General features: G+C 36.1%; 1 protein-coding gene across 3 annotated transcripts; it reads left to right on the top strand.

Moving 5' to 3' along the window:
- The first annotated feature begins 42,941 nt into the window (after window positions 1-42,941).
- Window positions 42,942-71,874, top strand: LOC140153542 (potassium channel subfamily K member 6-like). Of its 3 annotated transcripts, none has more exons than XM_072176319.1 (5): window positions 42,942-43,570; window positions 59,851-60,009; window positions 62,366-62,389; window positions 65,849-66,100; window positions 70,912-71,874. In XM_072176319.1, the coding sequence occupies exons 1-5, from the start codon at window positions 43,249-43,251 to the stop codon at window positions 71,139-71,141; spliced, it is 987 nt and encodes a 328-aa protein (XP_072032420.1). In that variant the 5' UTR covers window positions 42,942-43,248; the 3' UTR covers window positions 71,142-71,874. The 3 variants fall into 3 exon arrangements, with proteins under 3 accessions (XP_072032420.1, XP_072032422.1, XP_072032421.1); XM_072176320.1 differs by lacking the exon at window positions 42,942-43,570 and adding an exon at window positions 54,305-54,955; XM_072176321.1 differs by lacking the exon at window positions 62,366-62,389.
- The last annotated feature ends 215 nt before the right edge of the window (window positions 71,875-72,089 follow it).

Raw genomic sequence — 72,089 nt, 5'->3', positions numbered from 1 at the left:
ATATTAGGGTACAAGATAATGAATGGAAATATAGTATAGTTTGTTTCAAAGGTAGCATTAAGCATATCGATGTAACCCGAAGGTAAAGTCCCATTTTGTCTTCTATATTTGGTACAGGGTTAACACTTCAAGGTAATCAATGGATACACAAATGGATTGATGGACACTCACTTAGTTACACAGACTGGATTGCGCCATTAAAGAATGACATACAAAGGTAATATGTTATCCGTTTCAGCTGTAAGTTACGTATCTGCTTAATGCATATATAGTCAGAGTTGGATTTGTGCAGGAAGAATATTATAGCAGTCAAGTTAGCTCAACCGATAAGGCGTTCGACTATGGTGCGAGAGGTTGCGGGTTCGAACCCTGGCGGTGCCTATTACGCTCTCGTGGAAAAATTGAGTTAGCTTGAAATTCCCTTGGACAAGGAACTTACTGCTTATTTTCTCGTTGTAACCCGTACGAAACTCGGGGAGCTGATCCTGGTTCTGATGGCTATTTGTGGAATGGGCCTTGGGTGTGCGCTCTTGTAGCAGCAAAGTCCCTGAATAGTTGTTAAATGGTTTATGGAATGATGTGGGGCCGTAGTGGTCAGCGACAACCTGTAAAATGTGCTGAGGCTTGTGGATCAACGTCTAGGCGTTGTGCCTGTGCGTAGCGCACTATAAATCACTGCGTTTTTTTCTTGTTTTTTTCTTTTTTTATATTGTGTTGATCTTAAGATGAATGTGCATTTTCAGAAATACATTATTTTAAAGTGCTTTTAAGCAATAATTAAAATGATTCAAGACAAGCAATAGCAAATACATTTGTGGAAAAGAAATTAATCGAGGAATCTAAATCGAATATGATAAAGATTCTATGATACATGTTCTGTTGTAACTTCACAGTGAAGCGGATTGGACAATGCGGCAACCTGATGGTGGAAGACTTGAATCATGTGTCCTCATTGATCTAGCCAATGTACACTCTACCAACCATTGGCATGATGTGCCATGTGTATCCGATAATGATGCTCACCAGTATATTTGTATGAAACCCACTCTAGGTAAGCTTAAGACCGGTTCTTGTGTGGTCGCTCATGACTGCGGTCCGGGTTTGAGTCCCCTTAGCTTCAGTGCCTAGAGAAGACAATGCCGATCCATATTTTCTTCAGACACTCTGGTTGTCTCCTGTTGCTATTCGCTATACCTCCTCCACAACGAGTCTGTTACCTTCCCAACATTGAAGAATGCCAGTACCCATTTATACATCTGGGTAAAGAGGAGTTACGTAGGTAAAGCAACTTACTCAAAGGCACAATACGCATGGCCACGGCGGAGTTCGAATTCGCAATCCCACGATTATGAGGCCAAACACAAATAACTGAGTATCTGAATCGCAGCGGTGAAATGATGAAAATACTTTTGCATGGTTATAAACTATAAGCTAATAAAAATATCAGAGAATGATACTTTAACAAACAACAATATTATATTAAAGCCATATTATAACATTTGCTGAGGAGAACGCCCTCAAAAAAAATTTAAATTCAGGTTTTTACACGATTGTAATGTACTTTAGTAAACAAAGATTCTCTACAAAAATCAAGACTTTAGGTGCTGTAGTTTTGTCAAAATCCGAGATTTTGAATAAACCGACGGAACCGTCGTTTTATAATTACGATAGAAATATTAGTCGAACGCGTATGCGATGTCAACAAACCCCTACGTACACGGCGTGCGGGACACCCCCCACCCACACACCCCACACACCCCAGAGGATCGTACCATATTACAACCGCCGGAGTAACATGCATTGGCGCTAGTAGTAAATTCCCATTTTCTTTGCTTTACTTCACTTGTTCGGCTCAAAATTAAAATGAATACTAATCTATTTTTAAAGAAATGTTAAAATATGGCTTTAATGTAAGATGCGGTTTGTGGGTTTGACATTTTTATAGGAAGGAGCAACACATCTGAGGCGTTTGTCACCGATCTCAATTTGTCAACCTCAGGTACTCAACAGATTTTACCTTTCTAATACCGTTCCAATACATAAAAGCTGAATGTTTGGCACAATGTCCATATAACGAACATAAGTTGTTAAGAAGTATAATCAAAATATAATATTGAGATCAGCACCACATCGATTTCTTAAAAGATCGATTTTATAACATTTTATAACATATTTTGAACTTATTTTACACAATAGCAGTTTGCCCGGAACACACGACAGAGTGTCAAAATGGAGAATGTATGCAAACAATCTTTGCATGTCAACAGTCAATTGACTGCCTTTTTGAAGATCAATGCCGAAAAGGTAAGCATAAGGAGCTATTTCAGTTGAAATACACGGGGAAATACATACACCCCATATGGAAGACATGACCTAAATCTTCTACACGGAGTGTAAATTTCAAATGGAGTCATCCATTTAGGTAACCCCATCTGATTACGGTCATGACTTCTAAATGGTGTGCGGACTTCAACTTGAATAGCCCAATTCCAAAAACCCTACATAACATAAGCGTACACATTTAATTGGAAACGCAAATCGTCAACATCAACATCTTAATTCAAAACACTGCAAACGCAACAATACATATTTCATCGTACAGTGTAATGTCAATTGACCCAGCAAGTAATTTTGGAACAAACTCCACTTGTATGGAGTAAAAGTATTCTCAATGTGAGACATTCTCACAGCTAAATTCATTAGAGCAGTTAGAGCCGGTTAAGACAACCTATAACACCTAAGACTAATCAATTTATTCGACTGGATGTCTGCAATTCATAACCAATTATACATAAACTTGCCTCAAAAAGAAACTTATAATTTTCACAAGGTCATATCTTAAAATCCTCTCCATAAAATGAACAAAAATTGCACACAGGATTACTTCAATACTCTACTCTAAACACTGGTCAGTAACCAAACAGTTGTCCAACTGACACAACAGCAAAATGCACTGACATGGAACACCTTCCTGAACCACATTCACAGCCCAACAGACTTCTGTTGCTGGGTTCCAATTATTCGCCTGTACATGAACAAAAATTACACACAGGATTACTTCAATACTCTACTCTAAACACATGTCAGTAACCAAGCAGCGTAAAATGCACTGACACGGAACAGCTTCCGGGACCACATTCACAGGCGAATAATTGGAACCCAGCCAAAGAAATCTGTTGGGCTGTGAATGTGGTCCAGGAAGGTGTTCCATGTCAGTGCATTTTGCTGTTGTGTCAGTTGGACAACTGCTTGGTTACTGACATGTGTTTAGAGTAGGGTATTGAAGTAATCCTGTGCGTAATTTTTGTTCATTTTTATAGACAGGATTTTAAGATATGACCTTGTGAAAAATTATAAGTTTCTTTTTGAAGCAAGTTTACATCTTTTGGACTGTGCGAGTTGATCTTTGCTAATAAAACAGTACAAAGTCCAATGAAAGCAAATTGAAACATCTTCATTTCTATCCTGACATTTTGTTTGATTCAGTTTTAGGACAAGTACAAGAAGGTACTGAGATGATTCGAGGAGATTGCAGACCTGGAGAATTTCAATGCTCACGAAGTAGAGAATGTATTTCAATATCACTTTTGTGTGATTTCATCAGCGATTGTCAGGATACATCAGACGAAGAATTCTGCGGTAAATCTTGTCTCCAACACGCGTTTTAAGAGCTAAACACTCCGTACATTTTAGTCCTTCACTTGGTCCTGGAACTTGGAACAACGATTATATGAACTAAGCCTTAAATGTAATTTGTACCTGACTGGGCATTTAAAAAAATGCCCAGTCAGGTATATTTCACACCTGCCTAACACAAGTCACCCAATTTCGGATACTGGACGCTAATTGACTTTGTACAATCTTATGAATATCGATATCATTGTCCAATATGCTAGCGCTCTAATCGAACACAAATAATATTCAATTTACTTTGTTGACCTGATGAATTATGAAATTTACTTGAAGGAAAATAATTTACAGTTATGAGTTATATTGTAGAAGTATTTAATTACAATTGGACCTTTGTCCCGAGAATAAATAAGAACCCCAAATCTTCTGGAAAAATATTTAGTCCACTTCAAAGGGCAATGAGCAAAGTATCGCTCTCTGACAAGTCAAGGGTCGTGAACTTTTCTTTTCTTTAGTTTTAAATCTCATTTCTTTGAAATATGGAACTATTTTCTACAGAATACCCTACGTGTAATGACGACCAATTCGCTTGTTCCAATGGGCAGTGTCTTGATATAGCCAAACGTTGTGATCTCATCCCAGATTGTATTACCAAGTCTGACGAAGAGTTGTGTGGTAAGATGAAACGTTTGATAAAGCACTATAATAGAAATCTGGAAAGTAGGTCAAATACCACCATTGCTATATTACACTTGGCAAACGATTATTTTTCATAAATTGAAGACAGTCACAATATTTAAAACCCAACAATACTTAATGAATATACATGATTCAGATTAATATTATTTTTAAGTTTTCTTGTACATGTAACGATCTGAAAAGTCAATCAAATGGCTGCCTGTTAATCAGTGCGCTGTCAACTCTGAAGGTCGCATTGTTGACGGTCGCAACATCAATACAAATTGTTGCCATGCGAATGAATTTTGGTAATATTAACAACACTGGCAATTTAGCGAGATTTCAAGGCATCAATCTAAGAAATGGTGTTTTCATTAGTTATAATTTTTTTCAACAGATGAAGCGAAGGACAGTTTCCAATGTTACGATGGGACCTGGCTTCCTGGTCATGCTAAGTGTGACGGACAACGCGATTGCTCAGGGAAGAACTGGGAAGACGAGTCTTATGAATGCTGTAACTATATCATATTATAGTACAAGGTGTCCCAGATTGATTTATCAAAAATATATAGTCAACAGTGTATCTAATCTTAATAAGTGCAATACAATGCCACACATGTCTCCTATATTCTGTGACTTTCATGGAAATAGCTTGATTCGTTTTCGCGTGACATTGCTATTACAGAAAATGGACAAAAACGGAATGTGTGTAATTTATCACCATCGTCCAGCCGCACTGTGCAATATATTGGAAAAATCCTACATTCTTTTATAGGAAATACACCAATTTTGGCACAGATGTAGAGCTTACAATTCATGATATGGAATTAAGTGAAACATTTCAATATGACATCAAATATTTAGGTTGAAAAACATACTTTTTATGTGATTTTTACCACAATTTTTACCCAAAAATGTCATTATTACAGAGGATATAACTTCCTCAAGAATCCTCCGCAGTAACATTTTATCTTCTTCGCCACGTAGCTGTGGGTTTGCCAATATACTGTGGACATAAATGCATGCTGTGACACTAAGGACGAACCTTCTCTATACTTTTATTAAAACTCCATCTCTACCCATCTCTGCCGGCATTTCAAATGATGAAACTCACACACCGCAATAATTGGCTTTAAAACTGCCGCCAAAGAAAGAATAGTTTAAGGTCACTCGAGCATAGCAAATCCTTTATTCCATACAAGGATTGCTTCGTAACATCATAAGAACAGGACACAACAAATATACTGCATAACATTTTCCAAACAACTTTTACAGATTTTCAAAATAGGTTGCTTTGTCAAAACTTGGAATTTACCATTTTACGCAATCCTCTCTAACTTCTACTAGAAACGTCCAATTTTTAAAATCTGAGAAAGCTAAATATATGTAGAACTTAAGAGGACTTGTCCAGGAAATTCGACTTTTGGGTGGCAACGGCCAAAAATAGATTTTCCTTATAAGTTGAGTGGTAAGAGGCCTTTGTCTCATATAAACACTGGTGGATTTATTTTGACAATTTATATCTTGTTGCCATAGTAACGGACATTTTTTCCATTATTAGCCAATTTAACCAATTGTCACACTTTCGAGCAGTAAAATACCCTTTTATTAGAGTAACTGTACCTCACACATAAAATTTCTTAATATTTTCTTATAATTTTCCCGATATAGATGGAAGGCTTAGTAGCAAATACATTGCATAACAAATTAGAATGGGGTCAGAATTGGGCTATACCATTTATTTTAAATAGGGGTGTTTTTGATAATTTTGAATATTCCCATTTAGACCTAACTTCTGGGCTTCATACCCCGTATGGTAACGCTTCATTTGATTTGTCATTTTAGGGTTGACTTGATGGGACATTGTTACATTGAAAATGGAAGAAATTAGTTTGGGGAAAATCATGTGGTAAACAGGGTGTTGCCAGAAAATGTTGCATACTTTCAATTTTGTAAATGGATTTAGGTGCATCATAAAGCTGATTCTCGCATAGAATACTTGTATAAAATTGTACTATTATCGTGTACAATAGTTTAGTGTACTTTGTATAATGTATTTATATAAAAAAAAAATAGCAGAGTTGCCATTCCACATGTAAGTGTTGCCATTTTTGGCAAAAAATGTACTACATCTGTAAAAAGTTAAACGCATGCTTGCAACACTGATGGTGTTCATGATGAACTATAAATAATAAACCGTACTTTGATATTGACTTGTCATGAATAGCTGCATACAACTAAAATTGACATTATTATAATAATATTTGGATTGTATTTACAATATCTACAGTTAAAAGTTCTATATCAACTTCTCATAGGCTTAATCCCCCCTTGAAATATGTGTAAAAATTCCGATCTTCTTTGCTCGTTTTGAAGCCTTTTGGGCACCTTTTGAGATATTTTATGACAACCAGTCGATTGCAAATCGAAAGTTTAACATATGATTCAATGTATGGGTAGCCTGAAGTTCCACCTCGTTTTCCAGGTACGAGGCACTAAACAGCGCCCTCACTGTTTTTGATATGCTCTCAAGACTATTTCGCGGACCTATTTTCTCGATAATTATAAAAATGCGACTTTTTTGGCGACTTAAATTCATGCATAGGCTTTACACTTTATTTGAGATATAATTTGCTACTCTCTCTGATTATTTGTATAAAGGGCAGCCCAAATACCTCAAAAAGTTTTTGTATTTTATCGGAACTCATTAGGGTTACACAAATGGCGCATTGATTTAATGGTGTGCTCCCTTCAAGGGTAGGCTACCGAATGTTCATAAAACTTTTGTTATTATGTTCTTGAAATATAAAATGTTTTGAGTAAAACACTCAAGGTTTGAGTGCTCTGTGACATTAGCCCTATTAAATTTATATGGTGAATTCTGAAAATGTGCACATTTTCAATATTTTGACCATCTACAATGTATTTAGATTTGCATTAAATACCAATAATCTACCTTTAGTTTTTGACCGTTTATCTACTAAAAACCGCTTTAACCCTATAGCTAGAACTACGAAAAACAACCCCTCTCCTAACATTTTTATCTGTCATAAAAAACACATGTGCCTGCGCCCAAACGACCTAAGCTAGTCGTAGATCCATCCTTTGCGCTCATTTTAGTGATAAAATGTTCTTACCCGGGTAGAACCCGGGTAGAACCGATCGTCAAAGATGACTATAGAGGGAGGTTGGTGAGGCACCCATTGGTTTGTACAGTAAAATCAATGATTTTCATTTTGCGAATAGTGTGTCTTTTCCTTTTATATTGAGGAGAATATTCACTGAAAATTAAATTTTTGTAGAATTTTTAGGCCAAAATCAATTTTTCCTACCATATATTTATATACTTTTGTACATGGGCAGAATTTCCCAAATTTTCATGGGCACCCTCACATTATGACATCATAGCAACATTGTGTGGGGAATATTTGTACTTATTTTGGTATTAGTACTGGGTAGAGGACAGGGGCTATTTTAGGAGAAAAAAGTCACTGCACGTTCGCGATGTAAAGTCTCGGCCAACCAGCGGCAACGAGCTCGCGGGCTGGGGGAGGGGTGTTGGGGTAGGGGCGTAGGTAGGGATCACCCCCGCCCCCATCACAAAAAGCCAAAAAGGTTTACCGTACTTTGTGAGCGTATAGCGAGTGAAAAAAAACATGGTTTTTTATGCTTTTTCGGTCAAAAAGATCACAATTTGCCCATCTGTGAGCGCAGCGAGTGAAAAAAAAATGGTTCTTTTTGCTTTCTTGGTCAAAAAGATCCTTTTGGGAAAGTTCCTAAAAGGATCCTCTTTTTAAAAATAAAAATAAATTCTGGTTATGCTGGTTGTAGGGGAGTTTTTCCCCTCGATTTTTGACCGTTTTCATGGTATTACTCTTGTTTACTTTTATTTCGTTACTTTTTAACACAGAAAAAAAATTGCCCATTAAATGAGTAAAAACAATCTTCTAAAAAATCACCATAACATTGAATTGAAAAAAGCAACTTGGCCGAAGGCCGAACAAAATGATTTTAGGGGAAAAATTACTGCAGTCCAACACTTTGCTTATTTATAGGGATTATAGGACTATTTTTATTAGCACGTTATCAATGTTGCGAACTCAAATGGGTGGGGTCCATGCACGCCTTATAATATTAGATCCCCTTACAGAATCGAGGGCGAAGCCCCAACTTGGCGGGCCCAGGAGGTGGAGCCCCATGCTCGCGAGTTTTTACATTTAGGCCTTTTCAAGGCATCGAACCGGAGAGCTTCCCCAACACAATTATTCATGATTTATATAACTTGGACAGGGCAGGGTGGGCGCTGACAATACTAGTGGTTCGCAAACTTGCATTTGACTTGCGTTTTCGAGAAACATGAGGAAAGAGACATGTTAAGTGCGCGCAGCGCGGAAATTTTGTAATTGAAACCTGAAAGTGACCATACGGTATAGGTGCTATGAGCACCCATATTGATTTTGTCGAACTGCATATACATATTTTAAGCACGGATTTTAAATTCTCACTGCACGGAAATTTAATCTCACTGCACAAACGTGCCAGGCGGCACGTTAAAAAAGCCCCTGGTAGAGGAGACCCATAGCTATACATTGGTACCAAATATAATGGTATCAAAAATTAGGGGGTTACATTATTTCTGTTGGTAAATTAAAATGATTTTTTCCCGAATTCAATTAATGTAATAATAATAATAATGATAATGATAATGATAATGATAATGGTAATAATAATAACACCAACAACAACAACAACAACAATACTAATAATAATAATAATAATAATAATAATAATAATAATAATAATAATAATAATAATAATATAAAATACTTAAAATGCAATTTTCCAATTTTTTTAAATAGAAACACTGCTTTTTTGGAGAAGTTGTTATTCATTAATATTTTATAAATTGTTAAATGCTACCAAAATACTTTGTTATGCAAAATGGTTCTCTACTAGTAAGATTATCCCTGAACTAATTTTTCTTGAACTAAAAAAATGAATGATTAAAACCAAAATACTATAGAAACACTGTATTTTCAGCATTTTGATATTTCTGTAATCTCATATTTATATTTGCAATACATTAGGCTTACAATCTCCAATAATTGTAATTTCCCCAATGCTAATATTACAAATATAGGCGAAATAGACAAATAAGAGATTGTAAAAATAGGGAAATTTCTAGAAACACTCTGAGCATAAAGATGATTTCCCCAAACCATTTTTTCTATAAATTCTTAAAGCATACTTTAATCTTCCAGGAAACAAAAGTTTGTTGAATTGGAAGCGTTGGCATGATACTTACAACCGTTTCAACCATACAGGTTTTATGTACTTTTAAAATAATAAAAACACCCCTCTTAGAAAAAGTGGTATCTCCCAAATCAAAAGGCCCTCAGTTCCCATTTAGGTCCTGAAACACAGACAAGACCTGGACCTAAATTCTACCCTCACCAACTTGAATGAACCCACTCTAACTTTCTTCCAGAATGATATCGAATTGACAGAAAATTTTACACATAATTTTGCCAAAATCACTCAATTTAAGGGGAAAAGAACAATTAGCCGTTTCCATGGCAACAAGAAGCTGGTGTCACTATAAATGTTATTTTTGATACATCACCCTAAAGTATCATTGATTGACACAATATGAAGAAAATTGATGATTTTGCGTTTTGCCACAAATTTGAAAAATAAGTCTATTTTCCTGGACAAGTCCTCTTAAAATGCAAAACAATATGACCAATAAAAATGCCGTTTATACCTTAAAAATTCCATCTTTCCCGGTATAAATCATTCTGGGACACCCGGTAGTAATGTATTGCTTTTACAATTTTGGAATGACCGTCGAGAAACATTTTATACCAGTGCGTAACTGCGTATCATTGAACGCAATCTAGTGGCAGGTCTACTTATGGACTAGTGGTGGCAGTGGAGATTGTGTTGGTTGTGATGGTGTAGTGCTGGTGATGGTGGTAGTGCTGGTGGTGTTGGTGCTGTTAGTGGTGGTATAAGGTGCATTATATACCTCATATATAGATTCCTGTAATCTGATTGGTTGAAAGTGCAGTCATTGAATTAACTATGCCCGCAAAATGAACTATGGACCGGTCCATGGAAATGAACTATGGAGCGGTCACGTGCGTCACGATCAAACTGCGCGTTTTTTCCAGCGTAAAATGATATTACGCACACGTTAATGTTTTCACGCGCTATAATTACGCAGAAATCGCAGATTGTAACCTGTGTGCCGTTCGCATTGAAACTATTAATTTCTCTTCCCAAAATCGGATGCTTTTAACCAAACAGATGACAAGAATCTTAAGATTTGGTATATAAAACAAATATTGACTGCTTTTTATTCGGGGCATGGTTAAAATTATAGGCCCGCAGTGATCTCAAAACCATGACTATGCCCTCGGCTACGCCTCGGGGCATAGTCATGGTTTTGAGATCACCTGGGCCTATAATTTTAACCATGCCCCTCATAGCAGTCAATATTTGTATAATAGTGAATTTGGTGATGGTGATGAAATCTAGTGATAACCTACATACATGTATCGTGATGGTGCTGCTTGTGGTTTTGAATTTATTTTTAAGGAGAAGTTTGAGGAGGAAGTGAAGAAGTCAATACGATATAATGTTGGTGCCTGAAGATGTATCGCTATAATTGAAGACCGAATTAAAAAGACTTAGTTTGCATCTGACGTCAAAGCAAAGGCGCGACCTGATTGGTTGCTGACCCGCGCAGTAAGTCATTTTTGGCCTGGTTGACAGGACGTCACACACAAACTAGTCTTTTTTATTTCGGTCTTTTATTAAAAATCGCTGCGTACTTTTATTTATTTTTTGGTAACATTTTGTATAACTGTTTTTAGACATGTATGAAGCAAATTACACATGCGATGATGGACGTCTGCTCTGCAAAAATGGCGCGTGTGTAGATCCCAAGCACAGATGTGTTTATAGCATAGACAAATTCGGCTTTCTAGAAGGTTGCAGAGATTCCACTCATCTTCAAGATTGTGGTGAGTGCCGCAAGTAACAGTTTAAACAGCAGTTGATAATTATTTTCATCTTCGCAACACGTACTTGCTAATGTTTTACACAACATAGATTAATTATATTTGTGTTGTTCATTTGTTTGTTTAGGCATGTATGTTTTGTAAAAAAATTATAAATAAATAAATAAATAAAGTAATTTATATAGCGCATTATGCCAGGCCTCAATGCGCTGAACAGAGAACTAAACTTACAAATACATTATGCAAAAACTACAAAAGTACATATTCTATTAGGCATAATACAACCAATACAAATTAATTAGAGTAAAATTATGATATTAATAGCAAGCAGTAATTCATGCGAAGAAAATTATTTAGTTTTCCTTTATTTTATATCTTATTTAACAATAACACCGGTCCGGTTCATCTTGTCTTCTTCTGGTGTGTAGATAATATTGTCTGTGATAATGGTCTGCTGAAGTGTCCTGGTTACTACTGTATTCCATTGCGTAATCGATGTGACGGAGATTTAGATTGCCCCAATGGTGAAGACGAGGATAAATGTGGTAAAACTGGTTTTCCTTTCCATGTATGCGATTAATCAGAAGCTATCATTGAATTTCACGACTAGATAACACGATTAAAGGAATTCGATAACCTTTCTTTAAAGACGATTTGAAAGATTAATATTGGTATCTAAACATCCATAAAATATTAACTCTCTTCACGCGGGTGTCGACAGCAGACGACATGTTTCAAATTTTTTTTTAATTTAAAAATTTCAGAAATGTAAATTTTCATGACCATATTTGGAATCAGCATGAAAAATGCATTAAAATGAGTACAAACAAGCCTAGTATTGGTTCAGAATTTCTTAAGATAGCTCTTGATATTTTGAGAAAATATTTCAAAACTTCAACTTTTTCCGTTGAAGCGCATGGCTAGCACGCAGAGCATTAATGAAGGATCAATGCAGGTTGAAGCCCCGCACGGTTTCAATGTTCGTATTTTACTGTTGCTGCTTATGATGACTAAATTCTAAATTACATTTCCACTTTTCTATTAATTTTCTATTTAGCAAGGTACTTATGATTTTTTTAGATTCATTCAGCTGTCCAGGACACTACAAATGCAGAGAGCATCAGTATTGCCTTAATCAATCTGAAATATGCGATGGAATCAAAAACTGCCCTCAAGGAGATGACGAATTGTTTTGTGGTGAGTGAATACTTATTTCTTCCTTAGTTTATTTACATTATCCATGCTTTGATTATGTCTTCCGCGTTTGCGTCTTTTCTTGAGTTCAACAAACAGGTGACGCATATAGATGGTTACAATTGATTTTTATCATCATATCATCACAAACTAGTGCTAACAAAACACTTTAATCTGTTTTCAAAATTCGTTTTGCAGGCCTCTCTTGCCCGAAAGGGTGCACTTGTTTTGGTTTGTACTACTCGTGCGAAGATTTACACTGGAATAAGGACAAGGCCACAATGATTCCAGAAAATGCGAGGGAATTGTAAGACTGAACAACATTTTATGTACATATTCATGTATACAGGCTGTATCAAAATGATTGGTACCCATCCGTTTTCATGTTTATTGACAAGCCTGCTGCTTCCAAATGCAGCGGCGGATCACAGTAAAATGACCCCAATTTGCAGTTTATAATCGTTCACATTATTTGTCTATAAATTAGGTGCATTCCATGTTACATTGTGATGTGGCAGTCCTGTCCCATAATCACAGAAAAGTGACGGTACCAATCATTTTGATACACCCTGTATAGATTGTGATCACTTTATTATTTGTCTTTCTTATTTAAAGTTTTGGAGAAAGGATTTTCAATTGATAGAATAGACACGACAACAACAACGTAAATAGTAAATAAGACGGGGATAAGACGTTGTGATGTTCTAGGTAAATTAGTATACGGGTAATGACTCTGTACTTCCACCTAATGCATCATATAGCATATAACACAGATTGTATTAACTAAATGTTTCTTATTGTTACGATGAAGGCATGTGAGCTTCGTGCAACAGTTACCAATACCAGATGAAAGAGGATCAATTGAAGGACGTCTTTCAATCAATTTAAAACGAATGCCTTTTCTAATTGTCATGTAAGTTTCGAGCGTTTGATGATTACCCAGGGGTACTGTTTTGTATCGTATCTTACACACGGCTGCAACGTTGTCACGGCTGGGTCTGGGATCACCAATTTTGTCTTCTGCTGACAATATCATTTGCTTTAACAAACTTTAACCAAACTTGATCACAGCCCTGGCTGCCATATTACGAAGAAGCATAACATTTCTACGGTTATGAAGCCCCACAACCACCATAAATGTTCTCATTCATCCCAAGGACAACAAGATAAAGACAAGATGTGTTTATAAGATCCTTTCCAAAAAGTTACCCCAATAATACAATAATAATAAAGGAATGAACACAAATGGGAAGCTCACTGAAATTGCTATTACTGACGAATCGTGATCACATCGCAGGGGCAAATCATAGACCTTGAACCCAGAACAGCATTTAATCATTTTTCATATTTCGATCCCCCTCTCAATTATGTATGTTTACATCCTTCCAGAAACCTTTCGGGGAATGGCATTACAGCTATTGATTCTTCGACATTTGAATATAACAAGAACCTTCAAATATTGTACGTATGCATAATCCCAATCATTCAACATTTTCAATCTGAAAGTGCACATTACTTCGGTATAACTTAATATGTACATGTGCAAACAACTTCCTGACAATTTGTGGACATGGTAAACAAATTACAAGTTGTACCGCCAAAGCCGCCTAGGTAAAGCAAAATAATTATATAAAAAGATTTATTTTGATAACCCCTGATTATGACGTTGGATCATACATATCTAGACAAGACAAGTTTGTTCATTAACCAATTTTTTTATATTTTTTTCTTCAGAATTTTGGCCGACAATTTAATTACACATCTCTTGAATGCCACGTTTATCAACTTAAGACTGCTTAAACACTTGTAAGTAAATAATTTCTTGTTACAAAGCATTACCAGTTACCAGGCATCCCCCGAATGACGCCATTTATCTTGCCGTGCGCGTGCTCGCGTCGGAATCGGCTATTACCACTTGCGGCATTACGCACAGAAAACCATAATTCTCCAACATAAACACGTACCTCACATCATGTACACGATTCATAAAAAGAATATTTGACTACATTTCCATTTCACTAACTGGAATACATGAATATGATATGGAATTTCTTTTCTTTTCAGGGACGTTTCGAAAAATCCGTTGACTATGATTGACATTGGTGCCTTCACAAACCAGTATTCGCTTCAATTTTTGTAAGTACTGTGCCTTTAGCTGAATCCAATTATCACTTTAATATCCATACAGAAAGGGTTTAACTCGCTATACAGCCTCTTTTAACATTTTTAGCACGATAAAATAAATTATTCTTGTGCAAAATAATTCGATGAACTTTCCAACTGCCATGCGCACGATACGACAGAAGGAATAAAAATGAAGGAATTGACGTATTTCACTGCTAAACAAACCTGTAAGCCTTGCAGTTTCACACTGTTGCTGTGAATTTAGAATCGAAAGAGACTAATATTTCCAAAACTGGAATATGCGAATACAAAAGTTACAGCATTAATGGTCTGGTAATGCATGTAATGTATTCAATTATGTGAATGTGGTGACTGGTGTTACTTTATCAATTATTCCATAACAGGAGTATCGAAAAGACTTCTCTTCACGGCGGTGACGAAGAAACGTTCATGGTATTGACTGCACTTGAAACTTTGTAAGTGTATAAAGAGAAAATTGGAATATCCTTACACATTTCGTAACGTAGGTCGTAAAGACAGAGTAGAAACACGCACTTTCTCAGTATTGGTTTCTTGCATTTAGATACTGATATTTGTTTAATAAATGTTGAATTACATCGATGATTTCTTCATCACAGGCACTCCGACAAGTACTTGTTCTGTTGCCTGATGGCAAATTTACCATATCTAACTGATTGTCTACCAGAACCAGATCAATTTTCATCTTGTGAAGACTTGATTCGTTTACCATTGCTACGAATATTCATGTGGATTCTTGGAATCAGTGCTCTGGTTGGTAACGCGTATGTGATAATAAATAGACTGGTACCCAATCGGAAAAGCACGCGCAGCTGGGAGATGTGACAAAAGTTCAAAACATATTGGTTTGCCACCTGGCGGTAGCTGACAGTATGATGGGTGTGTATATGGTGATCATTGCATCGGCTGATGTTTTCTACCGAAATCGGTACGCCTACTTTGCAGAACAATGGCAAATCAGTACAGTCTGCAAAATGGCAGGATTATTATCGGTACTTTCTAGCGAAGCTTCAGTGTTTTTAATGACAGCTTTAAGTATTGACCGCTTCTTTTCCTGTCTACTTCCTTTTAGTCCGTTGAAACTTCGACCAAAGTCGGCCAAAGTTGTCGCATTAATTGTGTGGTTCGTGGCTTTTATTTTAAGTCTGGTTCCGGTGATGATACCGAGTTACTTTGGCGATGCTTTCTATGGACGATCTAGTGTATGCTTAGCGCTACCACTAACCTCTGCAAGGCCGCATGGATGGGAATACTCTGTAGCGCTTTTCCTTGGTGTTAACCTAGTTTCATTTCTTATTATGCTATTCTGTTATATAAGTATATACTTCATTGTCAAGTCATCTTCACTAAAAGCGGGACGTGATCAAGATGAAGCCCGCGCGCGGGAGATTCAATTGGCTCTCAAAATGGCGTTCTTGATATTTTCCGATATGGCTTGTTGGATGCCCATAGTGCTGATGGGAATTCTCTCTCTCACGGGCAAAGTGGAGATTCCATCCAGTAGCTACGCGTGGATAGCTGTGTTTGTATTGCCGCTTAATTCATCACTAAATCCGTATCTCTATACGATTGTAACACAAAGTCTAACAAAGAGGAAAGCTTATAAAGAAAGGAAGTCGTTTGCCGGAAAATCTGTAATAAGTGAAGGGGAACACAATTATGGCTTCAGAGTGGATACAGTGGAAACTGATCTACCTACTTCTAATGGTGAGTGTATAATATTCCATGACCATAATTATTATACTTACACCCTCTCTTTTCTCCCTCTTTATTAATACATAGTTTACACACCCATACAAAATGCATGAACAAAAATATATACAATAAAGATTACAAAACAATGCGTAACATCAAATCGGAAACAAGCAGACCAAAGCAAGCAATATATTACAATTTCGCAAAACAAATGGATTTCAACCCTTTTTTGAAAGCAGGCAATAAAATGGGTATTGATTCAAATTTATTTTCTTTGTATTTAGAATCTGTACTTTTGGACTTAAACAGTTAAAAGTGTCTGACCCTATTGACAGGATCACATACACCTCCCACGTCCCGGTCCCACGTACACACAATCAAAATGCAGATTTTGGTATTATGTAACCAACAGTGGTAACCACGGTAAAAACTCATATTTTCACTGTGACACACATGTTTGCTTCCAGAATCCGGACCGCTTGAGCAATTTAAGGCACCACATCCAATTTGGTCCTATAGAACTATCGGTGCCCGGTAAGGTACCGATAACTCTTAACATCGCTCCCTGTAGATGTAATACATTGTATCAAGCATAATAATGAACATTTGCATAGTGTTATTGGTTTTCATTTAAATAAAAAACGAATGCACTGTATAAATGTTCAGGGTACGATAAAAAGTGTCATCGGTACCTCTTCGAGCACCGATACCGCTATAGGACCAAAAAAGATGCTGTGCCTAACTGTTAACTCAAAACTTGGAATACGAATGTTTAGGCGATGGGTCCCAATGTGATGTTGAAAACACCATATGTTGCAATCGGATCACATACCTTTAAATGAGACGAAGAGTTGAAAGTACCTGAAGGGTTGAAAACCCTTTTTGTGTGTTTTCGGAATAGAAATATTTTTGTTTTTCCTACTATTCTGCAACAATATTTTTTGTCTTTCCTACTTTTACTGCAACATATCTATAATGTAACATTGTCACAATGGAATGATTGATATATTTTTACGTCTTTAATGTTGTATCAATTGATTTGCCTTTGTTTTACTATTCGCAGCCTTTAAAAAGTTTCAAACATTCTGTGAAAACATGGAATCACAAAATTTGCTGTTTTTACCGTTGTCAATAACTCAAAATAGCGACGATTTGATCGCTTTGTCTGGAATTGAACCTAACGAGGTTACTGAAACATTGCTTCAGAATGTTGAAGCGGACATTGATAAGGCTATCAAGTACCTTCATGACAATGACGTCATGTATGACGGTGCATTGACTTTGGATCATATTCTCATACAGGTATTTAAGTATAGTAATTGGCTTATGTACAGAATGAATTTACATTTTTGGTAAATCCCATAAGCCTTTGCGAGTAAACCTGAGAACTCGTCATTTGACGTCACGCCGATATACGCCGATGCGCACATCGTTTATCAAATATCGTTACTGCACATTGCAAGTCGGCGTGACGTCAAATGACGAGTTTTCAGGTGTACTCGCAAAGGCTTATGTGATTTACCGAAAAAGGTCAATTGATGTGTGTTGTATGCGACGTTAAAATAAGAAGGAGAGAAGATGTCGGCGCTAACGTTCATGAACCTAAATAAGGGACCGATCGTTATTTACGGCAGGGGGGGGAATGGGTGTTTTGGCAAAATATCGACAAAAAATTTCGCGTTCCCCCCTCGCGTCCGCTCAAAATTTTCGCGTTCCCCTTGTTTTCCCAATTTTCTCCATTTAAAATTTAACAATCCCCCCTCCTGGTTCAACTAAAATTTCAGGTTCCCCCTCAAGACCACAAAAAAATTTTGTGTTCCCCTAAATTTACCCATTCCCCCCCCTGCCATAAATAACGATCGCTCCCTAATTAACATAAGTGCATTCTTTCTTGTTAATGACACCTCATTTTCACTTAGAGTGTAGCAGACAATGTAGCCCAGCCGCGTGGTGCAATACATTGGACAAATTGAGCACATTTGAAGAAAAGCAGAGATGTAAAGTTTGCTGTGCTGAATAATTCTGGATATAGGGCTCACTCACTCGGTCGACGGTCCAACAATGGATCTCCAGAGACGTCTGTCGTGCACGCTGCTCCTTAATTTGTTTGGATCCTGTCCAGCATGTCCAGTATCTTCATCCGCATAGATCTTGCGTGGCCATTAGACTTGATCCACCAGTCCTTCAACTGCTTACGCACGGTCATCGGGTTGTGCTGGCAGGTGAGGACTGGTAACGATTGCGTTCGAAAATTGGAGCATTTATTAGCTCATGAATAATTAATTAGTTCTTATCACGTGGTCACAGCATCTCCTTTTAAGGATGTTATAATTTATTATGAATGAAATATTTGCATTGTTTACTATATTGACATTTGACATGAAATTATAAATAAATAAACAAATTTGTACTGCCTGAATATTTATTCATTCTAATTTCAGTTCACACATCATTTTCCAGGCCGTTTTCCATGCATTTTTGAGTTGTCACTCGTCTCCTCATGCTTTAGCTCTTTGACTTGCAAAATATGCATTGTTTTTTCTTTTTTCCTTCATCATTTAATACGAACGTGGGAAATTGAAAAAAAAAATATATTGATTGTTATACAATATTTCATTTTTTTTACTGTTTATTTTATTAATTGTTCAACTTGATTCACGTGTATTTTGTTTCTATGACCAGTGTGTTTGTTTATCAGGGGCTGTCATTTTCTTCGAAAGGGGGTGGGTCATGAATATACTGGGGATCATAGAATTTTTAGACCAAAAATAGAGGGGGTTATAATTTATACCCCAAAATAAAATAGAATTAGGCTGATGACACAAAATTTGCCCAAGCTGCGCGTGCATTCTTTCAATTTACGCTCAAAATGTACGTACAATCTTTAGTTAATTCAAAATAATATATAATTCAAATTTTTTGCCCGCTCCGCGCACCTTCTTTACGCTTTTTTAACCCTATGATCAAAATTGTAACACGCCCACACACTTTCTTCACATTTAAGTTTTGCATGCCTCGCGGCTTACTAGGTCCGGTGATGAATAATTTGTCGTCAGTCTGTGTAGGTGGGAGGGGGTCATAAAACTTTTCGACTCGAGATAAGGGAGTCGTAAAAAAATTAGCCCGCGATAGAGGGTCATAAAAAATTTACTTAGATTATACCGTTTGTAAGTCATGTATAAATGTGCAGTTGGGAGTGGGCCTAGGACTACGGTACGGGATTGGTAGACAGTATAGTGTTGCACGGTAGTCACAATGTTACGCAACTTACGTCACACAACTTACGTGGCGTAACTTACGCGTAACTTACATTGCGTTGTTAATTTACATAGCGTGACACCCCTTTACGCGTAACTGCGTTGCGCAATTTACGTTGTGTTGGTTGTTAAGTTACGCAGCTTACATTGCGTAACCGATGTTACGCAACTTACGTCACACAACTTACGTGGCGTAACTTACGTTGCGTAACTTACATTGCGTTGTTAATTTACGCAACGTGCCCCCCCCTCACGTTGCGTAACTTATGACGCGTTGCGCAATTTACGTTGCGTTGGTTGTTAAGTTACGCACCGTAACTTACGTTGAATAACTTACAACTTACGTCACACAACTTACGTGGCGTAACTTACGCTTGCGTTGCATTGTTAATTTCATAGCGTAAATTACGTTGCGTAACTTACGTTGCATTGCGTTGTTAAGTTACGCAAGCGTAACTTCACGTTATGCAACATAACTTACGTTGCGTTGTTAATCTCACGCAACATAACTTACGTTACATAGCGTAACTTACGTTGCGTAACTTACATTACATTGCATTGTTAAGTTACCCAGCGTAACTTACAAAGCGTAACTTACGTTGCGTAACTTACGTCACAATGTTACTCAACTTACGTTCTAATAACGGTAGGTACACGGCTAGGCTGTAGACTACAGCAAGTCATGCAAGTGTAACACTGTGCATACATAACGATACGATGTGTGTATAATAGGTCCAGTCTTAGACTAATGTGGGGGTGCGTGAGGCGTAGACTACGGCAAGTATAATGCCCTGATGGTACGATGCATGAGGGCCCAGCCATAGACTACGGTAAGTGTAATGCTTAAATGGAGAAATGCGTGCAAGGCCCAGCCGTAGACTTGGAAAAAGTTAGGTAAATAGGATTACATGTACCGTACATAGTCATGGTACTACTAGCATAATACTAGGCCTAGTAGCATGACCAGTATTTTGTCCTACATTCATGCAAACATACCATGACAGGCTAGGCCTATTATTCTTCTAGGCTTACTCACATTTGAATACTTTGTGGCTAAGCCTAAGCCATGAAGCCCGAGCCTAGGCATGATAGGCCTAGTCATAATTGTGGGACTCCGTTTTTGGATCGAGTCTTTGTCAAATTGTAAAATTGAGTCTTGAGATCCAACCCATGATTTGGCATGAAGACATGAACTTACCAGTTTTTTAACATGAAGAATACCATCCATTCGATTTCAAATTCAAGTGCAGTGCAGCGTCTGATGTAGGAGTCGTGCAGTTGCACAGCACAGTTCTCGGTGAGGCAAGTTACAATGTATTGACAGCGGGACTGACAGTCGTGCAATGCATGAATGACAAGCATACTCAGATTCAGACTTGACATACACTGTGACATCGTAATTTAAATTTGTAAACCAGCACCATCACGGTCACACTGTTCATGGTTTGATTATGACATCGAAGACCCGGGCGGGTTCAAGAACATGACAACATTAGCTCTTCGTGCAGCATATCTGTCAATTATGCAGCATGTCTGAATCTGATGTACATGACATGTATGCCGTAGGCCCTACATGCCTATCATGCCATGGTATGCAATCATCATGATCATTCATGACCATCACGACAATGAATTTCTTTGTCTGTCTTGAGACCGTGCATGACTTAGTAGCTTTCTGTAGTACTTACATGCTTGTGCCTAGGCTACACTGATCAATGAATAACATACAAATTACGGTGTGTATACAATCTGTATAGTTGAATTTATCTGGCTGCTTGTGACTTGACAGTGTACATACAATTCATGAATTGCAAACTAGAAAATACCGATCGCCGTTTACATGGCACAAAAATACCTCCTATTTTGCTCTAAAATAACCCATGACTTCAGATAAACGGTCTAAAAGATAACTAGCAACGTCACCTTCAACTTCTCCAGCCAAAGTTTCAGCATTGACAATCAGGTTTGAAATTAAACATATTTTGTTGTTTTTTCTATGCACTTTCACACAGGCAAGCTGATGGCATCTCTCTGCTCTGATTTCACACAAAAAATTAATTTCATGAATAATTAATCACGTATCATCTCTTCTACAAGCCCTAACTGGCCGTACAACAAGTATTGCGCAGGCGTCAACGATAATACTGCTGATGAGTTTGAGCTAGTTTCTACGTCATTGATTAAGCTACTGCGCACGCCCGACGTGTTTTCGTCGTGAAAACAATACAATACAAAAGAATTAATCGCCCCACTTTTTTGCACGGTTCGTTCTCAGGCCCCGAATCGAGAAACGGCCATTTTATTCCGCCATGTTGATTGTTTCGAGATCGGGGCCAAGGGACTCAGGCTACGTGGCCATCCCACATTTCTTTTGCATGCCTGAGTTTCCACAGCACTAGATCCGACGCTAACTACAAATTGAGCACAAACGTAATTTATGGAGACTATATCTCGTGACTATTCAATATTCGTATATAAATATCATCTTATCATTGTTATAAAAAATTGACTAAAATTATGTTGCTCTGGTTAGTAACTGGCCAAATTGTGACTTCGACAGCTAAGTACCCATACACAGGGCCGGATTTACCTTTTGGGAGCCCTGGGCCAGGCCAAAATTTGGAGGCCCCCAAACGCACCTTGAGGAAGGTATGTGCACTCAAGTGGTCAAGTTTTAGATTTCACTAGGACATTTGCGCGCGAAAAAATTCAATTTTAGACTATTTTAGCCCAAATATTTGTAATTTTTGTACCCTATTTTGGTCCAAAATATGGTGTTTTTCGGCTAAAATGGAAGATGCACACTGCACAAGGCAATTTTGGGGCCCCAAAACGTTTGGGGGCCCTGGGCCCGAGCCCATCTGGCCCTATGGTAAATCCGGCCCTGCCCATACATTATGTATCATTGATATATAGAACATCAAGTCTGATGCAAACATTTGTGTTGCATGAAATGATCTCATTGTTGGTAAAACAAAATTGAGAAAATTGCGAACCATGCATTTTATGATGACCATTGATCATAGCCTTCAAGAATTGTTGGTCTAAGACAGATCTTACAATAGACATTTTGATTCAAACATCAATACCAATACATTAAATGTTTGCCTAAGAATCCAATTTACTTAGTGCAGTTGTAGTCTTTTTGATATCGAATTTGGGCAATAATTGGGGAAATATATTCAGCCTAAAAATCTCAACTCATACTGAAAAGGCTCACCTGGATCCATATCCAGACCAAACTCTACATCCGCTGCCAAATTATATGCTTTTCTTCAAATATGCGCAATTTGTCAAATATATTGCACCATGCACCATGCGGCTGAACTATATTGACTACAACCCCCTACTGCTCTCTACTGACAATGAAACAATGTAATAATAATATAATAATACATTTTATCTATTAGACCGATACTATATAGCGAACCTTAATCAAAATTAGTGATAGCGAACTTTAGAGATAGCGTACCTTAATTAATTAGTGATAGCGAACCTTAATTAAAATTAGTGATAGCGAACCTTAGGTATAGCGAACCTTAATTGCAATATTATTAGTGATTGCGAACCTTAGAGATAGCGAACCTTCAATAAATCAGTGATAGCGGGCCTTATTCAAAATTAGTGATAACAAACCTTATTCAAAATTGGTGATAGCGAGCCTTATTTAAAATTAGTGACATCGAACCTTAAACCTAGCAAACCTTATTCTGAATTAGTGATATCGAACCTTAGAAGTAGCGGACCTTTTTTTAGGTATAGCGAACCCTTTTCTCTATTAGTAGTCCAGGAGCAAGATCCCACAGGGGGCCTAAATAAGGACATGGTTCATCCCCCACTACATACAAGGTTTGACACCATAGGTAGTTAGTATGGACCCTCTAGAGCACTGCTAGGTTGGTAGTGGACTCAAATTGTGGTATCACTTTTTTTTTACAGGTCATTTTATGTATGGACGTATAATCGCATAAAATCACCAAAAATAGGACAAAATTAAGGGGTAGGGGAAATATAAACTCCAAGACCTCAACTTTTACTCATAATAATGAATTTATTTTGGTATGAATATGTAGCTAATTGATTGTTCTAACTGCCTAGTATTATTTGAAAGCAAACCTAGGTTTCATTTGATCATGATTTGAAGTGGCCAGTCCATACACTAGTGAAAAATCAGATTTTTCACAACAATGCGTAGGGTGGGTGTTTTTGTGACATTGGCTTCAAATTTTACTATTGTGCCAATTACTGTTTTCAAAATTAATTAAGTTTCCATTTTTTAATTTTGTTTTTAATATCAAGCATATCTAGGCAAGCTTTGATGTTCTGGTTCAAATACTTATGTATGTGCATGTTTGCTTGCATTTTGGTTTGTGTTGTGTGGGTTTGGGGTAGGTGTGTGTGGGGGTGGGTGCGGGGTGTTTATAGGGTTCAGGGTTGGGGTGTTTTACATGTCTTAATATGTCACTCGGCTGAACTATATAAGTTCTATTAACAAAATTTGTTTGGTAAGTTGCCATTCATGTAATATTTTGAATATTTATATGTGTGGGGTGAGATCAACCGCTGTTTGTCAGGAAAATAGACTGAAAATGTAAAAAAAATAGTAACTTTTCCACATGTAGCAGCGTGTGTAACAAATATTAAGGGTAGGGGGAAATATAAACCATTATAACTCAACTTCAACTCATGATAATGAATTCATCTTGGAATTAATATGTAGCTAATTGATTGTTCAAACGTGTTAGTATTATTTTAAAGCAAAGCAAACATTAATTGTCAGGTAGATAGCTATAAAATGTGAGTAAATGTTACTTTTCTATGTATAACCATGTCAAATAATGGCATTATTAAGGGTAGGGGAAATAAAAACCACCATAACTCAACCTTTACTCATAATAATGAATTCATTTTGGTATCAACATTTAGCTCTAACATGATTGCTCTAACTTTCCAGTATTATTTTTAACAGAAAAACCATAAGATAGACATAAAATATGAAAAAAATGTTAATGTGTAACAGCGTAAAATTTGACAATATTAAAGGTCAGGGGACGTACAAACCAACGTAACTCGACATTTATTCATTATAATTCATTCATTTTGGCATTAATATATAGCTATTTGGTTGTTGTAATCTTTTAAAGCTATAACGCCGGTCGTGCGGGGCTCACAACTGGGTTACGGGAATTAATTGCAAAGTACAATTAATCAGACAAAAATACACGCACGTATTTTACGTTAACCCAAAGCTCCTTTTAATGTTGTAACTCTTAAGTTTCGGCACGCAGGCCTATGCAGTACGTTTTCTCTAAGTATTACTGATATTCACCTGAATATCATGAATCGGTAAGGCTATCGAGAGCTACTCTCTCGGTTAAGACCAACGGTCTGAATGACTTTCCCTGAGTTTGGGACCTCTATTTATGTGTTTTTGGAAGCTGCCACGTCAGCAGAAATGTTGGTTACGAAACCATTACTCAGCAGAAATTATGGTTATGAAATTTGATGACGTGGAGCTTATAAATTTAGTACGTTCAAAACAATTTAATACATTTTCATAATTAACATTAACGTGTCATCTAGTGCCAGGGGGAACTTGTTTACCAAATTGTGAATATTCGTCCTTCACAACAAGTTATATACATTCATGAATAGACCGATTCCTGATATCACCCGTAGATTATCTTGTTAAATTGTATGAACCATAATCATAATTAGTAATCTTAACACACATTAACATGGCTTATCCGTTTGAATTGCCCTAAATCGGGTTACTATCATAATAGTCTTTGTTGCTCTATTATTATGAACACGAAAACGCTGGTAGAAAATATGTACCTATTATTAGGTGTTTTTAACCAAAATTGTAAACATCTATTTCCGTGAGAAAATACATGATCTAAATGAAAATAACTTGGGACTGAAGAATTTGTTGGCCTAATTTGTTTTGTGATAAATTATGATAAATTTAACGAACTGGCAATGAACTTCCCGTTACAAAGCAAAATAACCACTAATTGTTAGCTGGAAAGACATAAAATGTTTTAAAAATGTCAATTTGTCATGTGTAGTACCGTAAAATATGACAATATTAAGGTGTAGGGGACATTCAAATCACCAAAACTCAAGTATTACTGATGAAAATTAATTCATTTTGGTAACAATAATGTAGTTAATTGATAGTTCTAACTTTCTAGTATTATTTAAAAGCAATTAAGCCATTAGTTGTCCGGTAGATAGACATAAAATGTATGAAAATGGTAATATTCAATGTCTAGCAGCGTAAAATATGACAATATTAAGGGGTAGGGGACATACAAATCACCAAACTCAAGTTTTACTGATGAAAATGAATTCATTTTGGTATCAATATGTAGCTATTTGATAGTTCTAACTTTCTAGTATTATTTTAAAAGCAATTAAGCCATTAGTTGCCCGGTAGATAGACATAAAATGTATGAAAATGTTAATATTCAATGTCTAACAGCGTAAAATATGACAATATTAAGGGGTAAGGGACATACAAATCACTAAAACATAGGTTTCACTGACGAAAATGAATTCCATTTTGGTATCAATATGTAGCTATTTGATTGTTCCCATTTTCCGGCATTATTTTAAAAGCAATTAAACCATTAGTTATCAGGTAGTTAAACATACAATATGAGAAAAATGTTGATATTCCATGTCTAACAGCGTAAAATATGACAATATTAAGGGTAGGGGACATACAAATCACCAAACTCAAGTTTTACTGATGAAAATGAATTCATTTTGGTATCAATATGTAGCTATTTGATAGTTCTAACTTTCTAGTATTATTTTAAAAGCAATTAAGCCATTAGTTGCCCGGTAGATAGACATAAAATGTATGACAATGTTAATATTCAATGTCTAACAGCGTAAAATATGACAATATTAAGGGGTAAGGGGACATACAAATCACCAAAACATAGGTTTCACTGACGAAAATGAATTCCATTTTGGTATCAATATGTAGCTATTTGATTGTTCTCATTTTCAAGCATTATTTTAAAAGCAATTAAACCATTAGTTGCCAGGTAGTTAAACATACAATATGAGAAAAATGTTGATATTCCATGTCTAACAGCGTAAAATATGACAATATTAAGGGGTAGGGGACATACAAATCACCAAAACTCACACAGTAAAAAATATTTTAAACAACTGTTTAAAATTTTTAAACAACACTGTTTACGCCGGTCACTCTAACAACTTCTGTTCAAAGTTTAAACAACCTTGGGTTGTTTAAACTTTAAACATCTAATTGTTTAAAATTTTAAACAATTTTTTAAACAATAGTTTTTAAACATCTGGGTTGTTTAACTTTAGTTGTCCGGTAGATAGACATAAAATGTATGAAAATGTTAATATTCAATGTCTAACAGCGTAAAATATGACAATATTAAGGGGTAAGGGGACATACAAATCACTAAAACTCAAGTTTTACTGATGAAAATGAATTCATTTTGGTATCAATATGTAGCTATTTGATTGTTCTCATTTTCTGGCATTATTTTAAAAGCAATTAAACCATTAGTTGTCAGGTAGTTAAACATACAATATGAGAAAAATGTTGATATTCCATGTCATTTTGGTATCAATATGTAGCTATTTGATAGTTCTAACCTTCTAGTATTATTTTAAAAGCAATTAAGCAATTAGTTGTCAGGTAGATAGACATGAAATGTATGGAAATGTTAATATTCAATATCTAACAGCGTAAAATATGACAATATTAAGGGGTAAGGGGACATACAAATCACCAAAACATAGGTTTCACTGACGAAAATGAATTCCATTTTGGTATCAATATGTAGCTATTTGATTGTTCTCATTTTCTGGCATTATTTTAAAAGCAATTAAACCATTAGTTATCAGGTAGTTAATCATACAATATGAGAAAAATGTTGATATTCCATGTCTAACAGCGTAAAATATGACAATATTAAGGGGTAGGGGACATACAACAAATCACCAAACTCAAGTTTTACTGATGAAAATGAATTCATTTTGGTATCAATATGTAGCTATTTGATAGTTCTGACTTTCTAGTATTATTTTAAAAGCAATTAAGCCATTAGTTGTCTGGTAGATGACATGAAATGTATGAAAATGTTAATATTCAATGTCTAACAGCGTAAAATATGACAATATTAAGGGGTAAGGGACATACAAATCACCAAAACACAGGTTTCACTGACGAAAATGGTATTTTGGTATCAATGTAGCTATTTGATTGTTCTCATTTTCTGGCATTATTTTAAAAGCAATTAAGTTTCCCACGAGGGGTTGAAGGTCATAATGGGCCAATACTAAAAAATGATCCTATCATGTTGTAATGATGTAATCTCAAATTGTTCCTCTCATCGCTAAGAATTTAAATAAAATTCCCTTTAAAAGGGAAGGCCAGCCTCAATGCAGAAGAGGTCTTGTAAATAGTTTGGTCACCGTGAAAGGCATTTTTAGGATCACGCTTACATCCATGTTACATGACAGTCCACCAAACCATCAATGGTGACATGCACACTGAAAAAGCAAAAAACATTAACTCCTATAACTCCTGTCAACTCTTTAATTCATTACTCCAAATTGTTCTGTATTTTTGTCTTTACTGCTTTTTACCCATGCTTATTATTAAAATCAAGAAATACAGTTGTTAGTTAATTCGCTATGTAAACTCAACTTACATGCACATTTTATTTTAAAATGATTTTATATTATTTCGCAATGTATAGTTTACTATAAAGTAGATAGTGGCAAGCACATGATAAAGGACTGATCATTCACTACAATCTTCACTTTTAAACTGTATTTTTTGAATGTGTTGATTGTTAGTCCGAAACTCCTGCAAAGCTATGGACATGGCATATTACCTACTCCATTCTGTAATAGTCTGCATTGTGTGTTTTCTCAGTCTTCAATCATTTTGTTGAATGTAATTTTATGAATCAAATAAAAAAGATAGAAAGTGGCCTCACTTTAGTTATGTGTCATTTTATAGTATTTATAATTTATAAAGTAAGACAATAATTCATTTATTTTCTATAAGTGCATGTCAAAATATGGGATATATTGTTCAATATTATAGCTAGCCCCTAAAAACGTTATTTTCCATCGGATTTTTCCTGTTGAAAAGACAAAACTGATGTTAAAGATAGCAATAATATCATCAATACCATTTTGAGTCAATTTTATCCATAAAACGATACAGGATAGGATAGATAATTACTTTGACTTCAATATGGTCCATATAATGAAGATTTTGATTCTACAACATTATTAGATCTGTTATCAACATATCAGTTATGCACTCACAGGCAACCAAACATCATGCTATGCTCAGTAGTCCACTGATATGACCTTGTTCCAGTGATCATTCCCCGCTAATTACTAATTGTTGACCATGTCATTTTTTTGATATGCTGATTGCTGAACAAGTTTATGTTTATATGTGTAGGCCTAACCTATGATAACTTTTTAAGTCATAATTAATTCAAACATAACTTTGGCAATACTCAATCGTTTTCGTTCGTTGAAACGGCAAAACATACTTTCTTTTCCTTGCAAATCGAATTAAATAAAAAAAAAATTCATACCAATAGAAGAAGGCTATAATCTTAGCTAATCTTTAGTGTACACAAATCCCATCTCCCTATGGGCTGGCGAAAAAGACAATTGTTATAGTTCTACGAAGCTTAGTTCAGGGGTTATAACGTCGAATATATCAAAAATATCATAAATCATAGGTCAAATTTTAAAAATGGTCCAATTGCACCAATTAACGTAAGAAACCTCAATCGTATACTACATTCAAATGTTGGTGCAACTATTTGTATTCCCGTGTTCCCCTTCACATTTAATGCAGCCAAAGTTGAGTTATGGTAATATTTCCCCTACCCTTAATATTACCATATTTGACACTGTTACACATGGAAGTTTTTCTTACATTTCCTTTGTATCTACATAACAACTAATGATACTAGAACGTTAGATGAATTCATTATCACGAGTAAAAGTTGAGTTATGGGAGTTTATATTTCCCCTACCCCTTGATATTGTCATATTTAGGGACCGTTCACAAACACTTGTAAGGGGGGGCTGATGCAAAAATAATTTTTCCCATAATTTTCATGTAAAAAGGGGCCCTAAATTTTTGAGGTCTGTAAAGGGGGGGCCGAAATTTTTTGCGATGAAAGTTTTTTGCATCAGGCCCCTCCCCCTTACAAGTGTTTGTGAACGGTACCTTCTGACAGTTTCTGTGTATCTACCTGACAACTAATGATCGCTTTGTTTATAGAAAGTTAGAACAGCCAATCAGATACATTTTGATACCAAGATGAATTCATTTTCATGAGTAAAAGTTGAGTTATGGCAGTTATAAATTTCCCTACCCTTAATATTGTCATTTTACGCTGTTAGACATAGAAAATTTACCTTTTCCTCACAGTTTCTCTATATCTGCCTGACAAATAATGGTCGCTTTGCTTTATAATAATACTAGAAAGTTAGAACAACCAATTAGATACATTTTGATACCAAGATGAATTCATTCTCATGAGTAGATGTTGAGTTATGGCAGTTTATATGTCCTCTACCCCTTAATATTGTCATATTTAAGCTGTTAGACATAGAATATTTACCTTTTCCTCACAGTTACTGTGTATCTACCTGACAACTAATGATCGCTTTGCTTTGAAATAATACTAGAACTAGAAAGTTAGAACAATCACTTAAATACATTTTGATACCAAGATGAATTCATTCTCATGAGTAAAAGTTGAGTTATGGCAGTTTATATTTCCCTACCCCTTAATATTGTCATATTTACGCTGTTAGACATAGAAAACGTACCCTTTTCTCAGTTTCTGTGTATCTACCTGACAACTAATGGTCGCTTTGCTTTAAAATAATACTAAAAAGTTAGAACAATCAATTAGATATACATATTGAATTGAATTAAATAGAATGGCTTTTAATTAAGCGAAGTCGAATTAAAACTAAATTGTCAATGGGGAGAAATTTTTGGCCAGGTGTAAAAATGGGGAGTTTTTTCCCCCTTGTGTATAATATGGATTAAGCTGTTGATCTACTTGGAGTTATGCACATCAGTGATTTCAGATATGCGTTCACCCGCGTTAAAACAGGTGCATGGTTATAATGCAATCATAATGGTTTTGTTAAATGTTTTTGTTGTTACTACATTGTGTATGATGCAACCAATCACTTGGCATAAGTGTAGCTGGTCAAATGCAAATGGGTTTTTGACTCATATCATGTTTTATCATCGAGAGATCAACTGCTATTGAAAAATGGTTAAAGCATCTATGGTTAAATAGCTGCATGTCAATATAAAACAGTGGCATGTTTAATGCTTGCATTCGCTCTATGGCAATGTAAAGGAATCTCCTAACAGGATATTAACAAAATGACAACAGTAAAACAATCAGGGTATCGAGTGCAAGTAGAATGTTACATAGATTGTGATTGTAAAGCAGGACGGACGGGGCGTCATCATGGTGGAATCTTTGTCTTTCGGCGGTATGGAAGAGATAGAGGACTTGAGTAGGCAAGTTATGATTAATCTGTTAATTTATACTATGAAATAATAATGATAATAATAAATAACAGAAATAGCAATAAGGAGGATCACCACGAAGGACAGCGATTAAGTTATACGGGTAGCATACATGTAGCAAAAGATTAAGCAACTATTATACTTTATCTCGTATCTTTTAAAAATTTTATTAAATGTAAGCCTACACGTATAACATTTATACGCGTATAACATCTATAAGCTGTGCCAAGAAATGAGTGCGTAAAGGCATAAGATAGGAGGCGAGTTAATTAAAACATTTAGTGCCAGCGTGGGCATTTCAGTTGATCGAATAATATGAATTAATATTATTATGTGGTTAATAGATTAATTTCAAACATGCTCAATATACACGAGCACATGGTAGGCCTATGTGTAAGACGGAGGGCAAGTAGTAGGACCTATGGTACCTTCTGTATTGGGGGATCAATTTATATACAAATGCACGGTCAGATTCATCTTCGAGTTATTGCGAGTTGATAGAGTACGTAAAAAACCCGAATTAGTATCACACAAGTTCGAATTAATGACGCTTCAGATTGACATGGTTTCGTCAAAAAATAATAGGCCTAAACACGAATATTTCAGGATATAAAAGTGGTATTACGGTAATTATGGTAGGCAATAAGTACAAGGATAACTAGCGGGGAACAAATTTAATTAAGCAACAAATGGTAAGGACAAGGAGGTTACACTAAATTCATGTTTTTATTACTAATGCAAAACAGAATAGCGAAAAAGGAAAACTATTGTTTATGGCAGAGTCGAGATCTTATCAAGCAAATGAAGAAGAAGAAGAAGAAGAAAAAAAAAAAAAACCTGACATCTGAATAATATAAGAAACTAGCCAGATTAACAATAGATGTGAACAATTGCTGTACAAACGGGAAGTAAAGAAGCCCAACAAGAAAAAATGTCTTATTTTCTGGAGGTAAACCAATTGGGATGGTCACTTAGGAAATAAAGAATAGGCCTAACATAAATATAAAAATAATAAGCATACCAGATACAGTAACAGCATCTACGTGTATTTAGTGGATTGAAATAAAACACATTTGTATAGGTAATGATAGATATAATATAGATATGCAGTAAAATATATAAATAGTCCTTCAAAAGCATAGATTAGTAACAAGGTAGAAATGACCGATCAAAATTAGTGGATCTGCATTATATAATTTAACATAACAATATCAAAGAATACATACAGGTAATATAATGAAGAAAAAAAAAGTAATTAAATAAATGGAAGTGAGTATATTAGGTTTAGGCCTAATATCAAACATTTATAGTTTACATGCGTTTAAAGAGATTCGTTTGGGTGGTTGTCAATCAATACCAGTTATATTGAGTTAGTGCATTCACACAACTCCATCGATGGTTTAGGACGTTTGGAGTGCAAGTATATATATGTAGGGTAGCGAGAGGCCTAGTCTTGTACAATGGTAAAAAATGAGAACCTTTAAGCTTATTACAGTATTAGTAGATACGGTACCTTAGGTACTGGCTAAAATATGGAACATAGGCAGATCACATGACCGGGTTAGCAATATTGGAATATATTCGTATCATAGGCAAGAAATATAATTTTGAGTATAGGCCTATACTAAAAATGTGAACTTATGTAGTTAGGCATTCATTTATAGGTGGTATTATAAAATATGCTGACACATCAAATATGAAAAGGTACATAAATGTAGGCACGAGCAAGGAATACATGATTGTACAAAGTAGATGAGAAACGGGTTGAATTTAAGATTGAACAAAGTAGGAGGAGCAGTAGATGAGGAAGCCACAAATTGCATAGTGCGTTCTGATGTTTACCCCCCCCCCCTTACATGATAATTAAAACAACTAATGCATTAAGAGAACAAAACAAGTAGAAAGGGCGAAGGTTACGTTTGCTAGTTCATATTTGCATACAATGTTAAACAAATTTATAACAAATAGGCGTTTCAAAAATAAAAACAAAGGAGTAGGCCTATATTTACAATTATAGGTGCAGACGTATATCAAAGAAACATGGCTGAACAGACACCAACAGACAAACCATATCTCCATAAATCATAAAACAGTAGTATAAGACATACAGTGTATATAGCATCAGTCGTCTCTTGCTGTGTATTTTTGTTTCATTTCAGAAATTCATAGTGCTGAAGTTGTGGAATTAGCGTACTTGGTGGGATTTGGCAAAACGTGTATTGGACATCATGTATGGTATACAGTTCAGTCTACAACAAGCGACAATGGGCGGTACCTCACAAGGCAGAGCTCCTGAGCTCAGGGAAATTAAAACAATTTCACGCATAACGCATAAAAGCTGGGATCAAACTGCGGAGGATATCAGCATTCAAGTCGTAAGGCCTACAAGAAGTTAATAATACTGAAGTTCTTGAATAACATACCACTGATGGTTATAATACGAACATGAATAATGATGAACAAGGTATGGCAAAACGAAGTTCATAAGCTTATCGAAATTAAAAACAATTTCATGCATAAACACGGATCAAACCGCATTAAGGCCTACAATGTACAGCTCATACTACTACTACAATATGGGCTTAAGGACAGACGCGGTATTGGGGTCGAAGCAGCCAAAATATTGATTTCGTTATCTAAATCAATATATCATGGAAAAATAACATGTTGATGTTTTGCAAAGTACATTCTACAAATCATATACCGTGAAAACGTGCCGGATTATGATATCGTTGTTAAGGAGTTGGGTACGTTTTACAAAAGTGTTGTTGTTTCAGCACTCTTTACACCTGGGTCTTTACAACATAACTCAAGAAATGCACATGACCTACTAAAGTATATCTATGATATTTAAATTCTTCTACACACTCGCTATGAAATGATGAATTCTAATTTTGAAAAAGCTCATCCACCAGTTGCAAGATGCTGTGAACTACCAAATCGTAACGGCCGGAGGTGCGAATGTGTCTCACATATGCAGCAATTATACGTGCTTTATAGGTGATGTTGTAAACTGTTAAAATCGATGCACAGTCGATAAGTGTATAATATTAATAGTCGCATCAACCCCGCATCATCAACATAATTGTCAGGGGTGTGTCAGCATGGAATTGGCATTTGATGAAAGCTCAGATAACAAAAAACCAATGCAAGTAGTTTGTAGTCACTAAACAAAGTCACGCAAACTTTATTCTGGAAATGGCATGATCATCACCAGAGTTAAACAATGTCCACAAAAGTACAATGAACTGCAAGTACACTACAGGGTTAAGCAGTCTTTTGTTTTCCCTGGGGATACAAATTGAAACTTAATTTGTCAAATGCATAAAACCAGTAGGTAACATAACACTCTTACTATGAACTTGACAGTTGGCAAAGGCGAAATGATAAACCAAGTTCATAAAAGAAAAATTGTATATAGATCCTGTATGGAAATCCTTGGTAAATATTGAAACGATACACGCTGGAATTGGAAGGTTTTCCTGCTTTTATCCCACGAAGGTTTTGATTAGGTTTTTCTACGTTCCAATTACATCTATTCGGTATCAGTGACAGTATTAAATCCAACGGATTGGTATGGGAATTTGTGTTTGTATGGGTATGGGTTTAATTTAGTCAACAATTATTTGAAAAGCCGTTAAGAAAGATAAAATATACAGTAAAGCATTTAGCCACTCCAATGCTCCAAATCAGTTCTCGAGGTGCTAACCGCTTAACCCACAAGTAATTTGGGTATTATGTTGGGCAAACTTGTGGCATTCTAAAGTCACAATCAACTTATGCTCCACAAGTTGAAAAAAAAGTATCATCCTATATTAAACTGGATAGTGCCAGCTAACTTCAGGCTGCATGTTTCACATGGCACCCTGGAATATTGAATCATTGAAATTGAAAAAAAAAGGGCGGGGGTTAAGCAACTTCCTTCTGAAATGAAGGAACTTGTTTGGCAGTTATTTTTCGGCTTTCAATGATATTATGCATTAATTATATGCATTTATGACAAATCATGGCAAATGACATGATCATTATTTGAAATCTGCCTCAAGTATGGAATTGGGTGTTATAAAATACACTTTGAGGCTTTGGTAACTTGTGCCCTTAATTAGTGCAAATTATGGTCATGTTTGGCTTTGGGGCATTTACCATAGGGAATAAAATGTGCCCTGAAATGGCTGCGGATTATGGTCTTGTCCGGGTCAAGGGTCACTTTCCCATGGAATCTAGAAGTGTGCCAATTGGCGAATATTTATGGTGAATAAAATGTGCCCTGAAATGGCTGCGGATTATGGTCTTGTCCGGGTCAAGGGTCACTTTCCTATGGAATCTAGAAGTGTGCCAATTGGCGAATATTTATGGTGAACAATGGTAACTTGTGCCCTTAATTAGTGCAAATTATGGTCATGTTTGGCTTTGGGGCATTTACCATCTAGGGAATAATATGTGCCCTGAAATGGCTGCGGATTATGGTCTTGTCCGGGTCACGGGTCACTTTCCCATGGAATCTAAAAGTTGTTAAATTAATAACGTCATAAGAAATAATGTGCCTTTAAATACGCGCAGATTATGGTCATGTCTGGTGTCGAGGCATTTTTCTTTGGTATGTGATACTTAAGAAATCCCATAGAGGATATTCTTTATATATAAATAAACCAAATGATCTCTCGGTTGGTATAGAACATGACCACCACAAAATTGTGTTGTCTCCCATGCTTGTTTTTGAGTCCAATGACAATGGCTTTTAATTAAGCGAAGTCGAATTAAAACTAAATTGTCAATGGGGAGAAATTTTTGGCCAGGTGTAAAAATGGGGAGTTTTTTCCCCCTTGTGTATAATATGGATTAAGCTGTTGATCTACTTGGAGTTATGCACATCAGTGATTTCAGATATGCGTTCACCCGCGTTAAAACAGGTGCATGGTTATAATGCAATCATAATGGTTTTGTTAAATGTTTTTGTTGTTACTACATTGTGTATGATGCAACCAATCACTTGGCATAAGTGTAGCTGGTCAAATGCAAATGGGTTTTTGACTCATATCATGTTTTATCATCGAGAGATCAACTGCTATTGAAAAACCCACCCTCCACGCCCAATAAATGTACATGTATTAAGTGCAAGTAAAGTAACAGCGAATCATGTATAAGTTAACGTGTTTTAGCGGAAAATTAGTAAGAATAATTAATTGGTCATAAGTTTTACATAACTGTGAAAACATGTTTAATGCTAAATTATGCGGCTTAAATTTACACAAGCATTAAATTAGTCAGAATAATCAATTGGTCATAAGTTTTACGTAACTGTGAAAACATGTTTAATGCTAAATTATGCGGCTTAAATTTACACAAGCATTAAATGTTTTATCAGAGCGTTAAACATTTCAAAGTTAATCATTTGAAACAAAAATGCCTTAAGAAATGTCAAATATTCACAAAATGAGTTAAATTCGAAGTCATGGATAACAATATAAGAATTGAAGTAAATATTAACAAGCCGTGCAGGCTTAATGGAAATTAAGTTAATGCCTTAACATGTTTAATAAAACATGTTTATCATAATAAGTGGGGACACGGATAAGATAATAATTCGCAAGTCAGCAAGTTATTAAAATTTTGAATTCAAGTTTAAGTCTTAAAGCTTCCACTTGTATATACTTGTGCCTTAAACACTGCATATAGCGGTCGTGTTAAACTAAGAATGTCTCCAAGCGCAAAACACTGGAGAAAAATGGTTCACAATGTAAATAGAGAACTAGCTGTATAGAAATAAGATAACAAGAGTCAACAAATTCAAAATAAGTGTGATATGACGTTGAATTCATAGCAAATTCTGAGGTCTGAGAATTTGTATGCTAAATAATTCCACAAAAAGAATGTTTCTGTCGGCATCAAGGAGGCACTTTATCATAAAATTAAAAAGTAGAAGAGAAAGGCACTTTACCACATAATCAAAAATAAATAAAATAAAAACCAAAACAAGCAAAAATGGTTGTTGACGTTAAAGACACAAGCAAAGTACATGTATGTCACCAGTTTCCTAGGCATGGTGGCAAATACATACCAATTAACTGTGCCAAAGATGGGAAATAAATACGTGAAATGAGTTAAGCAAAACTTTTCAAGTCTATAAAAGAAGACGCATATGTGCAGTTATTTTTCGGCTTTCAATGATATTATGCATTAATTATATGCATTTATGACAAATCATGGCAAATGACATGATCATTATTTGAAATCTGCCTCAAGTATGGAATTGGGTGTTATAAAATACACTTTGAGGCTTTGGTAACTTGTGCCCTTAATTAGTGCAAATTATGGTCATGTTTGGCTTTGGGGCATTTACCATAGGGAATAAAATGTGCCCTGAAATGGCTGCGGATTATGGTCTTGTCCGGGTCAAGGGTCACTTTCCCATGGAATCTAGAAGTGTGCCAATTGGCGAATATTTATGGTGAATAAAATGTGCCCTGAAATGGCTGCGGATTATGGTCTTGTCCGGGTCAAGGGTCACTTTCCTATGGAATCTAGAAGTGTGCCAATTGGCGAATATTTATGGTGAACAATGGTAACTTGTGCCCTTAATTAGTGCAAATTATGGTCATGTTTGGCTTTGGGGCATTTACCATCTAGGGAATAATATGTGCCCTGAAATGGCTGCGGATTATGGTCTTGTCCGGGTCACGGGTCACTTTCCCATGGAATCTAAAAGTTGTTAAATTAATAACGTCATAAGAAATAATGTGCCTTTAAATACGCGCAGATTATGGTCATGTCTGGTGTCGAGGCATTTTTCTTTGGTATGTGATACTTAAGAAATCCCATAGAGGATATTCTTTATATATAAATAAACCAAATGATCTCTCGGTTGGTATAGAACATGACCACCACAAAATTGTGTTGTCTCCCATGCTTGTTTTTGAGTCCAATGACAATTAATACCAAGATGAAGTCAATATCATGAGGAAAATATTGAGTTCTGATGATTTATTTTCCCCTACCCCTTAATATTTTTCTATGTTATGCTGATATACGAGCGAAATCAACATCAGTTTTCGTTGGGTTTTTAAATTTTTTTTGTCTTTTTCCCAGTCCTACACATAAATATTCAAAATATTACATCAATGGAAACTTAACGGATTTTGTAAATGGAAGTTGGTGCAGTGTAGTGACATATTAAGACATGTACACACACACATTCATCCCCTCCCCCCACACACACATTATATGCTTTTCTTCAAATATGCGCAATTTGTCAAATATATTGCACCATGCGGCTGAACTATATTGACTACAACCCCCTAGTGCCCTCTACTGACAATGCAATGTAATAATTATATAATAATACATTTTATCTATTAGACCAATACTATTGTTATTTTACAGAAGTGTGGTGGAGGAAGAGCGTTTCTTAAATTATCAACTCTCTGTTCTACCAAAGATGGCGCTACTGAGAAAATCTACGAATCCAGTTTAGAGGAATTTCACTGCCTCCTTCATCAATCCAAAAATTTGCACTGATTTAGAAAATGATGTCCTGAAATTTTGTCATTGAGTACAATCTCCAGTGATTTATTAAAATGTATCACCATGATCACGATTTGTCGTGATCTAGTAGAATAACAGTAGCTGTGCCCAAACGACGTCACAAGTGGTTTGATCACGTTGTGTGGATGCCTGACAACAGATTACCAAACCAAGTGTATTACCATGATTTCATCCAAGAAGAAGAGGCCGCCTGAAACTGGATTGGAAGGACCAAATACAACATAATTCACGCTCCCATTCGGTAAGGCAGAACAGCTTGCAAAACGGCGCTCTGACAAGAAAGTCAAGCAGCAGCAAGCTCTTCTACGCCTTTAAAGTCGCGTTCACACAGTCGGACTTAAATCACTTATTACCGGACTTAAATTACGTCGGTAATAGTATTGGATTTAAGTGGCAGTGTGAATGAGCGTCGGATATAACTATATCCGACGTAATGTGCTTTAAATCCGACAAATATTTATTAATTAAAGCCGAAGATGAGCAGGTTTAAGAGCTGTTAAGACCGGTCGAAACGTTACGTCCGGTAATAGTAATTACGTGACATCTGCAAGTCGCCATACCGTGTTCAACGATGTAAGATACCCGGATGTACACAAACTCCACACGCAAAAGTATAGGCAAAAATTACAGGTTGCAAGGAAAATTATTCTTGCAAAATAGTGGCATTGATTACAAAGGGCAAAATAATTTGACCCGCATAAACTCTTTATTTGGGTTTTCCATTACGGAAAAAAATTAACGACGGAAAAGCTAGATATAGCTGATTTAAAAACTTATACATGTATTTCATTATTTCCGTGCTAAATGGGCGTGGCAATTGATGGCCATATTGATAATTTTTGCACGTGATGATAGGGAACTTAGGGGGCTGTCATTTTCTTCGGAAGGAATGGGTCATGAATTAATTTATTTGGGAGTCAAGAGAAATATTTCCCAAAACTCCCCCCCCCCTAGTGCCGCCACTAACCCTAATTTTAACTCTAATTGACGAAACTGTAACAACTAGCCCTTTTCGAAATAATGACCCTCTCGAACTAATTTGAGACAAATTGCTGTGCCCATTTTATAGGTGCACAGGTGGATCCGTGTTTTTTGTTGTTGTTTTTTTGTTTTGTTTTTTCATTTCTTTTTGAATTAAGGTTTTTTACTGCACGGGGCCACAAGAGTGATGCTAATTTAATGCTCTATATATTTAAATGAATACGTGTTCCCGGTTGGCTCTATAGCAATTTCACAGAAAAGGTATTTCTAGTACAATGCAGCGTCGAACTCTAGCTGAGAGCGTAGCCTAAGTCATTATAGATTCCAAAAATGGCTCTCCATACACAAATGAACAAACACAAAGGAGGGTCGTTTCCTCCGTGACCAGCTTGATTTCGATGGAGCGGAACCAAATTGGCTGCGGAGGAGACGGGTCATTTCGCCATGCAAATTTTCCAGTGTCAACCGCCTGGGTAAGCATGTTAATCGCTCGGAATGCGAGACCTCAAAATCTGTGCAAGATTTATATTGATCTGATCAAGATTAGTGACCTGTTCACATTACTTGTAAAATCGACAGCTGGTGAGACTTTGAAAAAAACAGGAAAATTAATACAATAAAAATTAAACAATGGATAAAAGAACAAAACAAGATGGCCAGGCGTATATAGATGGATATAAAGCAGCTTTCCAGGTACCATTGAGAGTGTTTATGAGCCAATCCATGTCAACTCCAGGGATGTGCACCGCAGCACCTCTTTTTTTTTCAATTTTTTTTCTTTTTCTGTGTGGTGGAAGATATTGATGAGAAAGTAAAATCCTGAAAATTTGAGCTTCATACTTCATTTCGTTTTCCCGTGGCATCAATTTGAAATTTAGGGGGGTCATCGTAAAAAATGTGTCGCAACGCGAAAGACGATGTTTGGAGGTCCATAAATGTATAAAGGGAACCCCCTACAACTTTGAAAAGTATATATCCTGGGGTACTTTTTTGTGTACAATTAAAATATGGTATCAGAAAACGTGTAACTCCTTTACTTTAAAAGATATAGGGCCCTCAAAATCATTGTGCAACTTCGTCCATCCAGGACCAACTTCGGGGGGTTAGAACTCCAAAAGTAAAACTAATGTTTTGTCCATTTTTTTGCCAGTGGTAGGACATTACTCTTATCCCATATTGAGCCTATTAGAATACTTTTAGCTGAGATATTACCCACGCAAAACTCCAACTGTACATTTTTTGTACATTTTGACCCCCCTGAAAACCAATGTCAGACATTTTGCCCCACCATCAACTTCAGGTATGTTGAAAATATGTTCTTGGACTCAAATTTTCAGGATATTGCTTTCTCATCAATATCTACCACCAAACAAAAAAAGAAAAAAAATCGAAGAGGTGCTGCGGTGCATATCCCTGGAGTTGATATGGAATGGCTCTCATACTGAGTCAGCTTAATCCCCAAAAAGGCATTTCCGTTCTTTTAAGGTTAGCCGAGAGTTTTTCATGCGCTTGATATCAGAGGGGTGTAAGTTCATAACAGAAACAGCCATGCAGAAAATTAACAAGCGTGTACACTGGGACGTAGGCCTATACTTACAATAGAATATCGATCCACGGTCAAGACATGAAACTTGGCTTAGCTCGTGCCCGGAGCTCGTGAATCGGGGAGGGGGGGGGTGTCATGAGGGGCGGCATGCCGGGGGGGGGCACAAGCCGTTTTTGGCAATTTTCATAAGGATTTTATAAATTTTAAAATTGATTGGGGCACTTCGTCAAGCTACGCCCTGGAAAATGTGTTGATTTTGAATTTATAGCCTTGATATCTTTGATGAAATAAATAAATGCTGCTATTCCCCTGATTACAATGTAATAGGGTACAACAATAACATCAACAACAATATCAAAAAGCAATTATTTGCAAATCGAATTTGGGAAGAACAACGAGACAGACTTAGCAGGCCTACAAATTTCTGAATTATATAAAGTGAACAACAATCAGTCACGATTCACTGCAGTCAGCGAATCAATCAAATAAAACTAAAAAGAAAGGAGCAAGAAAGAATAAAAAATAGTGAAAAAGAGAAAGAAAAGAGAGAAAGAGTGAGAGAAAGAAAAAGAACGAAAATGAAAGGAAGAAAGAAAGAAAGTAAAAATGAGAAAAGAGAAAAAAAAGGAAATTCAGCCTCACGGGGACTCGAACCCACAAAAAAGGTTCACAACAGATTCCCAGTCTAATGCTCTCTCCACTCGGCCACACATCAACTTACGCAATTGCTTGTTCTCGAAGCGGATATATTACTTTAATATGACGCAATTACTTGATTACAATCGCGTCCGCACAATGGCTCTTAGAATAAACAAGCATGTCGGCGCTGAAATTTTGAACGAACTGATGGAGGAAAACCTCGTTTTCTGCAATACTAGCTTCAATTTGGAGTGAAAATCAAATGGGATAGCAATTGGCAGAATGTTGAGAAATAATGTAGGTATTCAGATGTCTAAATTAACGTCCCGTAATCAAGATATCGATAATTTCACAAAACAGTTTTTTCTCAGACAAGATTCTCGAAAATGTTCCCCAAAAACGGGCTTTTTAAATTTGATCGGTACTGTATTTGGTTCTTCCCCATGGCAACATTATTTCTTTAATCGATTTGTAGTACAATACAAAAAGGAGAAAACAATCACTCGGCGTGGTTTTATACGGAGCGAACATTTGAAAAAAACTGCATGGAACGTGTTTTTGATCTTGTGAACATGGTGCGTAAAAATGATTTAAACGAAGGATTTTCAAACGGATTCTAAATTTTTTTATAAACACACAAAAATAATGTAAAGATACATCCATGCACCAACATTTGACTCACTGTGATATTGGATTGCTGAGAAAACGCGGTTTTAGAGAACAACTTTATACGTCTTTTATACGTTTTTTATACGTTTCTTCGTGTAACCTTAATAGCGTATTTAAGTAAATCATGTAACAGCATGGAAATAGTAGATCTATTTAATTCTACTACAAAATCAATTGATATTACAATGTAATACAGTCACTATAAACACAGTATTGTTTCCAGTATTATTACTACATATATGCACAGTGAAAACTTGTACGGTTGATTGATTATGATCAATGTGGTTACTTAAAAATAAAGTTAACCTCCAAACCAGCACGTATAGGCCAACTTACTGCAGTATATTAATCGTGGCACGCAAGATATCCAGTACCCCATGTATATGTACACAATAATACACAGAGCCGCTAATCGGTAGACCATGTAGACTAAATAGTGGTAAATCACTGTCTTTATGGCGTTTTATGCTGTATAAAATTACAATCAACAAGTTGTCGTCAAAGTACTTCAAGTTGTTGGTAAATCCAGCGATAGCAACACTTTGCCAAGGATTCAAGCCCCGGATTCAAGCTGAAAAGCGTACGTCGTAGTACGTACCTGATCTGAAAAAAAGTTTCGTCTACAGGGACATGACAATGTTACCAGAAAATGCCGCTTACCGATGCCTTGTGGTGGGAATAGTGTATACCATATATTTGTGCCTAGGCGCTGGTATATTCTGTGCTATACAACAACCTCACGATATTAAACTGAGGGTACACTTGGATAATGCCAGAGACAATTTCCTCAAGCAGAATCCATGCGTCGATTCGGAATCTTTGGGAGTATTTTTAGAGGTTGTCGAGACGGCGTCCAGTGCGGGTATATTGATAGGTCCTAATAATACTCTTGTACCAACATGGAGTTTTGCATCCAGTTTATATTTCAGCGTAACTTTACTTACAACAATAGGTAAGTGTTGATGCTATACTTTACTTTCTTCCAAGGAGATTGCTTTTTAGCGATAATTGCGAAATATTCCATGAGGTAAAAGGGGTGTCATTAAGTTTAATGAGAACTACCTTATTATTTTATAAAAGGTAGGTAGGGAAATTGGAAAAATCTGAAATGTGAAGGGTTTTAAAGGATGGAAACAAACAACGGTGGGGGAGGGAGAACTTAGGCCTGGTTGTTATACCTTTTATTCGACGCCGAATATTCAACGCAAGAAGTTTTTACCTTAGCCAAATGGCATTTGGCTAAGGGTCTCTTTTTCTTAGATTCTGATTCTTTCTTTCTTTCTTCTACCAATCATATAATGAGCCATCGTAGCCATATGCATTTGTCAATTTTGACGAAATTTGGTTATTATGACCATTGGGGGTGCCACAAATGTCACGTGAAAATGTCTGGCGCAAATGTCATGTCAAGGTCATTATAGCCCAAAACGTGTTTTTCACTTAAAATGCTACCCCTTCCCCATATTACATAGCACCGTGACGTCACTGGTACACATGCATCGTCTATAGCCAGTGTCTAAAAGTTGTACACAGAATTGGGGTCAAAGGTCATTTAGGGGTCATTTCCGGCATGTAACCAAATACCTTAAATCGGACATCATAGCCATATGCTTTTTGCCATGTTGACCATAGTTGAGCACTAGGACCATTGGGTGGTGCCACAAATGTCACGTGATCATGTGCGGTCAAAGTTCTTCCACTTACGGACAATGAACAAAAACGTAATTTTCACTATAATTTACTAGGGGGGCCCTATGACCCCCATGATTAGTCTACTGTAGTAGACCATTTAAATTTATTATCCCTCTATCCCACCATGGAAAATACACCAATCCTGTTCTGATCCAACAGCTATCTATCCTTTTTTCTCTGGGCAGGGCAGTCACTGGGGATGTGGATGTGTTGTGTTTTAATGCATGGAATGGTATGAATTGTTTAAAAAAGGAATGCAAAGCAGTCTACCCCATGATAGATTTGCACACAAATATATCATCCATACAGCAAAGATATATAGTCCTTACAAGCCCATTGTGGTTCAATGAGCCATGTAAAATAATAATTGGGCTGATCATTCCTCATTATGTACGTGTGCTTTAAAGTATACATTATAGTAAGAATAGGTATGTCCTTGCCAGGTTTTTTAAAGATCGGTAAACAATCTTTACAGAGCCTTCCAAGGATATCTGTGTATTTACCTAGCTAAGCTAGGTCTTGTCTTTCTGTCTGATTCTTCTTCTTTCTTTCCCCAATTACTTTCAAAATGCTGCTGCTCCCGTAAATTACATAGTAGCCCTACAATGTCGTCACCATCATGAACCATAGGCTGGTGATACAAATATCGCATAAACAACTCTAGGTCAAAGGTCATAAAAAGATCAACATCACTGGCTAAGGGCCGTGCTCTGTGAGCACAATGTCTAGTTGTTATTCTAATTGTTGACTTCAAAGCATATATTCACCCCTGTATATTTCTAAACAAATGCAAATACAAATATGTTAAAATTATTTTTTTAAAGCCAGTACCTGTACTCTTTAACTCTGATTTAAGACCTCATTTGTTGAAATTGGTTGAGAATTAAAGAAACTGTGATCTAAACCCTAAAGAAAGAAAAGAAATCAAAAGCCCAGGATCAAAAGTTGCACTTTGCGAGCCGTGCTTTCACGCAAAGGTGCTAGTTCTACGGTTCGAGAACACTTTGTATACAAATCAATACAAGCATGCAACGGAGAAAACTGCAACTTTTGAATTGGCATCTTCCTTGGAGTTTTGGTCTTTATTTCTTAAAGATTTCAACGAATGAAGAAGGAAATTAAACACAATCATCACAGGGAATCAGAAAACACACTCCAGCGCTCAACCGTGATCAAAAACTCGAGCTCCTTTTATTATAATTATATAATGCGATCAGTAGAAAGGCCATCAAATGTCGAGAGCAGGACATACAACCAAGGGGGTGACACTAAATTCACGGTTGTTCTATTAGCCACGCAAAATCTATGAAAAATTCAGCTGGTTTACTAGCTAGAAAGTGAGGCCAGTTATCGATCCGTTATAGCTCGTTATGAATAATTCATGTTCGACCCCTTGGATCATGTTAATTGAGTTTGGCAAATAACAACGTTGTTAGTTTTGCGAACTTTGCCTGTTCAATGAGAGTATAGCGCGCCCCCAATACATCTGGGCACAAACCAGGCGAAAACGATCCAGTTTAATGAAATGGCGGACGGGTATTCCCATCAGGCACCAGTGATATGTTTTTTCAAAGAAAGTCTACTAATTTGATATGAATTTTTGCAATAGCAAAGTCAAAATTAGGACTTGCTGTCAATAATATGAAGGAAATATGTGACAGAGGCAAGGTGTGAAATACAAGTAGTATTTAAGTTATAATAACCTTTGATACCCGACCTGACCTTCCATCATGGCGCCTTACTCGTCTTTATGTATTTCTATTATGCTCTCAAGTAAAATAAAATACCAACCTGCACTGAGCAGACAATGTTACTTGGCTCCCAGCATGAATTATTGATTTTATACGGAGGTAAAGAAATGCACAGAGAATGTGCATGATGTGCAAGCATACTCAAAATATTTACGGTAAATCTGAATAGTGGTCACATGGTGACATATCATGTGTTCGGGAAATCACGTGGCAACATTTTAAGATTTCAGGCTTGTTTACTAGTTAATTGCCATTTGTACTCTTTATTATTTATCTTTGTTAATTAACATATATTTTAAATGCTGATAAATCGTGGTTGGCTGCCCATGATATCTGTTAAATTCAATGTTTTATGAATATAATTCTACCACGCAGAGGGGTCACGCAGCAGAATTTCACATCACCTGACTTAGCTAGATTTCGAAGCTCTGCTCTTCAAATTCATGTAAATTTCAAAGTTTATACATTTAATATATTTAATATGATACTAATTTTTTGTTATAACCAACTGGTACACGAAATATACTAGCTTATTACCTATACAGAAAGGTGATTATCAGCCTTCACTCAGCAAATTGACATGCCCGGCATATGCAGCCATTCTCCGTCTGGATAACATGACTGTCGCCCTCAATACGTCTGGGCACAAATTTAAATAACAATACGCTATTTACATATCAATGCGGCCTCATGCTAATTAAAGCTGCCCCATCCAGGAGTTCATCTATGATACAACTCCACCACTTCATTATTCGCCGTAGCTGTATACAAGTTTTGAATATTGCCCTGCACTACAACGTTCACACGGTACCTATGCATTGAACCATAGATGTCAAAGAACAGGGATAAAAACCTGGATCCTTATTCTATAGAATATTCATATCATGCTGTGCACTCGCACCTGTAAGATGAAAAGTGGTATTTTTTCAATCTATGATTACAGGTGATGAGTTCAACCTGCTTGTAGTGCAGGGTGATCCTGCGATATATTCCAAAATTGTATTCATCTATTACTATGGTAGTTATTCCTGTTACATCACCACTTCTACGGCGATTTGGAGCCCTCCTGATAATGTGTGTTGTACACATCGAAATATTGAGGTAAATATCTCAATAAATTTGTGTTGAATGACGAAAACGAAAACTTTGTAACTTTTATTCCTGCTTTTCATCAACGATATGCCTGTTAATTTAAATCAATCTATTGTTGACATGTGTGCGGATGACACCTTAATTTACGTTTGCCATAATAAAGATAATAAAGACATTGGCTAGATGATAACCTAATAAAATCCAATGTTAACAAAACAAAAGTTATGCTCTCATCACACCTCATAGAACCAATAAAATTGACAACATTAATGTTGTTATATGAATAAATGTGGAATAGATAATGTTGAATCATTTATCTTGGTGTTTATATTGATGCTAATTTAAAATGGAATGAACACTTAAAACATGTTCGTAGTAAGGTTTTTAAATGCATTTCCCCAGAAGTTCACTTGTTACTAGTTTAGTTAAAGTATAGATATCATATTTCATTGTCAATAATACACTTCATCACTTTATAATTAGGTTGTAAATTAAGGGCTAGTCGGTCCAGATGATTATATAATACCTCGGCTCTACCAATATACAAAAATATGAACGTCTTTCTTTGTTCGATTTGAGGCCTTTTTGGCTATCATAGTTAAGTTACCTGATGTACATTTTTGTAATTAGTGTTTTGCATTTGATTTAGCATACATTTGTACACATGTGCAATGTGCATATCAATAATAATTTTCATATCACTGTGTATGTTCAAAACGGGAGAAGGAAATTGAACACAATAGCCGGGCACAATAGCTCGCAAGGATGCGCGTGGGCAATCAGAAAACACACTCCAGTGCTCAACCGTGATCAACGACCCCGGTCAACGATTTGAGCTCCCTTCATAATCATAATGCCCTAACCCGATTAGGGCATTATCCCTAATGATTCATAATCATAATACCCTAACCTCTACCAATACCAATAGTCTACAACAAAACTGAACGTCTTATAATTTAATGCCCTTATTCGATCAATTAAATAGAAAGGACATCAAAGCAGGGAGCGGGAGCAGGACATGCAACTCCATCAGCCAGGAGGGTGAGAGTTCATACCCGGCCCCCGCACTCCATGCATCCGCAGGTATTCATGCTTGTCGGTGAACTTTAAAAACACCCCCTTTTGTATCTCATTTCACGAAGTTTTAAAGGGAAAAACACCCCTTTTTTAGCGATTTCGCGAATTATTTGCCCTTCGACAATACCCCTATTTTCCCTAAAACGCGAACGATATTTCTAATATACCCTTTTCTGGCAGAAACGCGTAGGCTGCTCGATGAAAATAGCCTTTTTGTCAATTTCGCGAACATGTGGTTTGAAAAAACACCCCTATTTTGTGTGTTTCGCGAATCGCGTTTCTTCATCTGAAAACACCCCTTATTTCGCGAAATTTTCGACGAGCATGAAAACCCGCGGATGAACGGAATGCGGGGGCCGGGAGTTCATAAGAGCAATGCGGAACTTAAAGGACTTACCTTTTACGGTCACAAGCTGTCACAGCAAGTGAGTAGAGATCACTTGACACTTCCGTGCGTTTCTAATACATTTCGATTTAGACTTAATTAAGTTAATTTTAATGTTCAACCCACGTCACTGAATATCCATTGAGTCACAGTTCCAGACAGCAAGCTTCAACGTCTCATCCAGAGCAGGACAGAAGCTGGGCGCTCTGAGGAGAGTCGCAAACAAACTTGATGTGAGAGGCAGGGCAACCGTTTACAAGGCTGAGTCGCAGTATGATGGAATACGCCTCACTGTCGTAGATGAGTGCCAGCGCCACCACTCTAGGATTATTAGACTCTATCCAGAGGAAAGCCCTTCGAATCATGTGAGGTGTGAGGGAAGAGGAAGCGATTACAGAGTTGAACATCACATCTCTCCATCAAAGACGTCAAGTTGCTGCAGCAACACTCCTCTACAAAATGCACACCAGCTTGTGCCCACCAGATCTGAAGGCACTGCTACCAAAGCCATTTGTAGTCAGAAGAGCTACCGCTCTAGCTGGTCCAAGTCTTGTCATGCTCTCACCATGGACTGTAGCAGTCCATGCTCTCACAGTACCAGTTTCTAGAACCATATCTACTGGAAGGACCTTCATCCACATAGCCTACCAGATGGAGTAGTAGGAGACGTAACTGACAACAGCGCATCATCCTTCAAGAGCAGAGTGCATGATAAGCATCTCATTTCGTGTGTCTGTACCCCTTCAATCTTGTTGTGAACCACTCATTGGCCCATGTGGTTGTCTTATAGTGCTTAGGTGCCTAAAGTTCTTGACTTGTGTTGTGTCACTCCTCGTGGGCTATTGCTCACTCTAGCATTTTATTAAAAACAAAACAAACAAAAAACATCGAAATATAGACATAAATATCATATTGAGATAAACATCTCAATAAATTCTGTGTTGAATGCCAGTTTAAATCTACTTTGATTTTCAAAAACTTAGCAACTTTTATTCCTGTTTTTCATCAACAATGTGCCTGATAATTTAAATCATTCTATTGTTGACATGTAGGCTATGCGGATGACACCTTATTTAAGTTTGCCATAAAGATGTTACTGTGATTGAAAGAGGTCTTAATGAAGACCATGTGTTACTCAGCCACTGGCGCCGAATTGGTCAAGATGGGAGATGCCGCGCTTGTTGATAGAAAGACAGCTTAGGCTAATAGAAATTGGCACTCCTTTCGTGGTGGATAATATAAAGTATAAAACATACAAGCATATGTCCAGCACTTAGGCAGGGTGATTCTTTGTTGGATTATTTTATTTGATCCTATTTGTGACCTCTTCTCATAATGTATTACTTTCTTTTTCTCACAAGTCTGAAACATCGCACAGTACCGTCCATGCGAACTTGGATGTAAGCTTAAGCTTAGGCCGACATCATGACGGTGTTGACGCAAAGTGAGTTCTTAGAAAACTTGGAAGTATGATATATCTCCTTAAATTTGCCTCTGTGGGCTTACTTTAATAAATACGAATATAGAGTAGGCCTAGACCTATGACTGTGAATTGATCGGGGAATTGATGCCAAGACAAACAGATATCGTAAAAGTCACCGGCGCTTGCAAAAGTTATGACTGAACGCTGTACAATGGTTTATACTCGTCATGTATATCGCCATGGTCGGGGCACGTACCGGGTAAGTAGGCCTAGTATTTGCATGCTTGTCGTGGTCGACCTGGCTATAAAATCCTGGCGTTTGCGGGGGGAATGTGGCAACCCAAAATTTACGGTCGACCTGGGAGAAACCGATTTACGATAACTTAGGTGGTCTATCGTGTGCGATACGATATTTTAGGTCGACCTGGGATTTTTTTCTCCCAGCTTGACCCAAAACGCGCCACTGGCTAGATGATAACCCAATGAAAGACAATGTTATCAAAACCAAAGTTATGCTCTCGGCACACCTGATAGAACCAATAAAATTGACAACTTAATGTTGTTGTGAATAAATGTGAGATGTCAAGTCATTTTTAAATGATACTTAAAAGTGTCTTGGTGTCCATATTGATGCTAATTTGAAATGGAATGAGCAGGTAAAGCATATTCGTAGTAAAGTTTGTAAACCATTTTGTTCCAAGCAGTTCACTTATTATTACTATTTTAATTAAGTACAGATATCATATTTCAGTGTCGATATTACATTACCTTACAGTCAGGTACAAATCAGTCCACAATAGATGATTATATAGTTCAGTTCAGTTCAGTTCAGTTTTATTTTATATTATATATCAGTTCAGTTTTATTTCATTTAATATAATACCTCTTATCTACCAATTCACAAAAAGATACGTAAAACCATGATAACCGCATTGTCAAAAGCTATAAGGGATGTATAAGCCCGTGTATAAGATCTAACCAAATCGACTGTTCAGTGTCAAAAGTGGCCAGGTGGACTTAGCTATGGCTATACAATACCAACCCACACCATGGCACAGCCCCGAGCTGCTTCGAAGGGTATAGCGCCCTCAATTTGATATTTTCTTGTATTTTGACAAATAATCCCCGTGAATCCCCCTATAGTCACATCATAATTTCTTTACATTTTGGTTCTTGGACAAATGTCTTCAACGAAGCGACACCTATCTGGTAGTTGGACAAATAATCCTCCTACAGTCACGTCATAATGTCTTTTTGGATTCTGGCCGCTACACCTGGCGGCTATCTCTAAATTCCACCCACAATATTGCTCTTTCAATATCTTAAGCTATCTTATACTTCCATCGCGTCTTTAATTAACCCATGAAGACAAATTAGTAGTCAGTATAAGTGGACCATGAGTGGACTGAGCAGTGAGAGAGTATGCAATCATGACTAAGTGAGATTACCGTACCCGTGTACCAACTGTGAACTCAGGTAATCCCGTGGAAACTCTCGACCAGTAATCGTGAGGTCCGGGGTTCAAACCCGCCGAGTCCTGTGTTTTTTTTCTGCACACTCAATTAAAATACTAGATCTACCATTTCCACCAGGCCAAAAGGATGTATGCTATTTGTCAGATATATGTACTGTACTTCTTTTGTCGTGGTAAGATATCATAGGAAATGCATTCTTCTGTTTTGCTTTTTGTGACAAGGACTAATTTTTGTGCACAATAGGCTGAAAACGTTTTCTTTCGAGTGCTGTAATTGCTTTTATACTATGGAAAGCCGATCATTGAATATTTAATTGAGTATTTAACAAAACGTTGAATTCGAGTCAAGTTCTGTCTGCAGATATTACTAGCGCCCTCTAGTATGAGGTACATTCTAGCGGTACCTTTTCTCTTATCATAAATAACGTACCGTTTGTCTTGAGTCACTGAAATTCCAGTGTAGTAACTGGATTCCTTGCCCCTATAATATACATAATTTTTGTTACCAGTGTGTTATTATTTTTTGAGAAAAATGCAAAAATAGTCACAAATTTATGAAGGGGTGTAGTACCACCTTAAATAACAATTGGACACATACTAATAAGCAATTGTCGTATCCAGACTTTAATCATTATTGCACTATAAATCTGAGTTACCCGGGGAGTTACCTGAAGCTAAATTCACGGTTTTTTCTAATAGCAACGCAAACCTATGACACTTCTGTTGGTTTGCAACCTACAAAGTGAGGCAAGCTATCGGTCTTTAGGGACGCACCGTTAGATTCTTAGGTGGGGGTAGGAGAAGTTTTGAAAAAAACTTCACTACATGAGCAAAAAATAAAACTTTCCCCACCTAACTAAAGGCGGCGAAAAATTAAATTCCCCGGCCCCAACTTCCTACCCCCCCCCGATAATCTAATGGTGCGTCCCTTATAAATAATTCACATAAACCCAGCACATAAAGTCTAGCGAATCGTACCTGTTGAAGAGAGTAAAAAAAAACCTCTAGAAATGAAACGAACTCCGCAAATGGGTAAAACTACTATAATCACACCAGGCAGCAGTGATTTGTTTTTCAAAGAAAGTCTTCTAATTTGATATAAGAATAACTGTTTGCAATAGTACTGTCGAAACTAGGACTTGACTGCACATAATTATATAAGTGACCCTGGTCGTTGTCATACCAAGCGCGCCAAATGTAATTATCGTCGGGGCGTGAGAAATTGAATTGCCTCACTTTGTGAGTGACCTGAAAACTTTTACAGCGAGTCAAAACAGACACAAAACAGTAGTTATTTTGGATCACGCAAAATGAACCCGAGCACAAACGACGGGATGTCAAGTTTAATTTAGTAGTTTTCTCATGTTTTTTTTTAAAATACAGTCGTGAAAAGTGCGGCACACAAAGAAAATATTGAATATTTAGGTTACGAATATTACTCAATGAAGTAATTATATCCCTTTTTCTTTAAAATTCGGTGTCACCAGAGCAGTGCAATGTTATGCATGATCCCAGGATCGTGGAAGTAAGGGACCGATCGTTATTTACGGCAGGGGGGAATGGGTGTTTTGGCAAAAATATCGACAAAAATTTCGCGTTCCCCCTCGCGTCCGCTCAAAATTTTGCGTTCCCCTTGTTTTCCCAATTTTCTCCATTTAAAATTTAACAATCCCCTCCTGGTTCAACTAAAATTTCAGGTTCCCCCTCAAGACCACAAAAAAATTTGTGTTCCCCCCTAAATTTACCCATCCCCCCCCCCTGCCATAAATAACGATCGCTCCCTAAGAGGCTTTTACCTCCGTGCTAGGATGAAGTCAAACACGTTAATTTCGGCTTTTCAACTGACCTGTTGATTGCATCAAAGGCTTTCTTGAAGTCGACAAAGGTGACTGTCAAAGAGAGCTGATATTCCTCGAAGCGGCGATAAATATAAACCAAAACGTATTGTACATTTAATATTATAATAGTATTCTGCTCGCTACGTTTGTACCACATTGTTGCATGTAGGACCGATTTGAAGAATTGTTTCATCACCTGACTTTGGCCTGTGCAAGAAGGATATGATGAAGGACTCGATGTTGACACATGGAGCTGGAGTGGATATGGTGGAGAAGTTTTTGCACGTAGAGAGGAAGGAAGGGGTTGATGGCACACCAAGATGGCGGGGGCAAGCAATTTCAATTGACGCTTCTTGTCATCATTATTAATTCCGCTCATAGAAGTATCCTGCGCATTCTCGAGCCACTTTCATTCCTGCCGAGGCTCGAACCCACGAGCTTGGAATTAGGAGGAGAGCGCGCTATAAACCAAAAGAAGACATCCCGTTAGCCCGATAATACTAATACCAATTTTAACTACACTGTCTATCATGTCTATATGAAACGACTTTTAAGTCAAATGTCTTTTTATGATTAAAATAATAAAACAAGATATTTGTTCACCACTCTTTAACTTTTTGGTCAAGTAGGGGCTTATACAGTGCATAAAGGAGCACATTGATCATTTGATGTGGGTTTTTTTTTCCAAAAGTCAATAAGTCAACAAGCCATGAACAATTTACAATCGTATTTCTGTTTTTCCATGCCCTGAACACCCTGTATATTTTTATAACGAAACGGTCGATTGATTATGCTCAGTGTGGTTTAAAGTGAACCTCCGACCAGCACGCAGTACTGCAATATATATAATCGTGTAATGCAAAATCTACCCATATACACGTAGCAGCCGGTCGGTATATAGTGGTACATCACTTTATTCTAGATTTTTGTTTTAATAATTTTTATCTCATTAATTTAAAGCATGACTGTCTATGCATTATGTCATTGAATTACTCTATTCAGGAATATAATAAGTGTGTCTGGTAAATGGACAATCAACAAGTTGTCGTCGAAGTTCACTTTCAGGAAATCTCCAGTTGGATGTGTGTGTTTTTCTCTTTAAATTGTACGTTAAACTGTCACACTTTGACAAGTCGAAGTTGTTGTCATCCATCGGTAGAAACCACTTTGCTTATGCCAGATATAGGCATATTTTACGTTTAAGAGGAGAGGTCGGTGGCTGCGAGTCAGCCCAAGTAGTCAAGCTGAAGAATTCTACGTGGTCTGAAAAAGTTTCGTCCACTGGGACAATGTTACCAGAAAATGCCTTTTACCGATTTCTTGCGGTGACAGCAATTTATGCCACATACCTGTGCCTTGGCTCTGGTATATTCTGTGCCTTAGAACAACCTGCAGAAAGAACCCACCGGATACGCTTAGATAATGCCAGAGACCATTTCCTTCAGCAGAATCCATGCGTCGACGCGAAATCTTTGGAAGTATTTTTAGAAGCTGTCGAGACTGCGTCCAATGCGGGTATATTGATAGGTCCTAATAATACTGTTGTACCAACATGGAGTTTTGCATCCAGTTTATTTTTCAGCACAACTTTACTTACAACAATAGGTAAGAACACGGTCATATTATTAGGAAGTGAATATTTTGTTCTGGGGCTGAATTATTCAGGCGGGCACTGATAGCTACTGGTGCTACATAGCTCTACATTCTGCCAATGGCTTCATAACAATCGAAAGTAATATAAGTAGATTACCATTATTGTGTTACATTGTAATCAGCAACATATTAAAGATATCATCAAGGTAATCATGATAATACGAATTTTGTACTCGTAAATTCCATTCAACACTGATAATAAAGTTTGGTTTAATTTGTCACATTAACGATAAGTCAAACATTTTGGGATTAACCCAAATACACAGCATACAGAAAACTAGTTCCGGGATGCTTTGTATTGTATTATGTTGTATGTTAACATTTTTGTACATCCTACCAATAATTCTATGAGATCAAAACCCTACAATCGACCCTTTTGTCTTACCTTTTTGAATATAATTGATTTTTATTATTTATTTATTTATTTAGTTATTTATTTATTTATTTATTTATTTATATATTTATTTATTTATTTATCTTAATTTACTTTTTATTATTTATAATTTATCTTATTCATCTTGATTGATTCATTCATTGTTTAATTTGCTTGAGATTGATTGACTGATATGTTGCTTGATTGTTTAATTTATTATTTGCTTGCTTGATTAATTAATTAATTGATTGATTGATCGATTGATTCAACAAGACAAGATAAAAGATAATTTTACAAGACTAAATGAGGGAAGTGTAATACAAATTGGTCATAAAGATTTTGAATTCCTATGAAATAGAAATAAAATCGTCTACTCGAATTATCCGAAAGGTTTGGATTTTGCTTCGTTACAATTAAAAACAACGTGTGTGCCATTTCGTTCAACTTGAGATATACAAAGCATTATTATTATTTCAAACCTCTCCGAGAACTAATTCATTCAAGCAGTTTTATTATTTGCACACTATCCAATTCAATTTGAGCAAACAATAATATGCAATTTGATAAGCTGTCGCAAAATTGACATTATTAGCTTGTGAATATTTTAATTAATATCTCAGTTTTGATAACACTACTTTGGCATTTATATCTGTTTGAATTGATTAAATAATATTTAAACCCCAATGAAGCTATGTTTTAATAAAATTCATAAATCTTTATAGCAAAAGGTTAAGACTGAGTTTTATATTGTCTTATATTCAAGTATTCTGCAGCAAAACTTAAACGAGATATGTCGCATTTTGAATTCAATCTAGTTTGTGGATAGAAAATGTTTTTTCGCAAAGTACCAACATTTGAAAAATGTGAATTTCCACAGATGTTTGTATTTTGTTGAAGACAAAAATATCAATAATTATGTAGGCCAAGGCCCTTATACTGTATAATTTTACCAATTTTTGTGGAAAGTTAGTTAGCCCATCAGTTGCATATTAACTATATATCACTGTACATCAACACAATTATTTTAAACAAAAAAATCGAAACTACGAAGATATATCAATATTTTATACATTAATTTTCATCGATATTTTCTCGAGGTTAAATTACGAAACCGCAAGTGTAATCAATTACAATCCGTGGATACACCAATCACAGTAAATATAATATAATTATTATACAAGTGGAATGATTTTTGACGTGCCAATAAAAGGGAAAAGTGACAAATTATTGATAAAACAATCGACATTTTTATTTAGAATATTTTTGATATAATCGGCTTAAATTGTGACTAGCCATGCATGAATATAACATTGTGTGTACATGTAGAATTAACGGATTTAATTTGAAAGTATGTAACAGGTGTTTGGTGGTATTAGTATTATGCATACTTGCAATTAAGGGGTACTACACCCCTGTGGTAAATTTGTGACTATTTTTGCATTTTTCTCAAAAAATAATAACACACTGGTAATAAAAGTTATGTATATTATTGGGGCAAGGAATCCAATTACTACACTGACATTTCAGTGACTCAAGTCAAGCGGTTCAGTATATATTCTAGGAAACGAAGTTCATCCTAGCGGTACCTTATTTCTTATCATAAATAACAAACCGCTTGTCTTGGGTCACTTAAATTCCAGTGTAGTAATTGGATTCCTTGCCCCTATACAATTTTTACCACTGTGATATTAGCTTTTGAGAAAAATGCAAAAATAGACACAAATTTATCGAGGGTGTAGTACCCCTAAGCATAATTATCTTAACGGCTCTGGTAGCAAACGTTTGGACAGTATTTTTGTGGGAAATGAGAGCACATCAGACATATCGAATTGCATTCTGAATACGAAGAATGTCCTTCTGATATCAAATAATTCTGATTTTTTTTTAAATTCGCGATATAATACGCATTTTATGGCAAATGATTAAAAATTAATATTTTTGATATTTAACAGTCCTCGAAGTAAACTTTATAAATCTAATGATATGTACTTGAGGTGTATGCCTATGTAGCTGGGATGAAAAGTCGACGATCAATTGAAAATTTTGACCTTTGTATTGAAGATATGGATTTTTCCCCAAAACACCAAAAAGATGTATCATCCTTATTATGAAAGGTCACTTTTCAAAGATTTCAATTGATCGTCGGCTTTTCATCCCAGCTACCTTCACTTTAAGTACATATCATTAGATTTATAAAGTTTACTTCAAGGACTGTTAAATATCAAAAATCTAAAGAATATCACATTTTAATCAATTATCATAAAATATGTATTATATCGCGAATTTCAAAAATATCTAAATTATTTGATATCAGAAGGATATTCCTCGTATTCAGAATGCAATTCGATAGGTCTGGTGTACTCTCAGCTCCCACAAAAAATACTGTGCAAGCGTTAATACGCATGTTTTTTATTTTTCTACAATTTTGGGTTCAGTATACCAGAAGAACTGAATTTTCACAAAATTATTTGGTGCACTTGGTAATAAACGACTCCAAAGTGAATACAATACAAAATATATTATCGTACACGAGTATAACCTATATATATTAATAAATTATGTTGCAATATTTTTTGTTATTAATTATAATGCATTACAGCGATAGTACCAGCATTCCCGAATGAGAGGTTTTGAAGCATCCCTGATAACATGGACAACTTCTATCCTACATGTAATGTAAATTGAGAGCCAACACAATTTCTAGTCACATTTCTATATAGAAGAGATCAAATGAAAATTTATATATATTATGATTGATTACACAACCAACACAGTAATGATGATGACGACGACGACGACGACGACGATGATGATGATGATGATAATGATGACTACGATTATGACGACAATAATAAGACTAATAATAATAACACTAACAATAATAATAATAATAACACTAACAATAATTATAATTATAATACTAATAAATAATTTGTATTAAGGGCTCGGATAGCGACGTTTACACATATTTTTGTGGGACCTGAGAGCACATCAGACATATCGAATTTCATTTTAATTTTTGAATACGAGGAAATGTCCTTCTGATATTTGGATTTTTTGAAATTCACTATATACTAGTAATCTACATTTTATGGCAAATGATTTTGAAATTTAACAGTCCTCGGAGTAAAATGTATAAATTTAATGAAGGGCGCGGATAGCGACGTTTTCACGTATTTTTTGTTGCATTTTGAATACGATGTCCTTCTGATATCAAAAAATTCAGATTTTTTAAAATTCGCGATATAATTCATATTTTATGGCTTATGATTAAAAATTGATATTTTTGATATTTAACAGTCCTCGAACTAAACTAATGATATCAAAGTGTATGTAGCTGGGATGAAAAGCCGATGATCAATTGAAAATTGAAGATATTCATTTCCCCCCTCCCCCACCTACTTTTTTTGGTGTTTGGGGAAAAATCTTCAATCTTCTTGTTGATTATAAAGTGATGTTGAACGTGTTCCGAACGTGGACGACTGATGTGTATCCTTGTCCACTGTATAGACCACTTGACATCACTGTTGATCAACAAAGGCGAGGGACTCGTCTATCGATATGCTCGAACGAGCCGCTACACTGTTCAATGGCTTTCTTGTATTGTATGAAATGTGGCGGGCGATTTAAAATGCACATGCCCTTAGCAGACTACGATGCGTACGCACACTGCAGGGAAAAGAACAATGTAAATTGTCATAATGCGCGCGCATACTGCCGGGCAATGACGTCACATGCCAAGTGGTCTATACTTGGATTTTTATATCCTTTGCGTATTAAATAGTCGCACAGATGACAATTTTCAAACTGGTGTTGCTTTCACCAATTACTCACTTTCTTCAGGAAACATGCTTCTTTCTGCGCTGATCCGCTTTATTGACAGATGTGTTGTTTTATAAAAGAAAGAAGAAAATTAATCTCTTGGGAAGGAGGAGAACTTTCATGTCACATTGAGATATATTGAGATTTCCAATATCCAAGATAGATATAATTGGATTTATTTTTCTGCTCAAAACGGGTTTTCCCAAATTTGTCTTTATACACAAACTCTTGAATGATTACTTGAACAGGGGATTCCCATTTCTCACACCTCTCTTGAAATAGCTTTCAATTGTAAACAAATATAAATGATCAAATTAAATTACTCAGGGCATATCACAATACATACTCGCTATATAACAGCGTGCGTGATTGGTCGAGAGCCGGGCATGAATAACATTAATGCCCGATGACCCGGATGTGCGATCGCGGACGGTAAGGAAAATGAAGGAAAATAAAGTTTTTAATAATGTTACTTGTTATTTTTTGTTATTATTTTGATGAAATAAGAATCACAAAATTTTCAGGTATGTATGAACGGGGCCAACAACCGTTTAGTCATGGAAATAATTATATGAATGAACCCCTAATTAATGTTCGAATGATTTAAAGATAAGTAACGCAAATTTTTCTCTTTGTTTGTTTTCTATTACAGGCTATGGTCATATGGTGCCATTATCCATAGGTTCTCAAATCTTCTCCATCTTATTTTCTCTTGTTGGCATTCCTCTAACTGTCTTCTTTCTCGGCATCATTGCAACGAGTTTTAATAAACCATCACAAAGCTTATTGGAGTTCATGATGACAAAGCTGAGTAAGTATACGAGTTTAATGTATTGCGCAAACAATCGGGTAAAAATTACTTGATTTATGAAACCTTTTATTATCATTCATTTGACGCATCTCTATAGGCGCAGACTCCTAACCAGCCTACATCCATGATTAACCATTACAACCAAGGATCAGATATTCGATTTCTAACGGTTAAACCGAGATTTCTTACACCCTCTTCAACGTGAGTGCCAGTTGATATCAAAATCTCCTATGGTTTTCAATTGATGTAACTGGCGTTCGTATAGAAGTTGGTGTAAGAGATCACAATCTGTAAAATAACGTGGTTAGTTTCTTGTGCATGGGGATTTGGCTAGATCGATATTTCAAACAAACATGATATATCCATGAATAAATTCATCTAATCAGGATTGTCCATAAATCATAATTTGTAAAATTTCTTGTACAAATCCAGAAATTATTGGGTATAAAATGATACTCCAATGACACTTTGAACAAGTTCATCAGGACTGATATGATTAAATTAAATATCAGATTATGTTGTACAAGTCCAGAAATTTACTCACGTTTTAGACCTTTCATCTTCCGTGCGGAAGATTTCATCAGTAATGCGCCGATACAAACTTCTGCAAACAACTACACACCCTGGGGATGAGAGTAGGAGGACCAAAGGTGGTGCACCGTGCAGCGGCTATATCGGCGCATTACTGATGAGATCTTCCGCACGGAAGATGAAACGTCTAAAACGTGAGTAAATTTCTGGACTTGTACAACAAAATCTGATATTTAATACTCCAATGACAGTTTCGTACTACATCGTAGTACTTTCTCAAATTGAATGATCAATGAACTTGGCTTTGGTGGCGCTGTTTTAGAGTTGAGTAACTGGTCATTAATGCCATGTGCGGTAGAAACATAATAATTAATGTGATCATACCATCATAGAAACGGTAGAAACATTTATGATCAGTTTCTCAACTCCAAAACAGTCTCACTAACATTAAGTTCCAACAGGAAGCAGCCGACGAGGAGCGGGAGAATTCAATTGGCCATTCAATTTGAGAAAGTACTCCCATGTAGTACGAAACATTTAGGTATATTCAACATCAAGTATTACCCAATAATTTCAGGATTTGTACACAAGAACAAATTAAAACATGTCATATGATTTTATTTCAAATTCTTGTGGTTATGTCATAATGAGCAACATGTGTTTAATGCACATGGCTGCAATAATTTCACATAGTTCACTTTTTCGAAAGTACATGTACATTTAGTACAGAATGTGTTGGGTAGAATCGAAAAACATCAAAAACACTTGTTGTTACTAACATGTCCAATGTGCTAATTGTCCTGGGATATGTATCCAACAAAACCAAAATCATTCGCTTGAATGTGTACTATTTCGGACAAACTTTTGAACAAGTGACACTATTCCACTGACTTATTTGTACTCAAAATGTCGTGCTTTTCTCATTACACTGACCCGATTCATCCTTCTTATCCCAACCCTACTCCCTATTCCAGAAAAATACAGCATTAATTTTTTCGTATTAAAAGATATATTATCCTGTTTTGCCAAATGAAACATAGCTAAATCCGAATCTTTTAGTTAGTTCTAACTGGCAATATAAGAGTCAAATTTTGGAAATAAAGGCTAAAAACATGCGTTTTTAGGGGATTTTTCGTATGCTGTGACAATCAAGCCTTTTACCTGTATTAAGACTAATTTTAAGTTATGCATTCTAATATTTGGAAAACACATTTCTAATCTTTTTCATAGCCAATTATCAAAAATAACGTAAAATATTAAAATTATGAGCTATCTCTTTCCTCACTTAAAATTTTGGAATGCTTATATTAGACTTGTGCTAAGTCTTCGAATTTGGTGACTACAATTGTAAGTAGGCCATCTTCCTTCAAATTGCAAAAATATTACAATTGGACTTTTATTGCCAATTAGAACTAGCCAAAGGATTAGGATTAGGATTTAGCTATGTTTCATTTGGCAAAACAGGATAGCATTTTTTTATTCCTAAAAATTAGTGCTGTATTTTTCTGGAATAGGGAGTAGTCTTAATCCTTACCCTCGAAACCATCTTAAACACGTTAAAAAATGATGTTTACTGACTTCGAATGATCATTAATTTCATATTATCATCTCTATGGCTTCGACACTTGTGTCTCGTATGTTTTCTTGATCATTTCTTGTTATATTTTTCACATCTGCATCATTCATTGATTAAAAACAACAGCTGGGTGTCAAATCCATTCGGTTTTGTGTTATGTGTGTGCGGGGTGTTACACCTTTTCTTTTTAACATTCATTAATTTCATTTACCAACCAACTTCATTACATGTTCTACCAATTCTGCACAGATACCAGAAACACAAAAACAGGCGGTATGAAAAATCCAATTTAAATGTAAAGCTACATTCTTGCATGATTTTGAGCATGAGCTACAAATTCATTCTCCTCTATCTTTTACACAAATATCATTGTCAATTTCGTCCCTATTTTAGTTTTAAACGGCAATATATTTGCATTTGTGGTGCTTGGAAAATGATTGTTTTTAGCATATCCATGCCATAAAAATGACCGCGCATATCATTGACCAAATTTTATGGTTCGTAACGTAACTTAATTAGGCATGTAAGCGGCTCCCATCCACGCCACACAGTGTCATCGCCCCGATATCTTCCATGGCAGAAATCGCCATGGTAGGTTGAATCCACAGCCACGCATGGCCATTTTTTTCGACCTGTTTAATAGTTTTGAGACGCATAATGGGCCGAGGGACATCCGACTAAGGCTATTGACAATAGCCTGGTGACTGACCTTTGTGCGGTCAGTGAGTATGGTATACGCCATGAGGTCATCTGCTTTCAGACTGCCTCCACGAGTGGCCTACGCTGCGCTATAGTTCGGCACATATAAAATCAGAATTTTTGTCAGTTTTTGAGCTCAATACGCGCGGTTCTTTCTTAATACGCAAGCTAACGACTATCATATCCTTTCAACACATATATTCAAGTGCAAGCATAAAAATATGGCTTCTTTAGAATAAAAAAAAATACGGAAGATATTACTCATTTTCTTCCCCGGTATCCAAAGATTTATCGTCTGAATATCAAATCGTGCATAGCACATTCACGTGTATCGATCGATCCCGGGTATTCATTTTAGTGTCTCTGCTGTACAATGTAATTATTAACCAGGCGATGTCGGTGTGCGCCATTCTCCTCTGTCTTCAGCTCTTTGTTTTTCTTTTTCCTCTTAGTCGCTTCCCTTTCTTATATTATTTCTTTCATAAGTATGTAAGCTTTTAATAGTGAGACCAGTCCAATTCTTCTTTCTGCTCATTTAACACTGCCTCATTTGCTTTTTTGTCTTTAAAACTCACCTTTTTCCAATCTTCTGTACTTGCCACCGTTGCTTAGCCATCTGCAAATCGCACAACAGGCACACACTCTTCTTTTCTTTCCATTGCCTCTATATCATTTTCTCCATATATATTGAGAAGAGAACCGGTGACAGTAGACATCCTTGACACACTCCTTTCTCAACTCACTTGGGATTGAAACTCCATCTACCAATCACACCTCAGCCACTTGTCCCATGTATAATTGGCTAATACCAATCTACTGTCTCACCAGTCAACTCCGATCCTCTTTAGAACAGCTTCACCCAGCTCATCATATCAAAAGCTTTCTCAAAGTCTACAAAGCAAATACATACTTCAATTTCATGTTCCCGACTTCTCTCGCTGAGCATCCTTATCACCCAATATTGCTTCCCTTGTACCACGGCCTTGCCTAAAGTCAAACTGGAGTTTTCCAATAAAGTTTTTAGCCTCGGTCTCTAGCCATTGATTCCATCATGAGGGCAAGGATTTTGTGGCACTATATTTCTCTTGCAGTAGAATCAGTTCTAATAAATTCGCCTGGTCAGTCTCTTGATGTGCAAATTTATTGCAGACTTCCTTCAATTCCTCAGTGCCCTTATCGCCAAGGAGGGCAAGGGGGACATGGGCCGGGAGAGAGAGAAACAGATGAGAGAGAGCATTGGAAGTGAAAGAGAAGGGGAGGAGAGCTCGAGATGAAGATATCGAATGTAGGGGAGGAGGAGGGGAAAGGGGTAATTTAGGGAAGAGGTGGTTATATAGGGAGGGGAGCCCCCTCTTAAAGAGGTATGGGTTGTGCTTCCCGGGTATAATAAACTAATTCATAATCAAATCATCTCCATGCATCGTTTATGTTTCATACAAACAAACAAATCCCCCACCCCGCCCCATCCTACAATATACGCGCATGTATATGATTTCTAGGCCTAGAACTCGTGAGTGTAATATGCACCTACCTTCGACAGAGAGCATCAACACATTACTGTCGTCCGCGGGATAGATTTCCGATATCAATCATGATAATAATTATGTTAGGGACGCACCATTAGATTCTCAGGGTGGGGGTAGGAAATTTTTCAACAAAAAAAAACTTCACCCACTACATGAGCAAAAAAAAAAAACTTTCCCCACCAACACTAAAAAAAAAAAAAAAACCTTCCCCCACCTAACTGTTATAATGCATGAAATTAAAAAAAAAAAATTGCCGCCTTCGGCGGTGAAAAAAAACAAACTTCGCCGTCTTCGGCGGCGAAAAAATTTTTCTTCCCCCGACCCTAACTTCCTACCCCCTCCCCCCCTGAGTATCAAATGGTGCATCCCTTAGCACAATAGGCTATTGTATACTTCTGGTTATATACCCTATACTGTGTCCTCCCAGCATAATAGTGTTATGATTGCAGACCAGATCAGCTCTACTTTTTAATCCCTTGATTTTTGGTTTCTGAACAAAAGAGAAACCAAAACTAAATATTTGAAATGAGGGATTGTATATATAGTTGCCGTAGAAGTGACGTAATCAATCGGATTAACTACCATAGCAACAGATGAATACAATTTTGAATATATTGCCCTTCACTACAACGTTCACGCGATACCTATGTATTGAACCATTGATGCCATTGAAAGACTGATCACTCGCACCTGTAAGATTAGTGTCTTTGAAAAGAACGGTATTGTATTCAGTCTATGTTTGCTGACTTACACAGGTGATTAGTGCAATCTGCTTGTATTACAGGGCGATCTATTCAAAAATTGTATTCATCTATTGCCTTGGTAGTTAATCCGATTGTTACGTCACTTCTACGGCGAATACCAAATAGTTTGAAAAACAATATCAGCGGGAATTACTGGGGCAAATGCTGTCCTTTTTAAACTTTTCATGACCACTGAAGCATAGCACAAGGTAGTCTCCGTCACAGCCAGTGTGTCTGTCGGTCCTAATCCTCGTCATTCCTTCGGAGACCCCTTTTCGGCAGGTCACTTGTATGTTTGTGATAACCACATGCAGTCTGTGCGCGAGATTATGAAATACAAGGTTGTCAAAGGTGACGCACGTACACTAGATATACTTCCGCTAAAAAAATTCAAATAGACTAAATGTTTGCATGCTAAATTCTTGGTGGACTGAAAATAACATGTAGACCTGTTATTGTTACTGTTGCGCTTGGGAATGTAGTCCAAATTTATGTTAGATGCATGCTTTTGTAGTGGTGCACGAGATGTGGTATTCAAAACTATCCAATATTCTTCTGCCAACGAGGTTTTAAACAAAAGTGGAAATGGGGTTTTGAACAAGTAATTAAAATAATTTTCTTTAAATTAGCATAGTTTATTTCTTGGTTATTTTTTGCAGCTTTTAAGAATTTTGTTACCACTGTCCTGTTAAGAATAATGATGCTTTTGTTGATGTTGTTGTTGTATTTTCTGTTCATGAATATACTTCGTCCATTTTTTCCAGATACAATGATGTCAGATCACTCCGTGCGGCTACTACACATATCAATGCTAGCAATATTGATAACATCCTTCTTATTCCTTGTACCTGCATTAATATTCGCTCGTTTAGAGCCTGGATGGACTTACTTCGATGGCTTATATTTTGTCTATATATCTATGACAACAATTGGTCTGGGTGATTATGTACCAGCGTTCCAGACAGAAGATGTGCCTTATGAGGATCTTAGGGATGTTTATCATTTAGCAGTGACAGGTTAGTGTCGGATTTGGGCTATTCCATTGAAAATCCACACTCCTCCTGTGGAAGATTTTGGAACATCTTCCACAGGGGGAGTATGGATTTAAAATGGAATGAACACTTAAGGCTGCTCCATTTGAAATCCATCCTCCCTCTGTTGAAGAGTCAGGTATTTGATATTTTTCACATTTTTGATATATAACAGTCCTCGAAGTAAATTTTATAAATCTAATGATATATTCTAAAAGTGTATGTAGCTAGGAGGAAAAGCCGACGATCAATTGAATCGATCGGCTTTTCATCCCACCTACATACACTTTATATACATACACTTATAATGTTTACTACGAGTACAAAAAATCAATTTTTAATCATTTGCCATAAAATGTGTATTACATTGCGAATTTCAACAAATCCAAATTATTTGATATCAGAAGGACATTCTTCGTATTCAGAATGCGATTCAATATGTCTGATGTGCTCTAATGTCCCACAATAAATACTGTCCAAACGTTCATACCCCATCCCTTAATAAAATGCATCCGGTGTTGGTCATTTATTATCATGCCATTTATTATGGCGACCTTTCCTTTTATACCTTTTTAGAACGAGCATCAATAGTATAAAGTGAAAATCACTTAATTGCTGGTAACAGCTGCAGCAATGGGCTATTCCTGTTGAAATCTGTACACCCCCTATGGAAGACCTGATCTTAATCTTCCACACAGGGAGGGTGGATTTCAAGTGGGGTTACCTGAATGGGTGGACTCCATTTAAAAACTACACCCCTGTGTGAGAGATTAAGGTCATGTTTTTCCATAGGGGGTGTATGAGTTTCAATTGGAAGAGCATAATGAAGATCCGTAAACCATCACGCGATGGTGTTAGGTTTAACATGTTTAATGAAAGCATATATTCACGAAAAACACATGCAATTCTACCAAGAATCAACATCAAACCTTGAGAATCTCAATACCAGTGGCAACTCATTAACACGAACTTGTCTGGGCCTCACGATTTAGTATGTGTAACAGGAATTCGTGTTAGGTTTAAATATAACATTAATAGCTTGGGACTTCAAAAACACTTCATGTTATCAGAAATTTCATGTTAACAGAGTTCGTGTTAACGAGTTGCCACTGACTAACTAGACTCGATTGTATGGATTTGAATGCAATGTTCCATTTAGGTTTTAATCGTGTCAACAAACATTTTAAGTGTTCAAATTTTGGAGGAAAATTATACATTTATAGTTAATGTTGACAAATGTTCGCAATAATTATTGATCGGGTAAATAAATCAGAGTGACCATGTTGTTGTTGTTGTTTTAAATAAAACAACAAAACTAGTAGGTGTCGGTTATATATTTATAAAAATAAAAAAAATCTTTTCTCTTCTAACCCTAATTGACTTATGTCTTTGTGTGTTTGAGAGAGGAGGAGCCCGGGGAGGGGATCGAGAGAATTATGTGTGTGGAATGTGGGCCCTACGTGAGGAAAGTATTATACACAGGTAGTGCAATCAATGGAAAAACTACACTGTTGTGATAGTTGTTATTTAGCATGTGTGGGTTGGCGGTTGTCATCGCCCCGATATCTTTATGGCAGAAATCGCCATGGTAGGTTGAATCCACAGCCACGCTTGGCCATTTTGTTCCGACCTTGTGAGACGCATAATGATTCGAGGGACCTGACTAAGGCTACTGACAATAGCCGGGTAATTGATTTCTCTAGTGTGTGAGTAAGCTTGTATACGACATTGAGGTCAATGGTCATCGACTTTTATACTGCTTCCACGGGAGTAGTGAGTGCAGCTATAGCCTGCGCGCTGTAGTCCATACATGACCAACGCAAATATATAAAATTAGAATTTTGGTCAGTTTTTGAGTCAAGACGCACGGCCTTTTCTCAAGACGCAAGCTAACGACTATCATATCTGTTCAACACGTATTTTCAAGTGTATGAGACCAGATCTGGTTTCTTGAGACGAAATCATTTACGGGAGATATTCATCATTTTCTACCCCGGTATCCGAAGATTTTCGTCTGATATCAAAATCGTGCATAGCAATTCACGTGTATCGATACCGGGTATTTATTTTAGTATCTCTGCTGCACCAAGTAATTATTAGCCAGGCGATGTCGGTGTGCACCACGAATAGGTCTCAGAGAGGCATGCATAAATGTACGAATGGAAATTGGAAAAAGGCATGCTTTGAATTGTAATTTCTAGTCTGAAGGCATCGGTACGTTTGATACTTTAGTGATTTTCATATTCAACAATTGACATTATCATGGTTATAAATAATCCTTTGCAGGTGCGTCTAGCTCTCAATTAAAACCGAGGGTGATATTGATATGAAAAGAAAATACATTCTTATTTCGTACTATTCATTTTTAATAGAATCCTTATTCATTTATATTTGATCTCGTGACTATTCGTTTTGATGAGACATATTATTCGTTTTGATGAGACATATTATTCGTTTTGATGAGACATATTATTCGTTTTGATGAGACATATTATTCGTTTTGATGAGACATATTATTCGTTTTGATGAGACATATTATTCGTTTTGATGAGACATATTATTCGTTTTGATGAGACATATTATTCGTTTTGATGAGACATATTATTCGTTTTGATGAGACATTATTCGTTTTGATGAGACATATTATTCGTTTTGATGAGACATATTATTCGTTTTGATGACACATATTATTCGTTTTGATGAGACATATTATTCGTTTTGATGAGACATATTATTCGTTTTGATGAGACAAATTATTCGTTTTGATGAGACGTATTATTCGTTTTGATGAGACATTCGTTTTGATGAGACATATTATTCATTTTGATGATACATATTCGTTTTGATGAGACATTCGTTTTGATGAGACATATTATTCATTTTGATGATACATATTCGTTTTGATGAGACATTCGTTTTGATGAGACATATTATTCGTTTTGATGAGACATATTCGTTTTGATGAGACATATTCGTTTTGATGACACATATTATTAGTTTTGATGAGACATATTATTCATTTTGATGAGACATATTATTCATTTTGATGAGACATATTCGTTTTGATGAGACATATTATTCATTTTGATGAGACGTATTATTCATTTTGATGAGACATATTATTCATTTTGATGAGACGTATTATTCATTTTGATGAGACATATTCGTTTTGATGAGACATATTCATTTTGATGAGACGTATTATTCGTTTTCAACAGACATATTATTCGTTTTGATGAGACATATTATTCGTTTTGATGAGACATATTATTCGTGTTGATGAGACATATTATTCGTTTTGATGAAACATTCATTTTGAAGAGACGTATTATTCGTTTTGATGAGATATGTTTTTCGTTTTGATGTGACATATTATTCATTTTGATGAGACATATATTCGTTTTGATGAGACATATTCGTTTTGATGAGACGTATTATTCATTTTGATGAGACGTATATTCGTTTTGATGACACATATTATTCGTTTTGATGACACATATTATTCGTTTTGATGACACATATTATTCGTTTTGATGACACATATTATTCGTTTTGATGAGACATATATTCGTTTTGATGAGACATATTCGTTTTGATGAGACGTATTATTCATTTTGATGAGACGTATATTCGTTTTGATGACACATATTATTCGTTTTGATGAGACATTATTCGTTTTGATGAGACATATATTCGTTTTGATGAGACGTATTATTCGTTTTGATGAGACGTATTATTCATTTTGATGAGACATATTATTCGTTTTGATGAGACATATTCGTTTTGATGAGACGTATTATTCATTTTGATGAGACGTATATTCGTTTTGATGACACATATTATTCGTTTTGATGACACATATTCGTTTTGATGAGACATTCGTTTTGATGAGACATATTCGTTTTGATGAGACGTATTATTCATTTTGATGAGACGTATATTCGTTTTGATGACACATATTATTCGTTTTGATGACACATATTATTCGTTTTGATGACACATATTATTCGTTTTGATGACACAAATATTATTCATTTTGATGATACATATTATTCGTTTTGACGAGACATTCGTTTTGATGAGACATTATTCGTTTTGATGAGACATAGGCCTATTAGTCGTTTTGATTAGGTATATTATTCATTTTGATTGGAGGTATATTATTCATTTTGATTAGGTATATTATTACTTTGAACCAACAATCTTATCCAAATGAATAGTTTCTGTTTTATTTTAACAAATAACTATTCAAATTGACAAGATCTCCAATTCTTTATTTGACAAGATTACACATTTCATTTTGACAAGATTCTGTTATGTCCCCCTCTGATAAGACAAAACTATTCAAATTTCACTCTTTTGGTCATTTTTATAAGAATCTATTCATTTTTGAAAAGAGCATATTCATTTTTTAAAACGACAAGACAATTTGATCAAATTTGATGAATTTCTTGTCATTTTGATGAGAAAATCCGGTTCATTTTGAAGAGAAATCTGTCAATTTTGAAGAGAAGTCTTCTAATTTTGAAGAGAAATCTGTTATATCCACCTCCGAATAGTCATACTTGTCAAATTTGAATAGATTCTATTTTTAGAGTGTAACATACCATTAATAATTATGAGGTAAACACACCGTAAGCTACACTGCATACTCGATAGTGCATATATCATTTCATTTTATGACTATTGGTGAGCATAATTATATAATGGGCAACAACCATGACACTAAAAAATTATGTAATGTTATTGTTCGGTTTTTTTTAATTTGGTGTACACTCTGTTTCTTTAATTTCCAGTGTATCTGCTATTTGGCTTGAGCATGTTGATCTTACTAGTAGAAACAGTTGTCCAGATTCCTGAGGTGATGATGAAATTGTTGGCGAGAATTAACTTCTCTTCTGCATCGTTATCATTCGATTTCAATCTTCGCAATGGTAAATCTACCGCCAAGGAACCATCAGAGAAGGAAGACCTAGCCTCACAACCAGCCAGTACATATAGTACTATCAATAATTCGGAGAATTAGGGGTATGAAGATAACGGCGTCGATAGAAGTATAGGTTAATAAATGCGTATCACTTGTTGGGAGTGAAATTGTACAAATACAATGCACTTGTACTGAGATATTGATACGTCTAATGCACGAGCCCCGTAGGAGGAGTGCATTAAATGTATCAACATGTTGATACGTCTATGCACGAGCCCCGTAGGGGGAGTGCATTAGACGTATCAACATCTCAGTACAATTGCACTATTCTGTACAATTTCTCGAGTAACAAGTGATACACATCTATTAACTTTTAATTTTACCTTTTTATGAAGTTTTAAATGTAAAGTATTATCTGTTTCAGTTACGTACAGTTACACATGAATATTGTTCAGGGTAGCATATTGATAGAAGGAGCGTATTTTGATTCTAATTGTTTTGAAATACCCAACCTACATCCGAAGATCTAAAGAAATGAATGAGGTCTAAAGAAATGAATGAGGTAACTGCGTTAGCTGATACAGATAATGCATAAATGTTAGTAATTTTTAATCAAAACAATCTCAGTGAATCAAAACAACTGTTCTTAAACTACTTAATATAATAGAGTCGTCCTACCAGTATGCTTCAACTAAATTTTAAAATACGTATTTATAAATACGCACGTGGCCACCTCCGCGCTGCCATAACAGCTTGCAGACAGTAAGTCTCGAAGTGACCTTCTACATAGCGGGGGGGGGGGTCTTACTGTACATTTGAATACAAAGGCGGTAAACAAAGCAGTAAAATTGTATATTTTGTTCAAACTGTGATTGTAAACGTTTCCGTCGATAAATATTTTTTTCCGTCGGCAAATACTTTCAAAATTTTGTTTTTGATAACATATTACAAATTCGGAATCCCCCATGTGTAATAATTTTGCTATTCAATTAATACTTAAATTTGGCATGAAGACTTGGTCACGCTTGCTGGTCTTAGTATGCCGTG

The sequence above is a fragment of the Amphiura filiformis genome, chromosome 5, assembly GCF_039555335.1.
Source record: "Amphiura filiformis chromosome 5, Afil_fr2py, whole genome shotgun sequence".
NCBI classification, from domain to species: Eukaryota; Metazoa; Echinodermata; class Ophiuroidea; order Amphilepidida; family Amphiuridae; genus Amphiura; species Amphiura filiformis.
This window is presented reverse-complemented; position numbering and strand designations above follow the sequence as displayed.

What these genes read in the sequence shown, in the direction of transcription:
- LOC140153542 (XM_072176319.1), top strand. Translation starts at nt 43,249, where the DNA reads ATGACAATGTTACCAGAAAATGCCGCTTACCGATGCCTTGTGGTGGGA. An exon ending in CAGAAACACAAAAACAGGCG is followed by an intron (nt 62,390 to 65,848) that starts GTATGAAAAATC and finishes CATTTTTTCCAG; the next exon opens with ATACAATGATGTCAGATCAC. An exon ending in TTATCATTTAGCAGTGACAG is followed by an intron (nt 66,101 to 70,911) that starts GTTAGTGTCGGA and finishes TTTAATTTCCAG; the next exon opens with TGTATCTGCTATTTGGCTTG.